General features: G+C 38.7%; 1 protein-coding gene across 1 annotated transcript; it reads right to left on the bottom strand.

Annotated features, from left to right (window-relative positions):
- Positions 1 to 7,054: 7,054 nt before the first annotated feature.
- DGKZ (diacylglycerol kinase zeta) lies at positions 7,055 to 53,470 on the bottom strand. The gene is given in 32 exon segments (XM_032226781.1): positions 7,055 to 10,104; positions 13,407 to 13,506; positions 14,740 to 14,776; positions 15,798 to 15,839; positions 15,842 to 15,917; positions 17,964 to 18,007; positions 19,773 to 19,804; positions 20,527 to 20,705; positions 21,835 to 21,875; positions 25,907 to 25,976; positions 29,226 to 29,305; positions 29,708 to 29,808; positions 31,113 to 31,312; positions 32,443 to 32,554; positions 32,683 to 32,756; positions 33,219 to 33,281; positions 34,458 to 34,513; positions 34,825 to 34,903; positions 37,100 to 37,240; positions 37,387 to 37,500; positions 38,113 to 38,173; positions 39,671 to 39,753; positions 39,840 to 39,935; positions 41,447 to 41,518; positions 41,742 to 41,858; positions 43,882 to 43,953; positions 44,432 to 44,500; positions 46,849 to 46,905; positions 47,308 to 47,385; positions 50,621 to 50,716; positions 51,360 to 51,468; positions 52,733 to 53,470. Coding segments are annotated over 32 exon segments (3,357 nt in total). The 5' UTR covers positions 53,422 to 53,470; the 3' UTR covers positions 7,055 to 9,987.
- Between the last annotated feature and the right edge of the window lie 10,015 nt (positions 53,471 to 63,485).

Genomic DNA, 63,485 nt, shown 5'->3' with positions numbered 1-63,485 from the left:
TTTGTGTGCATCACTTATTCAGTTTAAATAGTTAAACTATCTTCTCTTTATGGCTTGCACTAGGTTTCCTTCAGAACTACACTTCCCTTCTAGAGTTGGCCCAAAACCATTTCAGTCATGCTGAGATAAGCAACTGATTTTCCTCTGGTTTTGATAGGTTGGAGGGGTCAAAGCTGGAAAGTGTTATTTTTCTGTTATGGGACCAGCCCATTGGAATGTCTTCCCATTAAAAGGTCATTTGTCTCTGATTTTATCTGCAACAGATAAAATTATTGTATCACCATTCTGGAAAAAAGTTGAAAACAGAGCCTTGGGACCTGATGCCCTGTATTGGTGATCCTCAATTAATGACTTCCCTGTTCAGTGACTGTTCAGAGATATAAAAAAGTAACTTTATAACTTGAACTTGAATATATGACCATCACAGTATCCATGTAATCATTCAATCAATATTTGGTGCTTCACAAACTAATGTGATTTACAATCATTGTAGCAATCACCACAGTCATATGATCACCATTTGCAAGCTTCACAGCTACCTTCCAACAAGTTAATGGAGAACTGCCAGTAAATTAGTGTCTGGTCATGTGTTGCCCCCAGTGGTGGATTAAGGCTCACTGGTGCGCTAAGCAGTGATAAATCTTGGTAACCTCCTCCTTTGTACATACTGTATAAGCGAAGCCAAGCTTCATTGGGTTTTTTTTTCTTTCTCAACTTCGTGGTGTCACCTTTGGGCCTGGTGCATGTGCTTAGTCTGCTTAATGGTTAATACACCACTGGCTGTCCCACTTAATGACTGTTGGTGATTCACTTAACAATTGTAGAAGGCCTGATGTGAGAATGGATAATGAAGTTGTTTTTTTTTGGGATGTGTGTGTGAGAGGGGGGGAAGGAGGGAGGGAGAGAGGAGAGAGAGAGAATTTTCACATCCTTTATATCTTTATTCTTGCAATGAAATTAAACATAAACATTTAGCACAAAATAATCAAATCTAGTGTTTCTCCTGGGAAATTCTGAAAGTGAAGTCCACACAACTTAAAGTTCACAAAGTTGAGATTACACTGACCTAAATAATGTTGGAAGGTGGGAGGGATTCCTAATCACTGTAAGTATAGCTAAGTTAGTTTTAACTAGGTTTTTGTGGAGCTCCTGGATCCTGCAAATGTTGAGATGAATATATGAATGTATTTTTATCTTTGCACAGCATACAATACTAGCACTTGCAGTTTTGCCGTTGTTATAAACATTGTCAAGTGTGGATTATATAGGTTAGAAGTACATTGCATTGTGAATATTTTTTCCATTTTATGCAAAGTTTCCTTGATCTGAAAATGATACAAAGGATAAAAAAATCTTGAAAGGGATTGATCTGAACCATGCACAATTCTATTGGCAGACCTTTCGTTAGATTAGACCAAAGAACCTTAGCAATAGAAGGGAGTGTTTAGGCACTGAGACTGTTTACTTCTGAATGAAGTAGGAAAATGTTCTGATTTATGTATGATTTTTTTCTCATCTCAGGGCTTCTGCAAATGTTGAAAATTTAACTTTTGAACTTTTTAATTGTATATTGGAAAGGAGCATGTAGACTAATTAAGTTCAACTCCATACTAGGTATAGGACTCCAAAGTAAAGTATTCCAAACAGCTAACTCAATTTGAATAAGTCCAATGAAGTGGATATGTTTATTTATCATAGTACTTGGTTCTGCTTCCAAACTGTTAACTAACATTCAACTAACATTCCTGTTTCAATCTTTTTTTAAGGTCCTGAACAATTCAGATGAAGCCTGTCTTTAAGTGTCTATTTATCTATTTTTTTAAATGTATCCTGTCTACTTTATAAACTCAAGGTAATATACATAATGGTTCCACCTTCTATTTTCCCAACAACCACCAGCCTGTGAGGTGAATTGGGCTGAGTGTGAGTGCCTGGCCCAAAGTCACCGTTGGCTTTGATGCCTAAAGGAATAAAGTACTAGAACTTGCCATTTTCTGATTTTTAACCTAGCACCATTCCAGTGCTCCATTAAGCCACTTTTTAAATCTTGTTTACAGGACCTGAAAACTGCTCTGTTTCCCTCAGTGTCTTTCTGAAGGGTAAACATACCCAGTTGCATCACTCTTGATAAGTTTTTGTTTCTTGTCCCTCAAGCATTGTTGTTCCTGTTTTGCAGTTGTTCTAGTTAACCTTTTCATAAATGTTTCCAGAATTGGACATCATAACTAAGGTGTAGTCTGAACCAGAGTTCCGACGTGGCGCAGTGGTTAGGGTGCAGTACTGCAGGCCACCTTCAGCTGACTGTTATCTGCAATTCAGCAGTTCAAATCTCACCAGCTCAAGGTTGACTCAGCCTTCCATCCTTCGAGGTGGGTGAAATGAGGACCCAGACTGTGGGGGCAATATGCTGACTCTGTAAACCGCTTAGAGAGGGCTGAAAGCCCCATGAAGTGGTATATAAGTCTAACAAAAAAACAACCCATGCAGAACAGAGTGGAACTATTCTCCTACATTTCTACTACTGCAGCCGATAATTGCATTGGCCTTTTTAGTAAGCCTATTATGTATCTTTAGAAGCTGAAGAATAGTTCCATCCATTCCCCCAACCCCACCCCAAACTTAGAAAGTGAAAGATATATCCTTTAAAGATGTCCAGGATGATAAAAGGTAATTTTACCATTATGAAAAAGAAACACTGGAAAGTGTTTCAAGACTTGGGAAAACCACCTTTATAGCTTCATTGTGTGAAAGACGAGACATTCAGGACTGATGACAGGAATGTTGAAATAGGATACTTTTTGGCTCTGCTAGAATGGTAGATGGACCTAAGGAGATGGGGCTTTTTTTTAAAAAAAATCAGTCTGGAGTTAAATCTTGCAAAGTTTAAAGAAAAAGGATATCTATTAACTTTAAATAACATCTGCACAGATGTGCTATTTGTTCAGTGCAATAATTATAGTGAGCTTTGGTTTCTGTATCCTAGATATGGAAAAGGAGAGCTCTGATCTCTTTTTCTCTCCCAAGCCCATTGTGCCATTCGTTTACGGTAACTTTTCCAGTCTTAATAAAGCCGCTGGCAAGCTGCCCTTCTGTGCTGATTAGCTTGGCTTGGGTGATTCCATCTCTCTCTCCCTTCAATACTAATTTATTCACCATCTCCCCCCCCCCCCCTAGTTTTACCCTAAACCTCAAAAGTCTCCCTGGCACAATTTCACAAACCCTGCGGTAAGCCTTAGAGACGCAATGTCAATTTTTGAAGACTGATACAGTTTTCCCTAGAGAATGCTTGCTTTCATCCTATGAGAACAGAATTCCATCCTCCCAGTAAATTGACCACAAAGAAAATAGAAAACCTGATGGCAATTTGGACATCTTCGCTGTTAAAGTGGTTTCCCACTTAGTATTACAATATTTAGTTCACTCATAGCACACGATGCACTTTTCCTTTCTTTGCCTATGCTAAACAGTGGTTTAAGATTCCTTCATGATGATGTGGCTTGCAATAAATCATGGGTTGCTGAGTCCCATATGTACTTGGCTACCAGAGATGGAGCAAAAAGGAACCTCTTCTGGCTAGATAGTAGGGCTTAAGGCTTCTTCCTGATCCTTGGAGTATACCTGTTTATTCATTCTAGTCAAAGTAATAATCTCCCACTGGGTTCATTTTGGGAACCAGAAAGGATGAGTCTCCTGAATCCTGTGCATAAGTTGATTAGCATATCAGCAGGAGGCAGGAGCTTAGAGGCTTTGAGAGCAACCTAAGAAATGAAGAAAGAATCCAGTGAGACCTGCAGAGGTAGTAGAGCTTGGAAGAACTGAGTGAGGGCACTGGCTTTGAGCCCATCCATAATATAGCAGAATTGAAGTCCATTCAGAAACCCTCCCTCCAGTGCCAGCTGCTGGGGTTCTCTGGCAATGTGAAAGAAGACCCTTCCCAATAGGAAGGAATGCTGGGCGACAGCCTAGAAAGCAAGTTCTCACAGGCAAATAATCCAATACCAAATCGGCTAGTTATCCTAACTAGAAACAAACAGAAATGATTGATTTTTGCTCCATCCCCAGCAAAATGGCTTCTAGTTGTTATGTGGGCGGGAAAGGCACAAGATTTCGAAAGTTGATTTCTGTTTAAATAGACTTGCATTTCAACTTCTTTCATAATGGCTTCCTTCACTCTACTACAATAAATCTACTCATTAGAAGCCCCTGGAAGTTTGATGGAGCTGATTAGGGGTCATTTACTGTCAAAGAAAGCAAAGAATACAGGAAAAGGTAGTAAGATTGTTGGTTTCCAGAATCCTTCTCCTCCCATGACAGGTGAGACATTTTGAGAAATTGAAGGGGATGGGGTACAGTAACCACACAACCCTGTGGTTACTTTGGACACCCAGTGACATTACCTGAAGTACTGAGGTTGTAAAAACATCAAAGAAATTCCTAGTGCATGCATTTCCAGGTCTTAGGAAAGAACAAATCTAGTCTTGTTCTTATGTGTACAAGGAACAAGTTACATGGACTTTACTGCCAGCCCTTACTAGTTAGTAAATGAGCACAAACTTCCATCTGTTCTTTAGGAGTCAATATTCTTTTTTCAAATGTGATTGTTTCTTGACACCTACAGTGTTACACACATAAAATCAAATGGTAAATATCAATGAAAAATATGTGCTTTCAGCTGCCCCAGATTGTTGAATGTGTATTGATGCAATGGCACATTCTAAAACATCTATTAAGCATATGTAAGGTCAGAAGTGTGTGCAAACTTTCTAGCACTGCAGAATCCCCCCCACCCCAGACATAATACTAAACGAAGTGCAAGACTGGAGAAGGGGAAAGGGGGAGGGGTAAGGGTGGCAGATCTTTAAAGCCACAGCATCTGTATTTGATCAAACTTTTAAGATGGAATGTGCAGCTATGGAATAGCAAGTCTTTTGATGAGATAGCCATGTCTAGCACGCTGCTTTAAAGGGACACCTCAAATTAACATCAGGAGTTTTTCTCAGAATATTAATTTGCATGTGGATTCCAGGATATTTATCTGCCTACAAAGAGGAAAATCAAGAGGAAATGATGTATCGCTCCCCTCCCTATTATGAGTCAGAAAGTGAAAATGGAATACTGTAGAATTAAAAGCAGGCTTCAACTTTGAAGCTACCAATTCTTTATTAGATAGGAACAGGCGGTTTATGGACACTGTAGCACAAATGCCCAAAAGGGTTGCTTTAGAGTTTCCAAATGAAACATTGCTGATAAAAAAATCCCAAGAGATATTATGAACAAGTATTAAGTCTGTGATGAATGAAAAGGAAAGTCTGGTTTCTGAATGCAAGGCTCCTTTTGAGGCCTGCACCCCTGCCAGAATAAAATTGATGTTATAGCCTTCAGGGAGTTTCTACTCTAGGCACAGAACTAATCACTTCAGTTAAACAAAGACTGGCCCCCTCCCATAGTTTCGAGTGTTGAATTGCAGCTGTAATCTGAAGTAAATTTATACGGAAACAAGTCCTACTGAACCACACATGATTTATTCAAGAAAAAAAATGGTTAGGACTTCTGGGTATAGGATGCAAGTACTGGATGCGAGCAGAGATATTCCAAGATGTCCAGAAGATTGAAGCTTTTAAAGGTATTATAAAAATGCCTTCGTGATCTTAGAAAAACAAATCTTGGTGGAACTTTTTCCCTGCTGAAGGGAAAACATTTTTAAATGTTTTAAAACATTTGTTCCTTCTCTCATCAGTTTGAGTAACATAACACCTAACAAAGGGAGGGCATTTCACAAGCCATTCTAGCACCCCAAATCAGGTGGCGAAAAAGTAATTGGTAGGGTAATTGGGGGCACAGCACAATTGATTTTGTTCAGTTTACAGTAGGTTTTATTAATTGTCCACAAAATTGGGAGAGAGGCTAAAGAAATTCCAGTTTCCTGCTGAATATACCACCACATTACTCAAACCAACCCCAGTAACCTTTAGAGAACAAAATAATTAGAAAAATAATGGATTTCACTAATCAAAAAATGGGGTGGGTGGGTGCGGTGTTGGTGTCTGACCCTGACCATATGCCAACATCTATTGGTGAGGATGGCAACACTGAAAATGGAATGCTTTCAGGCTGATGATGGTCTGTTCCTAACACCAACATTATTTTTGCATTATTAAGAAGGAATCCAAATAGATTGCTGGGTCAGATGAGAGATAAGAGAGATGTGTGTATATATACCATAGTTATTTAAAGAAAACTGAAAATTTAATTGGAATAATTATACATGACACTATGCCTATCTATGAATGAAGTTTTTAGGGCAGAAAATGAGCAGAAGTTGTAAACTGCATTTCTGAGTCTGGTTAAATAAATGGCGTAATCAATCTCCCTTTATGACAGAGGAGAGTTACTTCAACCGAAAAGGTTTTCCATTCCCAGTTCTTGAAATCCAGTTCAGTGTTTATGACTGTTCTTCAGAACCCCAGCTCTACCTGAAGGTCACAAAACACTCCTGCCTCTGTTGAGTTAGTACAAAACTCCATGTCACAATATATTAGTTTTCAAAGAGAAAACTAAAACAAAGAGATGACACCAACACAGTTACATTTCCTGAAACACCTGAAGATAACTCTTTTTTCCTCCAGGAAGTCGTCTATTCAGTATGTTAAATAACCAGCACACATACATTTTAATGTTGGATTATTTGTTGGAACAGCTAGCTACCAGCACCTGTAATTCAGCATTGGTGCTGGAATGGAAGCAAAAAAAAGTCATTGTCATGTCACTTTTTGTTTTCTTTTTATGCTATTTGAAACAGTAGCAAAAAAAAAAAAGCTAAAATACCTGCTAAGAGCCCAATTCATCCATCTTTTGTGAAGACAAGAATGGAGTAGAGGGGCAGCTAAGTTTGTTCTGTGGTTTTCATCTATGCCTAAAAGTCATTTCCAACACACAGGAATTGCAAAATGGGGTTAGTTATTCCTTTTTAAGGGAATAAAGTATTTTAAAAATAAATAAATACCATGTATGAGAAAGGGATGTGCTTTGAAAAAAAACAACAAGAGAGGGGAAGTAAAATGTTCATCCTTCTATTTTATTGGCAAAACTCAACAAAACATTAAAACTGTCAAAGAGTAAGTCAGAAGCACAAGCTTCCAATGTAGTTACATTAAAAAAATAAAACCAAACCAAAACAATCAAACCAAAAGGTGTCCTACTAGTCCAAATCTAGGAAATCAGAATCAGGTATTGCACAGGGGGAAAAAACACTCTCAAACACACTCCTTCCCCCTTGGAGTAGAACAAGCCAAGGTTTGAATTGCACAGCAACTCAGCTTAGGACACACACACATGCACAAACAAACATTTAGAGATGAGGAAACAGTGTGCTTTTGAACTACCTGTACAAAGTTTAAGAAGACATAGAAAAGGGAGGAAGAGAAGATAGCAGACCTATGGGGCTATAAAACACATTTAGGGAGCCAGCTTGTATATAGAGGAATGTTTACAATTTTAAAAATCCAGAGCATGAGTCCTCCTAGTTTAGAGCAAAGCAATGATGCATTCTCTTCAGTTGACCTACAATATAGCCATGTCATGCAGGATGAGAAGTCGCCATTATTGGCACGGCAGTGGGCTGTACAAGGCCAAAGGCCTAGCTGAAGCAACCAGTTAGGCTTGATAGGGTGCAGCTGTGAGTCAGCACCATCCTCGGATGCCCAAATGTTTTGGCTGTTCTACCACATCTCTGGAGAGGAAAGGAGGGGTGATGTCAAAGAGATGACATGTGTTTCTGATTTAGAACAATTTGCATTTTGCCTGGGACCTGTGGTCAGAGTGCAGTCTGCTTTGGGGTATTATCCTTTGCTTAGCACCACGTTTACCAGATGGAAAAAGCCAGCTCCTAGAATGGGTTCAAATGGACACTTGGCTATCTTTTCAAGCCTCAGGCGCTATCAGAGATATTTAGCATCTCAATCTTAAAAGCATTAGATACAGAAGGCAGGCAAACCCAGCCTTGAAGGAGGATAAGCTTCCAGTCAGATACAGGGTATTCTTACACATCTGAGTGAAAGGTATGAAATTCTTGACTCTAATTTCATTGAGCCTCCTCAAATTAGGGAGAATCATGACTTCAAAGCCTCTTCTCTTCTAAAGTCAAACTCTTGCATCAATGGAAGATGATCCCTGGTAAGTTTTGCATGCCAATTTCACCGGCAGCTTGTTTCTCCTGCTCTTTTAAGATGCCTCGATTTAAATATATTTTGTGCACAAAACTTTTTTCTATGGGTCCTTACATTTGTGATCCAGTGTCCTCAGAAAGCCACCTATTTTTCAACAATTTCAGAACAGAATCCATAGTTTCAATGAGATTTAAGAATTCTTGCCCCAAACCCCCTTTGGTCCAGTTTCAGTTCACTCTTCTTGACCAAGTAGAACAATCAAATTATTTAATCTGAACTGTTCAGGTAGAACAGCATGTTTATATCACATTCTCTGAACATTAAGTGTTGGGAAGTTTTAAGTGTTGGGTTGCTTTGCTTTAGAACCCCCCCCCCCAAAAAAAAGGGACAGGTAGTGATGGAAGACTTGGGTAAACAAAACATCTCAGGTTTATAATTAGGATCTGCCTATAATTGTGCTCATAGGACTTGCACATTGTTAAGTCTGTGCACCAAAATATTATAAATTGATGTGGGTATCCTGTGCCTATGCATGAGTCTAGGAACCAAATCCAGGGGCCAGATGGCTGTACAGGAACTTTTCCATTTATTACTACTACCGTCACTACAAGCCCCTGGATAAAATGTGCCATTAACGCTAGCTGATAGGAATAGTTCCCTTTATACTGATGCGTTTTATAGTTACTCCTATCTCCTGAAAATGAAAAGGTAATTTCTGTACTGATAATGCTTTGTCCTTAGGTATGGCAAGTACCAATGGCCTTTTCGACTTGAGATTTTTATCCCCTTTTCAGCAAACTTCAACCTTTCCAAACATATTTTGAATATGCTTACAACTGGCTGCTATTTCCTAAATCAGCGAATGTAAAAAGCAGGAGGAGGTAATATATAAGACCGGAAAGAGAGAGAAAAGGGGGGAGGGGGAAGAAACCTGGAGAGGAGGCACTTTGCTCAAAACATTTAGTGCGGCAGTCTCAAAACTCAGCTTGCAGCAGCTTAAATTGAAAGGAGTGGGATTTGACCTGGTGTTCCCTGTTTTTGCAAGATATATAAACACCCTTTATAGCATGGGGCTTGCAATACAGGGACAACATCGTAAAGGGAATAAAAGAAATGGAGGAAGAGGGATATATTGTGCTGAGAGGATGCAAACCAAGCCCATAGCTTGCTTTGGAAACTTGGATTGCTTGTCTATGTGACTGTCACCCAGAGTTTACACAAGTAATTGAATACTACAGTGCCTGAATAACAAGAAAGGGCTATAGCAAATAAACACGCGTGTCTTCTGTATGCCTTCTCAAAAATTGTGCTAGCAAATTTCCAGTATAGAATATACGCATTGCTACGGTTTGAAACTATTGAGAAGGACAATACCCCCTGCTGGGAAATCAGCAGAATCGGTGGGATGAAGCTTCAGTGGATCTAAAAGGGGGTTGCAGATGCTGCCTTTACGGAGATATCACAAGGTTGCACAAGGGTGGCGTGGGGGTGGGGCAAGTATCTGAAACGGAGCTCCACCAATAGCTAGAAGGGAGTAGTTTTTCCTGCTTTGAGAGCAGCAACGAGGGTCAAGAAAACTTGGAAGCAGATAGGAATGAAGTATCAGGCAGAGGTATCCATCCATGGAATGTGATGGCGGTGAGGGATGTGGCAGTCAGCATTGTTCAATACCCACTACATGAATAAATAACAGCACGTGGCCAAGCCCAAACAGAAAACTCTGGATCCTCTGTGTGATGGACATTCAAAGAAAAGGCTAGCCAGGTTCCCGCGCTACTCGGCTTCTCTGCCCTCCCAGGAAACGATGAAGGCACGCTGAGTGCTACACGGCTGTTTCCTGATCCTCCCGCTGGATCATTTGATAGTGCTGTCGATTTTCGAGGTAGGCAGCAAGGTCGGGATCGTTTGCCTTCTCAGCTCTGTGCTTGGGTGTGTCTCCCTGTGAGAAGATGAAACAAAAGGGATAGACTGGAGTGCAAAACTCTTCGATACCACAGAATTTCACCCTCCTCCTCATTTTTGAACTCTGCTGTGATCCATTAGATGTTTGGCCCATCTAATGGTTGGCAATTTGAGGGGGTTAACAGTCTCATCTAGGATTTTTAAACTAACAAATTTGGGTACCATGTGGAAAATGTATTCTTAAAAAACCACAGATTTGTAAATCATATTTACATAGCTACATGCATTACATCATTTATAAAAGTGTCCAAGAACTGTATAATTTAATTTTAATTTCGGGCTCCATGTAACTCCCACAGACAGGAACATCAGATCATTTGGCTGCTGCTAGCTCTTGCTTGTCTCATAAACAAATAGATAAGTGCATGCGCGCGCACATACAAACACACACACATTATATTTGTACACTGGGGCAAGAGACAAATGAATGCAAAAATGCATATTTCTCCCCCTTTTTATATTACAGATGTGGAATACAATAGAGAATAGAATTCTTTATCGGCCAAGTGTGATTGGACACGCAAGGAATTTGTCTTTGGTGCATATGCTCTCAGTGTACATAAAAAGACAAGATACATTCGTCAAGAATCATAAGGTACAGCACTTAATGATAGTCATAGGTACAAATAAGTAATCAGGAAACAATCAATATCAATATAAACCTTAAGGATACAAGCAACAAGTTACAGTCCTGCAGTCATAAGTGGGAGAGGAGATGGGTGATAGGAATGGTGAGGCTAATAGTAATAGTAATGCAGCCTTAGTGAATAGTTTGACAGTGTTGAGGGAATTATTTGTTTAGCAGAGTGATGGCGTTTGGGAAAAAACATGTACATGTATAATGACAAAAAATAATAATGCCTCTGTGACCTTTCACATCAACTTTGAACTCTGTGAACTGTGCGTTCTATTCCCATAAATAAGGACACCTATATTAGATGCACGTACTAGTTATCCTAAGTAATCTGTATTCACATGCAGCCCTGAAAAGAAAAGGGGCCCAAATGGTGGGCTGTAGCTACATACACAGATTCCAGTCTTGCCTCAAGAGATGTGGGGAAAAAGCCATAAGACTGGAATGGTCTGCCTGGATGGAAGCTTTGGGGTTTCTGGAAGATTAGCAACTGACAGCTAAATAAGTCCTCAAGGGCCTGTTTGTATACCCACTCCGTTCCCCTTAACTGGATATTAGGAGGGGGAGCCTGTTTTTCCATATCCTCTCACTGCAAGTGTGTAAACAAGGAAAGTGAAAAAGTTTGACATGAGCTTGTGTTTCTTAACTTCATAGCTTGTCTACTCATTCTGAGAAAGTAAGAAGGAGTGTGGGGGTGCTGGCTGAGTGAAGTATATGCCTGGGGAGGCCCTGAAATATCATCCTCACAGCCTTACTAGTTCTCCTAAATCCCCAAGAAGCTCATATTTCACGAACGTACTGCAGCCATCTGGACTGTGTCCGCTAATGAACTCCTGCACTCCATAAAAACTAAATCTGTTAACAGTTTTCAGCCATGACTCCCCTTTCTTCCCCCATAGCACAAACTCTCCCTCCCACTCATTCACAACCCCCACACTTCACCAGCACTGAATAAACACGCTGCTGAGAAAGGCCAAGGAAAACTGGCTAGCTGCCTCCTGTACTGAAAGTGGGAAAGAACAAGTCTCCCACTGTGACCCTCACCTCCTAGCAGAAAGCAAGCGAGGGTGGGAGGAAGGGAGGGAGGGAGGAAGGGAGGGAGGAAGGAAGGAAAGAAGGAAGGAATGAAGGAAGGAAGGAAGGAAGGAGGAAGGAATCCAATTAATCAAAATGTTTTTCAGAAATAATGGCTAGTTATACTCAGTGGAGTATACTGGGGTACAGACATGCCTCCTTTACAAGCAGCCACAGATAGATATAGCTATACAATGTAGCTATAGCTGTAGATGAGATAGAGAGATAAGTTCTTAGCTTCACTTTCCTCCCCCTTATTTACCGAATGTACAGAGTAAGAGTTGGAAGGGACCTTGAAAGTCTTCTACAGGTAATCCTCGACTATAACAGTTGTGTAGTGACTGAAAAATGTGACTGATGACTGTTTTGCATAATTATGACCTCCCCATAATCACGTGACCATATTCAACCGCTTGGCAACTGTTTCATATTGTCATAGTGCAATCTCACATGGACCATTTTCTGGTTGGCTATTCCAATTCCAACTCCAACAACTGTCACATTATGATGTCCATGTCACTGATGAAAAGTTAGAGGTTCAAGGAGCTCTCAGAACTGTCTACAAAAATCTACATGCAATTGGTGAAAGATTTCATTGCTTGCTTGACATGCTCCCATGCTTTTATAGTCCATTAGGATCTATTCTAGCTAAATGAATTCATGAATCCCAAGAAACTTTGCAAAAAAAGAGACACAATGTGTTTTCATTGGGTATGACTACTATTCAGCTTCAAATCACAACTATGAATTGCATAGACAATTCATCAGAAAATATATATGATAGGTCAGCCACTAGGAGTCTCAGTGCCAAAGAAGATCTTCAGTTATTTCTTTAAGTCCCTTGCCTTAGGTATTAAAATAGAGCTATGGCCGTGGATCTCGATATTTGAAGATTCTGCAGCTATCTGATATTAAAGTAATTAAATTTTTAGCAACAGCTTGGGGTCAGAAAAAGTTACAGTGAGGCAATTTTGCAACAAAGTTAGGAAAAGGAAAAGGTGGAATGAGATATTCCGCATTTACTATTTAGAGAAGAAACCCTCTGCAACATGGGCAGCTTAAGAGATCAGACCAAAACCATTTGCCAAGCTGTTATCTTAAATGAAGCAGACCACTCACTACCACATCTATCTTCATCTAATACACGGTCTACTTTTCCTACTGAGTATAATTCATTTCCTTCCTGGCCAGCACCTTTTCAAGATCCATTTGATCTACTCAATCTGGTATAACTCCCAAGTGGAGACGGGATTTACAGCTTCCAGAATTCTCATCTGATATGAATTCCAGTTCTGACTTTTTTGGGCGGGGGGAGGGGGAAGGAGAACCTGGTTTATATATTTAACACAATTCTCAAGTGTCGCTAACAGTGTGTTAGCGGCACATTTAAATTCCCTAGCCTGAAAAATTAATTAAATAGCGGGATAGGAAGTCACTTGAGCTATCCTTTCTTGTGGATACACTACTCTGCTACATAAAAAGATTGGTTTTGATTCTGAACTCAGAAACAGAACACAGAAATTTCACTCCACTTCATGTTCAAGGCTCCATTGGGGAGAAGAAATTCTTACCTGCACATCTGTTTTCATCAGTGAAGCGCCAGCCTCCACAATGTAATGGCAGATGGTCCGCTGACGAAGGGCTGCAGCCTGATGCAAACTCGTCTCGCCACTAACAGGAAAATAAAAATGGAGAACTGGCATCAAAAGTATGTACCCTCCTCTACTATGTTCCAAAAGATAAACAATACATAAAGGTCCAACAAAGCCCTGGCTGGAACCAGGTTCTTGTATGTTAATGTTTGCATGGCCTTCGTAAAACATGGGATCAGTTCTTACATCAGCTAGGAAGAAAGGCTGAAGGACAGACAACAAAGAGGGAAAGTCCTCCCTAGCAAGTCAGACTTAGCTTTTTTTTTTTTAAGCTATTTGGAGAAAATAGCAACTTGAGGGTGAATGTGGCATCAAGAAATAAAGTTATGACTCTGGAGATTTCTGGTCTACTGAAGTTCTTCTGTAATTCTCTTGCAGCAGAATTCTCTGATGACCTGCAGGCTGCCCACCTTTTCTACAAGTAGAGCTGCTGGCAGGAAAATCCACAGTCACAAATCCTCTTTCAAAGTCAATACTAAGCATCAGAGGAAGCTGGGATTTTAGAGGACAGGGATAAGGAAAAAGAGTAACCTTCTACTGATTTTTTTTTTAGACATAAGTATTTATGCTTACAACACAACTATTAAGTATGACAGCTGTCAAAGCCATGATCCCAAAGGACAGACTGCAAGGTTGAACTATCCTTCCCCACATACAAGACTGTCTAGAGCAGGGGTCTCCAACCTTTGCAACTTTAAAGACTTGTGGACTTCAACTCCCAGAATTCCTCAGCCAGCACAGCAGAGCAAAGTAAATCTGGCTTAGGAATTCTGGGAGTTGAAGTCCACAAGTCTTAAAGTTGCCAAGGTTGGAGACCCCTAGTCTAGAGTCAAATATTGCATGGGTGGCCATCAGTGGTGGGTTCCTACTGGTTCAGGACTGGTTCAGCGAAGTGGTAGTAGCTTGGTGGTCTGGGTTGCTGGAACCAGCAGCGACCCAGGCCTGCCATGCCCCTGAACCGGTTCTGCCAGCGCCGCCGATGGCGCCACCATCTCATTTTTTGCTTCTGCCCATGTGCTATTTTTTTTGTAGTGCACATACGTGCGCGGCGTGAGCCTGATCAAACCGGGTGTAGCAGCTGCCAGAACCCACCCCTGGTGGCCATACAAATTTGAATGAATAAATGAATGAACAGGTGAATACATAAATACACATGCACCCATATATAAAGAACTGGGTCAACTGAAAAAAAAACAACCACTATACAAGTTCCCTTATGATTTTCTGCCATCATAACATAGAATGGACTTACTTTTCTTCTTCTGCCACATCCAAAATCTCTGCAGGAGCTGGAATAGAGAAAGAGAGAGAGAGAAAAGAAGATCAATCTGCATGATATGATCCATGCCACTATTTCCCCTTTCTACTATAGATGGAGAATCTATTTTCTTTCCACTATAGAGAAAGTGGAATAAATATTTCTCATAAATACTGAAACCATTCTGTAAACTGCATTATATTCATCTTCTAATACTTAGTATATTCTATATCTGTTTTATATTTTCTACTTATTTATTTAGTTATATCGCACCTTTGCTATTTTTTTTAATAAGTAACTCAACATACCTAATACCCTTTTTTCCTTCTACTTTCCCCACAAGAACAACCTAGTCAGATGACTTGGGCTGAGAGAGATTGACTGCCCCAAAGTCATCCATCTGGCTTTTGTGCCTAAGGCAGGACCAGAATGCACCATTTCCTGGTTTCTAGCCTGGTGCTTTAATTACTAGACTGGCTCTTTCCACAAAATCTATGGTTGTCATATTGATTTACACAGGTTCACTGATTCTCTCAGCAAACAAGAATACCAGAAAGCTGCTTTGTTTGCCTATCTCCTCAGAGAAAAAGATATCAGTCAACTGGAATAGTGAAGAGCACCGGATAAATCTACGGATAACTGGGCAGTGACATTATTATTCGGCTTTCTGATAGACAAGGGTTTCGTGACTGGGCAGGAAACCAGCTTCTAAGTGGCAGGCCTCAATTAATGTTAGAAAAATATCTGTAACAACATTCTCTCAAGGCTGAAGTCAGGATAGTATTACACCCAGCCATACAACACAGTGAGAATCCAAATAAAAGGGTATGTTTAAATCTATTGCTCTTGTTGATTAGTTTATTACACTGATGACTGATTAGAACAATGTTTCTCAACCTTGGCGACTTTAAGTCCTGTGGACTTCAACTCCCAGAATCCCCCAGGATTCTGGGAGTTGAAGTCCTCAGGATTTAAAGTCGCCAAGGTTGAGAAACACTGGATTAGAACACTCACAGCTGAGAAGGTCATCCATTTTGCTGACCCTGACTTACCGTTTTCAATTATATATTTCACAATCTCCTTGCTCCCTGATTGACAGCATGGTGAAGGACAGTTTGACCTGTGGGATCACGCATCATCAAGTCTTTGCCAGCCCGGTGCAATTCTTTGAACTAGAGCGACACAGAATCACTTGAAATCAGCCACAATACAGACATTATTGAGGTAAGCCTCAATCAAAGCAATTTACGCAAAAGTTTAAAACAAGCAGCAACAAAAGAAGATCACTGGAAAAAGAAGTTAACAGTTAATCACTTGGATTGTGGTATGAGCCAGAAGCAATTAAAAAGGCCTTTCCAGCAAAAGGATGTTTTAGTCTCCCATTCAAAAGAAAGTATTACTGGATGTAATCAGAGGCAGCTGATCTGATATATTTAGAGAATCTGTGAGACAGTGTTCTTCTCTGCATTCACTGTTTCACATAAAAGAGTAAATTTGCAGCCAAATCCTATTTCTGTGCTGGTAACAGTGAGGGACATCTGGCAGGTGGACTTAACCAGGTGCTACATCATCCACATCAAAGGCATTGCTTTATCATCCAAGAGAGTCAAATGGCCAGGTCTCTTCTGCTCTATTCACTGGTTGCTAAATCTCAGTTAACTAAAAACAATTTTCTTTCACATACTATGCTAGCACCAAAAAACGAACAATATTATGATGAAATGCCTTAGTTATACACCACGCTAAGATAACGGCTGCCATCCTGTAACACACCAAATCACACATTATCTAACCTACTTCACCCTGAAGTAAGTTAGTATGCAAGTCCAATCCAGATTGTTGGGGGCAATATGCAATATGCTGACTCTCTGTAAACCGCTTAGAGAGACCTGAAAGGCCTATGAAGCGGTATATAAGTCTACTGCTATTGCTATAAGAGGATTGATCTTGATGCACCAGAACTACAAAGCCCTATTGTGATCAATAAAAAGAATATTGCCAAAATGGAATGTGAAAAATATTGTTGCAGAGCATAAAAAGCAGAGAAGTTCACACAAGTGCTGAACTGAACAGCCTGCTCATACATTACAAGGGTCCAAAGTGTTAATGCTTTATAAATAGTAATTACTCAGTTTCATCACAATTCTTCCTGTCTTCTTATCCTCTATCTTCTTAGAGGATATGAACACTATTAAGAGACATTAATGGAATAATCTGATGGGCTTTTATTTCTCTTTGTTGAAGCAAGCACTGTCTTAATTTATAGTTGGCTCGAGGAACACATCCTAAATCTCCCTGTAAGACAATGTAATAAAGGCTGTACTACAGCTACTACTGACACCGAATATAAACACTGTGCCAAATTGCCCTGAATTCTGAAAAAATAGATACAAGAGGACATCCAACATATTTCTAGCAGAGATCATTATGGACAAGGAGCAGGAATTAGGATTTTCATCTGAATTCAGCAGGATTAGTTAGTTAGCTAGCACTGCTGAAGTAGCTTGGTCTAGCGGTTAAGGCAACAGGCTAGAAACTAAGAGACTGTTAGTTCTAGTCTTGCCTTAAACACAAAACTTGTTGAATGACCTTGGATCAACACCCTTGCTTGGCCCTAGGAAGCAGGAAATGGCAAAGCAGTTCCAAAATCTTGCCAAGAATGTTGTAGGGACTTGTCCATGAAGTTGCCAGGAGTCAAAACTAACACGAAAACATACCCATCCACACATAAAGTAGAAAATGCTGTGTTATGACACTCTTAATTGTACTGCAAATGAATACTGGATGGGTATGATGGATCCATACAACTGGAATTCATTCGAATTCTTAGACGTCTGTCATCCTAACTGAAAGTGTTAAGTTGTAACTTGTCTAAATATCTTTACTGGAAAATTAATCGCAATTCTCTTCATACCTTCTAGGTGTCACAATACAGCTCTGACAGAAACAGGAGGCCCTCAGTGAGCCTATGTGGTATTCACTGGATGAAAGGGCCACCTGGTTTAAAGGAAGTCTGCACTGCAGGTGAAGGATAACAAACAAGCTGAAATCAACAAGTCAAGTGGCCCCACTAAGAGATTGGGAAGAGATTGAGAAGTAACGCAAATAAAACTGTTACATACAACCCTAAATAAACCACTATGGATGATCTTGCTATGGCATAGGCAATATATTCTTCTCAACATTGCACCTTGATTTTCGCCCAACAGAGCTGTTACCTTGGAGAAATCATTATTCTTGGCAGCATCTATCAAAGCATCATCTGTAAAAGAAGAGACAGCAGAGTGCAAAATGAAGTAGTTGACAAAAAGATGGCAAGGACATGTGAGGAAGGCAACTACCAAAGAAACAGCAACTGGAGTCGGGGGGGGGGGGGAGGGGAGGGGAGGCTGACAATAATTCTGCTTAGGGATAGAAACTGGTTAATGAACACAAGAGATAATTACCCAGAGAACCTCCTAAAATTGCTTGGGACTTTTGTGTACTGCTATGTTCATTAGGATAACTCTTACTTCCATCAATATCAGACAAGTTGCAACCCAAACTTCTAGAGCTTTTAATCAGGAGGGGGAAGCCTGCGATTTTACTCTCATTCAGAAGTAAGAATAGAATCCTCGTGTGAAAAGGGAGAGAAAAGGCACAGGTTTTTTTCTTTTGTGAGATTCGTAATGGATCCCTCACTATTCTGTATGAATGTGTGTGTGTGTGTGTGTGTATGTATGTGTGTGTGTGTGTATATAGTGTATATATATATATATATATATATATATATATATATATATATATATATATCTATATATTGTGTTGTATACCACACATATGTATAGTTTATGTGTGTGTGTGTATATGTTAAAAAGCTCCCAATTAATGAATGGGAGCTTCTTTTCTATGGAAAACTATAGGACAGAGGACTTGCTCACCAGCAGGAAAGAAAGTGATGCGAATCCCAATTTACATGTTAAAAATATATCAACAAATTTGGTTTTATGCATGTAAACTTTTCTGACATGGAATGTAAGCTCCATCAGTCTGCCCGGAAGAGATAAGGCTCCCAAAATTTAGATGCAAAATATATGTTGCTGTGGAGGCAAGATAATTTATTCAAATTCCCATTTCCTGAGTAATGTTTATTGTTTACATTTCAATAGAAGATGATGGCTTGAACTGTGGAGTCCTGGTGCTCTCTGAGCTTTTGTTTGCTTGCAGAGATCCTGTTTACACAACTACAGTGGTAATGATGGTTCCTTGACTAGGGTATTGTTTTTACTTGAAATAAGGGGGAGAAAACAGCAGCCCCACCAACACTGAAACTGGTAAAAGTTACTGTACATAAAACATGGAGCAAACCCCCATTCAGTAGCACTGATAATGCTACCTATAATGGAATGTCTATAAACAAACAACCAAGAGAGCACCAAGGGCTTCACTATTTACACTTCACTGCTCTTAGCTACTCATTTTTATAGACATATTCTGTTTTCTTTTTCCTCCCATGCTGCTACAGGTGTTAAGATTAACTTCTGGTCGCTGTGACATTTTCCCCCAAATGTGAGTTGAGGAAAGCAGTATGCAAAGCCAATGCTTCTTGCCTTCAAAACAATAATCCAAGCAGAATTCCCCAAGTAGGGATCCAGCCACTTTACATTCCTATTGTAGGAGGGATGAATAAAACTTTAATTTTCCTGCATTAGAAAACATTGCATAGTACTCTAGTCTGGCCCCTGCTTGTAGTTCTGTAATGCTCTTTTATCTAAACATCACCTACAGATGCTAAAAGTAAAACTCCACTGCAAGCTGTACTAAAACACTAAAACACTTTCCACATCTGGAATGTCCCAATGTGAGATTTCACTTTCAAGAGCAAGTACACCGATGATCAAATGTCTTTCCCTAAGCGTGAATATTCAGATAAATATAACTGGACACAGCACTGATGCTTCTCACTTCCAGGTTTGTATCTGTTATGCTAAAAAAGTTAGAAACAAATTATACTGCAAGGAAATAAAACCAAGGTCCAAAGGTCTCACCTTTAAGGGTCTGGCTGCTGTCCACTGCTGAGCTGGAAGAACAAAACAAGAAAGATTCAAAGCTAAAAAACAAGTCCTTCCTATTCAAATCCCTCCCTTCCATAAGAATTCTATTCTATTGTTTGCCTAGGATCAAAGATACAGAATAGGAAGATCTTGGTGTTCCTACAGATTAGTAATTCTGATTCGTGCTATTTAAGGAATTAAGTCATTTAAAGTAAGTAGCTGATCCATGAAGTTTTTAGGAATTCACATCCTCTCATCCTGGCTTGTTCACAGTTTGAACCACTATGCCATTCTGTTAAAATTAAACAGACTATCCAATATTTCAATTACTAAGGCTGTGGGTATAGAGAGTAAGGAATATGACCTTGGCACAGGTGTTGTTGCCCAGGTAAAGGCACTAATGTACTTTCTAAAGTCCAGAACATTTAGATAACCTTTGGAACTGGCTCAGGCTGACACTTCCTGAACTTTATTCACTGAACTACAAGAATGAGGAAGAAGAGGAGGAGGAACAGCGCAACAGACTTGCAAAATGCTGTTAGTACAGTCAATCTCAATAGAAGTTGTTGGAGCCATCCTGTGGAGTTGATTTCATGGTCTGGAATTTTTAATGAAGCTGGCAAATAAGACCTCCTATCCCAATTCAAAGATTCATTCCCTATTTTGTATTAATCTATTTTTCCTTGGGGTCCTTCCCTTAACCTAGCCTGGTCTTTCTTACCTCTAATCCCCAAGCAGACAGCCTCACCTGGAGACTGGTGTAGATTGTGGTGAAATTGGGAGAGGAAGGTGTTGCTTTGTAGGTGTTGAGGGAACATCAACAAGATCAGGCATGGCAGATGTGCCCACTGTTTGAGTGCGCACCAGTTCTGGGTCTAACACAAACAACTCATCCTGGGAGATTTCTGTTACATAATTAAGATGTTCCTGGAAATATACAGATAAATAATTTTAGGGACAGAATTAATTTTTCTACCATTATTAACTAGTGAGGACCTCAATCAATATCATTTGATAATATGCGGCAACCACTGCAATTGTTTTTTTCTATATAGGTAAAGGTCCCCTTCACAAATATGTGCTAGTCATTCCCGACTCTAGGGGCAGTGCTCATCTCAGTTTCAAAGCTGAAGAGCCGGTGCTGTGTGAAGACATTCTCCGTGATAATGTGGCCGGCATTACTAAACGCTGAAGGCGCATGAAATGCTGTTATCTCCCACCAAAGGTGGTCCCTATTTTTCTACTTGCATTTTTACATGCTTTTGAACTACTAGGCTGGCAGACGCTGGGACAAGTAACGGGGATTCAAAACCGTTGAACTGCTGACCTTTCTGATCGATAAGCTCAGTGTCTTAGCCACTGAGCCACCACATCCCATATGTGTGTGTGTGTGTGTGTGTGTGTGTGTGTGTGTGTTGTATTTGTGCTGATAAATAAATAAAGGGAGATAAGTATAGATCTATTTCAAGCTATTTATCAGCTAGCTATACCCTTACTGGGATTAGAATCTGTGCTGTATAATCCCAGTAAGGGTATGGCTAGCTGATGAGAGCTAAATAGCTTGAAATAGATCTATACTAGTCTCCCTTTATTTATTATCAGCACAAATACAACACCAATGTAACAAAGGCAACAGTAAAATATTGGGTTTCTGTCTGGATGGTCTCTTATGACGAGCCGATGGACAGAGAATGGAAGCAGTGAACTTCCTCCCATATTTGGGCATACCAGGGGTTGTGACTTTAAATACACACACACACACACACATATATATATATATACACATACATACATACATACATACATACATACATACATACATATACATATACATCAAAAATAAACAGAAAAATATTTAGCTTGAGATAGTAATTATTTCTGAAAAATAATTCATTCATTTAGTCCTGTAGTACTGAATATTTAAAAAGAAATAAAAACCAACATGCATGCCAAAAATCATGTTATTCCATAAAAGGCATGAAAATATACTTTTTATTTTTTTATTTATTGGAGAAGCTCATTGTCCACTGTCTTTGCGAAACAAAGTAAAGCTCACCTGGGCACGGTCTATTCTATAAAAACGATCTGCTGTGGTTGCTGTAAAAGAAATACATGTTACTTAGTATTTATACAGAATCCCAGCAAGTTATTAAGTGCTTTCATTTATTTTCTCAGTAATTTAACTGACATTGTCTACCTATTTCCCAATTTATCTGTGTAGCTGCAAGCCCTGGAATTTGCCTTTCCAAAGGGACAATCGGAAGATGTTGAATTCTGAGCCCAAGGCTGTATTCCATAATTGAATGCTGAATACAATAAGCCTGACATATAGCCTTGGCAATGTTAGCCGCTTTGATAAAACATGATTTACTGCATTAAGGTAAGCAGATTAAATTATTCTCTTATTTTTAGTCATGCTTGAGTACAAATAAAAAAAATCAGCTTCATTAAAATGTGCTTTCCTTTTCCTTGATGCATGTTTGTGTATGCTGAGTATGGTGAGTTTTGACAAAACCTCATTCATTTCAAAGTCTACTCGGTGTGACACATGTGCATGACGCACTGAATATATTGTTAAAAGTCACTTTCATATCTTGACATTTAAACTGATAGGTTATTATCATCACTATCTGCTAATCAATGAAAGAATAATTCAAATTAAATAAAATCCATTGAGTGCCAGGGATGTTAGCAGGAGGTACTCCCATCTTTGACAGCTTAAGTGACATAAAAATTTCCATGAGGAATAAAGCAAGAACCAGCTGCTCCTAAATGCTTTATCATACCATGTTATTCTCCATCAAGATCAGCAGATGCATACACACACCCCTCCCAGTTAGGATGATGTAAGGGAACCCAGGCAAGCATTTCATGCTTTTTTTGTATAGGCTTTTGGAATATGACTGCAACTAGGTGAATAATTTTCTGCTGTCTAACAATTTTTCAATTCTTTTCCAGAAGATTCCTGACTCATTTCACTTATCCTCAAAAGCTAAGGTAGATTAGCAAGTAGATAGGATACAAGCCATGATACTAAGACAATTCCTTTACTGACATTGCTTCAGCAACATGTTAGAAAGCTGTCTTCTGTCTTCCAACAACAGTGGAATTTGCTGCCTACTCAAAAGGCATGGCTGGGTTATAAAGAAAATATAGAGGTACCAGCTTCCCAGTTTGTGGCCCTTCTGATATGTTGAACTTCCAATGCATTCAAAAGCCAGGAATAAGTGGCTGAGCTGTATGGAAGTGGAGGGGAAGCATTCACACCCAACAGATCAGAATCACTATCCTCTTGTTTTGCACTGTACCAAGGCTCCAACAGCCCAGGTGACTAAATTTTGTGGACTTCCCTTACCTCTATTGGATTTTCAGAATGCCGTGGCCAAGGGGAGGTTGCTAGGCTGGACCCTAGGAAGACTGGGGAATTCTCTTTGGGAATAGAGCAGAAGTGATGGGGAAGGGAGGGAGCTCATGACACAAGCCAGAGCAGATTAGAAGAGTGAAAGAGCCTCGTTATCCTGTCACGGGGAGAGATTTACAGTCGCAGAGCTGTTGATGAAGGCCAGTAATTCAACCATTTTAATGAGCCTGTGTTGCCCTTGAATACCACTCCAGCTTTTTTCCATTGACACATTTCCCTCTGTTTGGAACATGCTGCTGGGAACTGGCAGAAAAGAGAAAATAATCTGCAGCAACAATATCTGGGAACAGGATCCTCAGATAGGGGCACAAAAGAGATGGCCTTTTCTCACTGGGATCCCATAATCAAATGTGTCCATGTGCCTGTATGTTGAGCATCAGGGTTGGTGATTTCATCTCTTTATTTCGGAACAAGATTACACGATGATGTACATTTGGAAGAACCATTTTCTCCATTCCTTGTGAATAAGGGATGGATTGGAGTGAACAAGAGGCTAATAACTGACACCAATACACATAGTATCCTACAGTTCCTTGAGGGAGTAGAAATAGAGAAAAGATTTTAAAAACCCAGAGAAAAAGGATGAAGGGAGATGGGCAAAACACACAAACAAATGGAATCAGGAGGAAAGCAGATGAATTAACTCTTTCTTTCTCTCTTACACACCTTGATTAAAAGGAAGAATGCAGAATAAAATTCAATCTACCAGCATTATATAAAAAGAACCTGCAGTGGCATGAATCTCTGCCAGTGTCCTCCTCAGTCTTGATTGTGGCCTGCCCGTTTTTACTTTCTGCACTCTCCACTATCTATCCTGGTTAAATCTCACTGTCTCTCATGTTGTCCTCCTCTATTAGATCTATTAAGAGCTTTGTTCAAATTGCCTACTATAACCTTACTGAAGGGAGGCCCGGAGGGATGTGCTACATCAACAGACTCCAAAGATCATGCAAGCTGCTCCATGTGTGTTTGGGAACTTACTCTGGCTTTGCTTCAGGGGGACAAAAGCTCCTATTGTCTGAGCCTGTGGGAGAGTCTCAGAGTCTTGCTTAAACTAAAACCTTAAAAGAGCTGAAGCGTGCTACTAAAAGTGAAAAGTACAGCTGAAAGCTTTAGGAAGGCCTTCAGGTAGGGGGCAAATTGCAGCTGGGAAAGAAGTAGGAACAAAAGTGTGTTTGTAAACAAGTTTTTGCTGCCCTGCGGAGCACTTGGGAAGTTTTGCAAACACAGCTGGTTGGGTCACAGGCCCAGTGAGGGGGGAAAATAATGAAATCAATTGTTATTACTTTGCCTTCTCTTGTTACTCCCCCCAACCCCCAAAAAACCTATAATTGAATTTGATGCACAAAGGTAAATTTCAATTGCAGCAGATTCATTGGTATTCACGGTTTGCGTGAATCCTTAGCAAGTTGTGATGAAACTGCTTTAGCTTCCTCAGCCTTTTCCTGTAGAGCCATCTGCTGGCCAAGGAGTAAATCTAACTTAGGCATCATCATCCCATCCAACAGGACAAATGGCAACGGATGCCAATGGGAGTTTATACCTAAAATGGTAATGGATGCCAATGGGAGTTTGTCCCTAAAATTTTGGATAAGTCAAAAAAGTTCTGCAATTGGATTAAAGTGAAGCTTGTTCAAGACATTTTCTTGAAGCCAAGGTTCTATTTTTCTGAAACACAAAAAGTCTTCTTATCCATCTTAATTTTAATCCATCTAAATCCATCTAAATGGACCCCGATATTTATATTGTAAAATAATACTGTTGTATAATGACTGCTGTTAGCTTTTTTCCTCTTTTTATTTTTATTCAAATAAACTTAAAATATAAAACTCCATTTTTTAAAAAATGTTAAAAACACAAAAACAAGACATTAAAAAAGAGCATGGTGACGTTTTTGTAAAAAAAACAACCAAGGCAGTTTTAGTCTGATCAAACAGAAATTAATTCCCAAGTCATGTGACATAATTATTCTATTTTGGTTTTACTTTATTTCAAGTACTGAGTTTAGTTCATTAAGGACATTTCAGAGAAACTGGATCAGATCAGATTCAGAGAGGATAATAAAGATGATCAATGATCAGAAGACAAGAAACAGATTGAAAATGTGGTTAGATTTAACCTTAAGATCAGACAATGGAGGATATATGATAGGACATCACATGGAAGTCAAAACCAGCTTTCTCTCATTCCAGAGTTTAGGACATGGAATGAGGAATTTAAGTTACAGAAAGAAAGATTGAGTTATCAGGTTAAAAAAAACATCAGAAAGGCTTCCCTTTAAAAATTCAGTTCCAGCTGTTTGCCTCGGATGATTTATTTTTGATTCTGCAGGAGTATTGCACTTAATACTCCTGTAATAATCAAAATTAAATCATCCCAGGCAGTATTGTACTCAATAACTAAATGGCCCCGTCCAACTCAAATGTTTCAGTGATTCCTGCATTAAATTCTAAAGAGGTCCTTCTAGCTCCTGTGTACTCAAGAATAGCCAAAAAATGGACACGGAAGGCAACGAAGAACAAAAGAAATTTCCAAAGGTGCTATTAATTTCCATGTGAAAGAAATCCTATTATAGAAACATTTTCTACCACAGCGCCAATGTTAGTAGCAAGACTTTCCCAAGGTGGTGACATGGGAAATCTTTGATGCAACAGTTCCCACATATTGATTCTAAAGTTTACGGATAACCACAGTCATATGTACTCACAGTCTAGGAAGCACCATTTGGGGGAGAGCTTCTGGCATGACAATATCTTTGGTTTGGCTCCATCTCCCTCCTGGATCAAAATAAATGAACAATAAAAAAAACCCAATTGCCTGTGTTCCTATTTCATCTAGGCTTACTGTCTCTTCTGTTTTCTTTGTCCTATCTATATAACCCAAGTAGACTCAGTGCATGTATGTTAGGAAATAGTACTAGCATACATACTAGAGCATAAAGTTTTACAGCTCAACAAACATGCCCCAAATGCCACTGAACAGATACTGATGCAAGCTAATCATAGCACATGGAAGCAACAGAAGGAAAAAAGGACACACAGGTAAGAGAGAAAAAGATACAAACCTGAGGAAATAGATTCTGAATAGTGGAAGTGCAAGAAGGGAAGTCCTGTGGAAAGGGAAGGAGCTGAGTTACCATGACAGTAATGAAGAGCTTCATTAGAGATCCAGTTTTGTGTAGTGGTTAAGCTGCCAAATTAGAAACTGGGAGACTTTTGAGTTCTAGTCCTACCTTAAGCACAAAACCAGTTGGGTGACTTTGAACCAGTCACACCAGTGATGGCGGTTGCAACGGGGCCAGGCGTCCTCCACATGAATGTGCATGGTGCGCGCATGCGTCTTACCTGCCAGCGACACCTCTGCAATGCTCCAGCTGCTCGGCGGAGCATCGCGCAGGCGCTGTATGTGCCATGCGCATGCGCGGAAGCAGCAAAGGCTTTAAACGAAAGGTAAGGAGCGAAGGTGGGTGGGTGGGCCCTCCGGAGCACCGAACCGGAACAGTACCCCATGCTACAGGCAGGCTCCGGTACGCCCGTACTGGGGCGTACCACCTGCAACCCACCACTGAGTTACATCCTCTCAGCCCAAAGGAAGCAATGCAAAACACTTCTTAAATGTTGACGGCACCCCCCCTCCCCAAGCTCTCACTGACATTTGCAGGTGTAGGTCATACCTAAGATAAGCCTCTGTGGATCAACTGCCTCAAATCATAAGGAGACTTTGAAGACAGGAACTGACAGTAGAACTCAAAGTGCTCAAAAATACCATCCCAATAATTCAAGGACCACACTATCACAGCTTCTATCATATGTTGCCACTAAATGAACCAATTTCGTAACTCTTCCTTTCTACAATAGTCCCAACTATCTCAAGAAACTGAGAGATGTAAAGTTTCAGGTACCTTTTAAGCCTAAACATTTGCATTCTTCATTACCTAGTTCAGTGATGGTGAACCCTTTTGGCATCAAGTGCACAAACCGGAACGCACGTGCATGTGCATGTGTGAGTGCCGGAAGCTCGAAGACCAGCTGGCAGGTGTGCACATGCACACCGGCCTGGTTTTGGCTGTTTTCAGGCCATTTTGGGGCTATTTTTCGGGCCATTTTCAGGGCTGTTTTTGGCCCAAAAAAATGGCCTGAAAATGGCCCGGTTTTGGGGTGTTTTCCAGTGCTCCGGTGCCTGGGAAGACCAGCTGGCGACGGCGTATATGCCCACAGAGAGGGCTCTATGTGTCACCATTGACCTAGTTGATAACTACTAGACAAAGAATGAATCCAGAATGTAAGAGAGAGAGAGCAGAAAGGAAAGGGATTAGAAGTAAACAAATACCCATTTTATTATATATTTTTCTATAAATCTAGTTTCAAGAGGAACCTTCTCAAACTTAATGTCCCAGATGAATGGCAATTAGTCTAGGCGGATAGGAAAATTACTTGAAGCCACCAAGTAAGAGAAAGCTGCTCTTTCTAGAAAGGGAGGCTCTATCACATTCAAACTGTAAACTGAAGGAGGAAAACAGCAGGATGGTTCTGGTGAAGAGGAATATTGCTTGTAAATATTTTCTCATTTTAAATTCAAGCTTCTCTTAGACATAAAGGCAGGTCTATGATGGGTTTTTTCAGATTAAGGCAGAATAAAGAAGAAATTAACATTTAGAAATCTCTCCTAACTGAAGTTTTCTCTAGATTTGAGAATGAAATCATTGTGGAAAGCATTTGTCTCTGTCTCGCAAATCAAGTAGGATTAGAACTTCATTTGGAATGTTTCTTTGAGGATATTAAATGAGTAGTTAGTTCTCTAGATTATAACAGGATTATAATCTAGATTATCTGTTTATTAATTATGGATATTTACATATCTCCTATCAATTAAACTCTTTGGGTATTTCAGATGGATTAAATTATTATGCTGCATACTCTAGCTGGATTTCTTTCTTTACATACAATTCTTATTAAGGATTTTGATCACAATAGTTATCTATTGTAAAACCAATACAAACTAAACTTAAAAGAAGAAAATAATAACAAAGAATGAAAATTACAAGGATAAAATAAGGAAAAGAAAAATACAAAAGAAGTAAGTTTCAACTTTTACTACAATAGACAACGTCAGCTCCCTATAAGGTTACAGGTATTATCTCTTCATCCCATATTTCATCCCTAACTTATAAGCAAATGCATATAAATATCAACTGTTCAATGTTGGTGACAGCAAAAGGGTTGCCAAAACTTTGCAAATAAATATCTTATTTTAACTTTGAACAAATAAACCAACTTTAAATTCCCCCATTTAATTCTAACAATTTTATTCTTGAATCCATTCAAAGGATTCTATTTCTCTTCAATTCTTTATTTCATTGCACATACTTCTTCAAGGATTTAACAAGCTTCTTTTGTAGATCCAGTAAGAGAACATTTTCCAGGTCTTTCTCTTGGTTGTCATTTGTATTTTCCCTTAATTTTTTTTTAAAAAACACTGTTCTGTGGTCTCCTTGTAAGGAGCTGCCACCTGGTACACATGTGAGTGATCTCTTGCCCTCTCCTTGTCTGGGGAGGTTTTGAAAAACTGGTCTACTCCCCTCTTGAAGCCTTTCAATGGTTTTTTTTTTCATTTCTATTGTGGTGTTCAGCTCTGTTATTCCAAAGGTATTTTCAGTTTGCCATGCCTCCCTCAGAAATCAGTGACCCCATTTGGATTTGTTACTCCCTTGTTTTGTCCACATATTTCCTTTATACAAATAGTATTTTTACAGCTCAGCCTGAATTCTTTGCCAGAGCGTGTGAGGAAGAATTCTGAATTTAAACAAAAATAAGCCTCTTTCTTTTTCCTCTATGTGCAGTGAACTGGCAACAAGAATATCTCCTTATGTATTATCTGCTTTTAACTTCAAAACAAGAAAAATCATTATCATTATAGAAGTACAGATAACTACTGAAGTAAGTGTATGACTGAGGTATGCTGTCTGACCAGTCATAAGTGCAGCAAGACTGCACTTTTCCTTTACAATATATTTTCTGGCAACTCACCTCTTGAAGCCTTTCAATGTGGGTCCGGCAGAATTCCAAGTCACTGTCTCCTGGAACCACAATAATTCCTAAAGGCACGGCTGTAAAAAATGTTAAAAATGCAATTACTTATGTCTGCTAACCACATTGCTCAGTATGCCAAGTATTTCACTTTGGTTTATAAACTCCTGAGAAATTGCTAACTCATCAGCACTTCTGAGGGAAAAAAAGTTCTCTATGTGGGAAAATTTTCAGAGATTTTCATTGTGGACTAAATGCTTTTTCTAAAAGTGTGCCATTCCTCACATTCTGATGCAAGGCCTTTTTAATATTTATCTTTATTACAATGCATCACAATGGCCAAAAGAGGTCTTATTTTAACATTGGTCACTTGCCAGACATTAATCGAAAGTGGGTACAATAATAAATAAACAGTTGCAAATTCCAGATATTCCTGTAGGGTGCTTGGCTTTTCTATTTAAACAAATACCCCAATTACTTACAAGCTTCTTTGAGTTTCTCCTTGTCATAATTAAGTGCCTCATAGTCATGCATGCCAATTCGGCTTACACGGATTCTTAACCGTTCTGGAACTGGTTGTTGACTAAAAAAAAGGGAAGCATATAGGTTTGAAAAATTAGGGAAGATAACATTATTGTGTGGAAAAAAAAAGGCGATGCTACTGATTGAGAACATGACAGGTAATATTTTCTAACAATAGCAATAATTTCAACGTGTCACATTTCTACAAACTTCTCTTAGTTGTGAACAAGCATGCTCAACAGCTGCATGTTGTACATGTAGTTCCACCCTGAGAGAAATGTTTGATAGCTACTGAAGAAAAATTCTCCTGGAAAAGATAAGCTCTACTGCCTATCTATTGCAGATAGGCAATAGAGCTGTGTACATTTGTATCTACTGGGATAAGGCTAAAAAGGAAGAGTAATATTGACAATCTATTACTGTCATTTCAAATGGGGAGCAGGAGAATGCAAGCTACAGTATATTTGACCTCCAGATAATAGGAAGTATTGCTTAAAGAGATATAAATGTTTATTTTTCCCAGACCTACACTTTTAAAGGTATATATGGCATAGCTCATCCATCCCAAGAAAGCTGCTGCTAACGTAACGGCCCCCAACCTTTTGGGCACCAGGGACTGTTTTGTGGAGAGAGGTTTTTCTGCAGACCGGAAGGGGTGTGGTTTTATGTACTGCCTGAATCTGGCGGATGGGGCTTTGCTTGTTTGTGTGGCCCAGTTTCTGGCATGCCACAGCCTGGTGCTGGTTCATGGATTGGGCGTTTGGGACCCCTGTGCTAACATTTCCCAAAATATGTAATAATCAATGTCAGTGAATTAGTAAAATCACTGTCCATTCCCCAAATTATTCTGATAGTAGGGCAATCATCAGAAACCTATTTGTAACATATAACATCCCTTCCTTAACATTTCTTTGATTTGATTACTAGGAATCTGGAATAACTTTGAATTTTTCAAATAAAGGTGTCTGAGGAGAACATTGTGTTTGCCTACAATTTTGGGGGGGGATTTAATGGGTTAAGTAGAGAATAGTTACTGAACGTTTTATACCCTGGCAAAGAAAGTAATTATCTTTGATTTCATAATGTCATATACAGCCTTCACCTATTAATCTGTTCCAACTTGCCATAAGAACCTATTTAAAATAAAGTAATGAATACTCAAATTGAATTTAAAATAATTGCCTAAAATTTCAGAGAGCTATAAAACTGTCTTATAGCCTTAGAGCCTTCCCTGACATTGAGTTTTAGAGTTTGGGATGTGATCGAAATCCAACAGAAATTGTAGCAAAACTGAATACTGTGAACTGGTGAAAACTCCTTTCTTGCTTGTACCAAAGCTTGGGAGATCCTCCCTATGGTACATACTCATTCAATAGAGGCATGGAGTTTCTCCTCTTGGTTTTCTGCACCATGTTTGCTTGGTTGCGCAGTGAAATGCGTATGCAGGAAGCTCCCAGCTTACAAGGTTCCCCGTCCACCTGCATGGGGATGGCTTTGGATGTGGTAAGTACCACCTCCCGGCACTGGTGCAGCCGCTCTCCATGGCCGCCCACTTGCAGTGCTGCCTAGAGAACAAAGAAGAAGGTGAAGTAAGTGGATTATATATACTTCATTCTATTAGTTAACATATAAGATACAGCTGGGTCTCAAAATGGGTTTCAGTTCAATCTATTCTGAAGAACCCTTGTATATGCAGGGTCCAAGCTGTAGCCTGAGATACTCAGGAGACATGAAATTTGTCATAGAATTATACAATTGGCAAGGAATGTAAAATGACATGTAGCCTAAAAAGAGCCTTGCACCTTTGGACATAACATATCACCTGCTTTCAGAGAATAATTTTTTGGGGCTTAGCTCATTCCATCAGAAAGCTTGGCTTGCCTGCAGTTTCCACCCCACTGACCCAAAGTGCTGCAGTTGAGTCCCAATGGCATATGGAGTTGTAATATAACAGTGATGCTCAAAAGCCTTAGGAGCATTTCTTAGCCTTATATCCCCAAACATGCCATTTGCAAAGTCATACACTTAGGATCTATCAAGGTGTTCTGCATCCTTATCAGGACCTTTATTAGGCTTTGACTCTTTGATTTCTGCTGAGTTTTGATACAAATTCAGTCCTAATATTCATAATTTGCACTAATGCAATGGCTCATCTTCACACAACATAAATTGCTAGCATGTGTGGTTAATACGGATTGAGCTTTAATCTCAGTGGATTCCATATATGTGGATCTAAACTAGTCTGGAAATTTCCATTGCAAAATGAAGTACAGTTGAAATGAATGGAACCTGTTTTAGCCACTCAAAATGAAAGTGGTAAAGGTCCAGTTCAGGTCTGGAATAGAGAAAGGGACAAAAAGTTACAACCTTTTGTGCCCTATAGAAATAGGTCTCAAATCAACAATTGCAGAAACCAAATGTTCCATTGTTTTCTCCTAAGCAGGATGTTTTCTGCTCAACAAATAAAGGGTTGATACTGCTCTTAACTATTAATTATATTTTGTGATTACGTAATTCATCTCAGCTATTCCGGGTGTAATCTGAAATGTACAATACAAGAAATTTCTATTGTGCCTGTCAGTAATGCTTTGATGCTCCCAAAGAGTACAAACGAAATGTATTAATGAGTGCACTTCAACGATATGGCTACTTAGGCAGACTAGAGTGAAAAGTCAGAATAGCTGGGCTTACTCACCAGGGAGGTCATGGTGAAGGCAATGACTTCAAGGCAGCCGTCATCATGGCGCTGGGGTTCAAAGTCATGATGCTCTCCAGGGTTGCCCCAAGGCATAGTGCCTGCACAGTACCTATGTATAGAAGGAAGGGGAAAAAATGAATTGCTACAACTGAAAACACAGGAAGGGGTTTAGAAAATTTGGAATTCAGCATAAAAGCAACAACTTATTTTTTGGGGGGAGTGAATGTAACAGCCCACCTTGGAATGTTTAGGAAGACGAGGCATTGAGGCTTAAGATCATGGATCTTGGGAGTCAGATCTGTTCCATCACACTGTTGTGGTTTTTTAAAAAAAAGAGAGATAAGCAGTTAGAATCAAGGACAAGAAGCAACAAGCCAAATCCTACCCATTCTTTTTTTTTTAATCCTCATTCAATATCTTTCTAATTTTACAAGCAGTATAGCAACATTTGTCTACCTTCGGGGAGATTGAATCATACTGATCTGATAACAATACATAATTATAAAAAACTTGTGCATATGCAAATACAGAATACAGAATAACAGAATTGTATGGGATCTTGGAGGTTTTCTACTCCAACCCTCTGCCCATGCAGGAGATCCTACCCATTCTATGGGACAACCAAATTTTTCTTGCCTGAGACTTAGCCTGGAAATAATTCATTCCCCCAATATTTTACATAATAACCAACTTCATCATCACTTGTTATTCAAGCCGATAACCTTGTTTCTCCAACAAACTGAAAGAACCCATCTCTATCGCAATATACTCACCACCACTTTGATGTGTTTTGCTAAGTCTTTAGAGCTCCCCATGAGAAAATCAGAGAATGCTGTCTACAAATAGAAGAAAAATTGAAACAGTTCACAGAGTTGCCTGCCTACACAGAAAGGGAAGTTTGAGAGGGCAAATTTCAACAAATTTCCTCTTTTAAATCTCAGTGAAAATGGCAGGGTAAGATATCTGTTTAAGTAGGAATGTTGCACATTTAATTATCCAAAATTACCATCTTTCATTCTGTTCTCTACTTCACAGATGGTACCTAGTCCCTATTACCCTGTTTCCCTGAAAATAAGACCTCCCGGGATAATAAGCCCAATCAGGCTTTTGAGCGCATGTACTAAAATAAGCGCTTCCCCTGAAAATAAGCCATACTTGAAAATATTACAACACAGCAGCAGTCATGAGGTGACCATGCTCTCCGCCTCTTGCACCTCAAAAATAATAAGACCTCCCCGAAAATAAGGCCAAGTGCTTATTTCGGGGGTCAAAGGAAAATAAGACATGGTCTTATTTTCAGGGAAACACAGTATACATGATTTGGGTAAATTTCTAAGAGCATAATCAAGTCCCATCCCACTATCCTCACTCCCTGGCTGAATCTAGTGCTGAGCTACATTGCACAATGTCTCCCACTTTCACAGTCCCTCTCAGGGAATAAAAAAAGTCTTGCCACTTTACTGGCGATAGCAAAACTACATTTAGAAAACAAAAAGCTGTACACCACTTTCTCCTGTAAGTTGATTACAATTGAACATTTCTGAATATTCTTCTTTCATTGTGCTGACAATCTTCACCTCCTATTTTACATTAAAATTACTTCATACAAAACCTTGACTCAATACTAATTGCAACAGTTATTCAAAATTCTTTTCCAGAGAAAGCAGGAAAACTACTTTCTCATATACACAAGTCAGTATCTCTCTCTCTTATTCTCAAATTCTAGTAATGTCGATCAAGTTGTACCAATACAGATTTTTCAATACAGATAAAGTATTTTTTCCCTACATACATTTCAAAGGAAACCAATAGTACCTTTTCCCAACTCAGAATGCCTCCACATGTATGATGAGTGGGACTCCTGGCATTTCCAGGGAAATGAGATTTCAACATATCTGGAAGATGCCAACTGGGGAAAGGTTGCTATCAATAATAAGTATTTGTGGGGGGGACATACAGATCAAGAGAAAAGTAGAAAGTGCAGACGGGGGCATGCATCCTGATGAACTTACCCCAGCATAGAACATTTTATTCCGAAATCGACTGTTAAATTTCTCTGGGTTGGCCTCTGGAGAAAGAAGTTAGTTATCTGTTATTAGGAGTCACTGGTTCTCAGGAAGCTGAGACCATGCCACTAGCATTACAAACAATATGTATCTTTACTGCTGGAAAGGCCTTAATTATTTTTCTGAGCCCATTGCTTCCAATTCTTAATCACTTTCTTTTCCCTCCTTCCCTGGGCTTATAAATTAAATTACAACCTTTCTGACTTTAGCTTCTCCATAGTCAAAGTTGTAAGCATTTCTCAAGCAATCAGCCCAGCCCTAACATAATTTGCAAAGCATAAGCTTTGATGGTATCAGACACGTTGACATTTACCTCGAGATTCGTGGAATTCCAGTGTTACTCGAGCATCAAAACCAAGGCTGAAGTAATTGTTGAAGACATCAAGAGGGAGCTGAAATAGACAAACAGAACACTTAACCCAGGACTGAAAGACAGAATGAGGTTTTTTTATTTGGCATACAGATATATGTATAGAATAAAAAAAGCAGTTTAGAACTGTGAATATAAAACCTCACCTCCTTCATCTATTAAAGTCTCTTCTGATATTTATTGCATGAAAATGAAATTCTGAATGCAGAAACTTCTCTATGAGAATACCATATACAGGTAGTCCTCTACTTACAACAATTCATTTAGTAGACATTTGAAGTTACAATGGTACTGAAAAAAGTGACTTATGACCATAAGACTTATGACCATTTTTCACACTTATGACTGGTGCAGCATCCCCATGGTCATGTGATTTACATTCAGGTGCTTGACAACTGGTTCCTATTTATAACGGTCGCAGTGTCCTGGGGTCATGAGATCATCTTTTGTGACCTTCTGACAAGCAAAGTCAATGGGGAAGCGAGATTCACTTAACAACCGGGTTACTAATTTAACAACTGTTGTGATTCACTTAACAAATGTGGCAAGAAAGGTCATAAAATGGGACAAAACTCACTTAACAAATGCTTTAAATTCTGGGTTCAATTGTGGTTGTGAGTCAAGGACTACTTGTAATATCAAATCATGTGTTCCTGAGATTCTCTCAAAAGCTGTTTTAGCTGAGACTCTGATACTCCTTAAATCACAGTGATTCTAAGCAAGGAGAATAAATTCTTAGAGCCAAAGTAGGTATTCCCACATATTCATGTTTAAGTCATGCTTCGAAAGGAAAGCAGTTTTGTTTTTTTACTCCAACCTACCATAATTTCCAAATTCCAAGGATGTGTTTGAGATCGGAAACTCCAGAGAATAGGAAGTTCTTTGCAAGAGCAAATTGGAGCAAAGTAATGAAGAATTGGCAATAGCTTAAAGCATTTCCTCCTCTCACAGACGTACGGTTTTTCCTTCCACAATAGCATTCAGAAGAATGGATGGAGATTTAAACTGGGGAGAGGGCAGGGCATTCACAGTGACTCCAGACCCTTCTCTCTCATGTCAAACCTTCAGCCCAGGCACAGAAGGAAAGTTGTCCTTTTGTATACCTGGATGCAAATACAACTGTTGACTGTGAAATCTGGAAATCTACTTTATTAAGGCTCTGTGTCACATGGAGAGCTTTATTTCAACAAAAGCACTCCTAGTAAGGTGCCTTTCTGACTTTTCAATTTAGTCAGGGAGAGTGAGGGACAACCTCATTCTCTTCTTGATAAAAAGGTGTTATGATCTGTTATCCCAACCTTGAAAACCAGAGACATTTGGTTCCAGAAGCATACCAGATTGCATCGTAATGAATTTCTATACTTTTTCTGATAACAGTTTCAATTTATTATCCCTTATCTACTCTATTTGCGTTTATAGCAGCTATTCAGTGGAGATATATTATTACCTGACACCGTTTACAGAAAAAAGATTTGGGTATCATCAGTAACTCCCTGTAAGCCGCCTAGGGTGAAATGGGCGGCAAACAAGTTTGATAAATAAATAAATGAATGAATAAATAAAATAAATAAATAAACAGCTTCAAATAAAATTTATACATGGTAAATGTGTTATTTTTGACTGCTTAGACCTGATCTAACTAGGAAATGACAAGATTGCCTTCCTACAACTGAACACAGAACTGAACATTCTATTCTTCTGTTGCACTTATGATGAATTATGACAGTAAACTATGCTGAAGTGTAATCATTACACATTAGAAGCACAAAGGCAGATTCTAGAGAATATTATCTATTTTAATGGATTTAGATTATGTTTATTGATCCTTTTCCATCTTCATTTTTAGAATTTATTTCTTCCTGTTGCCTCACTTACACAATTTGTTAAAGTTAGCAAGATATATTTTCTGTGAAGTCACATTATATTTAACTCTTATCTAATTTTTCTAATCTAATCTATTTTTTTTTCTAATCTAATTTTTCTTATCTAATATTTCTCATATTTAACTCTTATCTAATTTTTCTAATCTAATCTATTTTTTTTTCTGATCTAATTTTTCTTATCTAATATTTCTTATTACATTTAACTCTTTATCTAATTATACTTGACCATTATGGAATAAATTGTAAAGTACAATATGTCGTGTATGAGAGTGAGCAGCTGATCTATCTGGATATGACATTACTATTAACTTAGTGATGATAGCTCTGGAACTCACCTTATCTGTGGCTGTTTCATCCTTCTCTTCTGGATTTCCCTCAGGTTTGGGGTCTACCTGTAGATTCCAGCGATCAAGTTGCACAATTTCCCCCTCTTCTACATGAGACAGGATTTTTGACAATGGTTCATCAGTATATCCCTGTGGGTTGACATGTTCTCTGTGAGAACTGAGGCAAGGTAATGGAAACAAATAACTTCCCTTCAATCTACTTCACAGCGTCCTTCACAGTGCTGACTTGGAACATAGCCAAATGTTAAACATGTAATGAATTGGCAAATTCTTACCCCGCCCCAGTTCAGTGTTCTTGCTAGGTCATTTCCTGTCCCCAAAGGAAGAATGGCCACAGGAGGTGGAGGGTTCAGGCGTAACTGGTCCAAAATTGACAGGATCCATCCCACCTACTCAGCCAGAAAGGACATAACAGATTCAGACAGAATTTTGGCTGCAATTTCCTATATCTGCTCAGTTGCTTCAGCTATTTATTGCATTTTAATATACATCCCAGGAGCCCACCCAATAAGTATTAAAAAAGAAGAGTTACAAAAGATGGCAGGCTTTCTCAGGGGCTGCTATGCTATTTATTCAATTAATCCAACAACAAACCAAAATCAATTAAAAGCAATATTTATTATAACTGTTGGTTTACAATTTAGATAAGATTATAATTTAGACAGGGCCACAGCATATCAAACTATCATATCCTCCAGAAGTTAAAAAAAAGTAGTAGGCCAAGAACTAATATAAACCAACCAGTACTATAGACAGTGCTGATAGAAATGTCCATCTCTAATTACATTGCTGCATTAGTGCTTTAGGTATAATGTAAACAGCTCTGTATCCTTGAACAGGGAGCCCTGAATGCATATGGCTGTATTAAGTAATTTGATGGACAATTCCTCACACATAACCCAATGCAACAGAACTATCTGGCTACTGACCCAGGTTCTGTTACTGAAGCAGATCTACCTTATCACAGCTTATCGCACAGGAAAAGGGACATAGCCACTTACTGTACCATCTCCTCCACATGCCAGAATCCGCAAGTTGTGCACTTTACGATATAACTCCAACCTGCACAAAACCCAGAGTGAGCATCACTTATTTTTAATCTATGGAACCTCACTCCTCCTGCCCCTCAAAAAAAAACCAGGGGGAAGTACACATTTCCATAGGCTATTTTTAGAAATGATATTTAGTTCAAGTAAAAAATAATTTTCAAAAATGCATCTTTAGTGATAATACTTCAGCTTTGTCTCCATAGCTGAAAGAAGCTGCATACCCAAGTCATAAAAAGTGAATGAACAGGGACTAAAGGTTTGTGGTTTGAACTGTGTATGTTCTCCCTCTATCTGTTAGCTTAATGAATAAGATTTTTCTTCTTCCAAGGAGCAGAAAGCAGCATGGCTAGAAAATGTACTGAAGTAGCTTATTTGAGTACCGTGCTTAATACTCCACCATCCAGAGCAGGCAAGGTGAAGCTCCAGTGCAAAAGCCTGGTGTAATTTATAGAATAGCTGCTTCTAATCCTCAGGGACCCTGGTAAAAGCCTAAGTTATTTTTTTTTTAACCAAACCTGTCCCTCTCTCCACAAGGGCATGTGCATGCAAGATATGACTGGAAACAATTGGCCCTTGTCTCTTCCTGTACATAATAGATCTCTTGGCAGCAGCAATGGTAAGGAATGATTTATTCTTTATCTGTTCCTTTGCAGACTGTCTTTCTTACTGGAGCAGAAAGCAGAGAGCAGTTATTCTATGCTTTCTCTTTTATATAAAGAAGCAGCTCTTCCTCTTTACCTAAAGGAAAAGAGAGCATTTATCTGATCCTCCTTTTCACATAGCAGTAGCACTTAGACTTATGTACTGCTTCACAATGCTTTTACAGCTCTCTCTAAGTGGTTTACAAAGCCAGCATATTGTCCCCAACAATCTGGGTCCTCATAATAGCAGGGAATACAGGCTTGGTCCAAGAAGAAGGGCTTCAGGGATCTGATTTTCCTCCTTACTCACTGGACTAAGCCTATACATCCCCAAACTCTCTTGAAGAAATCAAATTCATTCCTACAATATTGTAGAATGGAAAACCCAGACAAGTGAACTTTCAGCCACAATGCTTGCTTATTCCCCTGGGAGAAATGAAACTCTTTTAGCTTGACTCGCTCCACAGGATTGGTTATTTCTTCTTATCCTCCCCTTTATACCAGCATTTCCCTTTTTATTGGGCACTATTCAGTAGCTAAGAGATAGCATGAATGACAATGGTTGAAAATCTCAATTCAAACAGTTGAAAATAACTTGTATAGGGATCTCAGCTGCATGGCCTTGAGATGTACATTTAGAATTTCAACAATATCACCTCATCAAGTACTCTTCAAGATCATTCACTCGTCTAATTCTAAAGTGCCACTCTGCCTATTTTATTATATATATATATATATATATATATATATATATATATATATATATATATATATATATATATATATATATTTCCAACGATTTCAGGTCTGTCTGGCTGGAAATGATAAATGTACTTGTGGGAGGTTTAGACTCTTAATTGTTTACTCACGCTTCTTTGGGGCCTCCCTGGCTGAGGTCAAAGACTTGCCGAGGGTTGAGATACCACATAAAAGATTGGAATATCTTTGTTCCCTAAAAGAATGGAAGAAAATATGCTGAAGAAGGCTAACAAGAGAGCCAATGGCGTTTGAGAAATAATATCGGATAAATAATTTTACCTGATTCCCACCACTCTTGGGGTTCACAAACACAAGCAGCGGCTTCATGAGAGGTGCTGGAATGGGCTTGATAACAAAGGGTTTCCATCTTCCTTCCTAAAAACGATGAATTGCAGAATGACAAATGAAGAAATCAGAGGTTTTTCCCACGGGATTTACATTGCATGTTTGACTTTATAGTAAAATTCCTTGTGCTTTTGACAACCAAAAATGTGCTAGGTTTGACTGGGAATGTGAACAATAATTGGGTTTTTATTTTTATAGAAAAGAAGATCTTTCTTGCTTTTTATGTCAAGGTCTATAAAAACAAGAACAAAAATCATGGAAATGATGGTGATCTAACTACAGTAAAGCTAGCCAGGCATCTACATTTCATCAGAAAAATGGCTGTTAGTTTTTCTTCCCCCTGCCCACTTTTGGGCTTCAATTCTCATTTTTTTCTAAGCAATCTCATTTGGTGTGAAAGAGCAAAACATCCATAGACCTTTATATCTGAGTGAAGCTAGAAATATTTAAAGAAATACAACAGCTGTGCTGGATAAGATCAGTCTTACCTATGTCCAAATTAGTGAATTAGACATTGTAGGGATGCCTATAAGCAAAACATAAGTGCAATGATACCCCCATCCACCCTGTTCAACAGCTACTAGTGCTCTGAAGCTCTGAATCTAGCCTTTGTAATCAATAACTAAGTAAAATGTAAGTAAGTAACTATTAGTATTTTCTGGAATCAAGACACTATTGATCAGCTTCCTTTGTTGTTTTTAATGTATATTTATAAGGAATGACTATTTTTTTATCACTATCTGTAAGCAGATTTAGAGAAATATATTTCCTCTTTTAATATGTAGCATAATAACCAAGGGGTGATAACAGGACCCTGCTATGGCTCTCAAAAGTCTCATCCCAGCATGGCCACTGATAGAAGCTACTGGGATGATAGTACAGCAACATCTGGAGAGCCGCATGTTATTCGCTTCTGTGCTAAATGGCATTGTCCAATTTGCTTCAGTGCTGTCGGACTATTTCTCCCTAGTCTTTAAAAAGTTGCTAGTCTGCAAAATTTTATTGGGGTCTGGCTGAGAGAAGACAGAAGGCAGTTCTTTGTGCTGAGCACAGAGGAGGCGGCATTCTTTTTTCAATCAGGCTACTCATTTGGCTGGAGAGCTTCCCGACAGCCTCCTACATGCAGGGGTGGGATACTACCGGTTTAACAACCGGTTTGCTGAGTGCACGCTTCACAATCCACTCTGCGATAAAGGTAAGTAAAGCGCAGGGACGGGCCCATTTGCTAGTGACCTTCGGAGCTATTGGTCCGAACTGATAGAATCCCATCCCTGCCTACATGGACTCGTGGCCCAGGAATACCAAAGAGGCAATTTTGTAAATTAAAATGAATGTAACACTTCAGTATTTAAAAAATACATTTTTCCCATTTGGTCCAGCTAATGCTTTTTGTACTTTTGAGCATTAATTTATGCTCAAAAGTACAAAAAGCATTAACCAATTTGCTAGGATTTTTTTTTTCTCCTATGGTTTCTTTAGGACTTCCTGCTCGTAATTTGGTTCTTTGTATTCTTTTTAAGTTCTCAGTCTTAAACTCTGACCTCAGGTCCCTTCTTGCTGGATTTCCGTTTGAAGGAAGTCCTTTTTTTCTTCTTACTTGACTTCAGAGGGTTCTAGAGAGAGAAGAGGGAGAAAGAACAAGAAATGCAAATCAGGAGTTGATTTAAAGTATCTCCTCCACATTCCAGAAGTATTAGGACTGCAATTCCCTGAATTCTGTTGGGAACTTTTAGCGTTGCTCTTAATACATATGGAAGAGCTTGGGCCTCATTAAGGATAAACGATTTAGGGGAGAAATGTGCACAAGAATGAAGAAAACCTAAAACTGCAACATACTTGGGGATGACGGACACGTAAAATCCAGGTGGGAGGGATGACAACAGCAGCATGTGCCCCCAATGAACAGGGCTCTTCAATGTGCTGCAGCAAGAAGCACGAAACTTTACTGTGATACTGAAAAGAAGCAAAAGAACAGAACTGATTAAGAACAATCATTGCCTCTATGAGCCTGTTTCCGATATTGGACTAGTGTACTCCTATAAGCAGAAAGGCTTGGGAATCAGATTTACCGTATTTTTCGGACTATAAGACGCACCATGATTTTGAAGAGGTAAATTTTTTAAAAAAGTTTTTGCACTCTGCACGCCTCCCAAACCCACTGCACATCCATTTTTGCAAAAGGGGGCGCGGTTTTGGGAGGCCAAAAATGCTGTATTCAGTGTATAAGACGCACCCAGATTTTCACCCTCTTTTTTTGGGGGGGGGGAAGGTGTGTCTTATACTCTGAAAGACACAGTAAGTGCTAGATTTTATCATTTTAAACTTGGAATAAATTTCTGGGGATTTCATGACTTAGCACAACTCCTGGGCCTGACTGAAAACACTCAGATGTAGCTCAACTATTAGATTAGAATATTTAGAACAGACAGTAATAAAGCTGTAACACAATAGTCTATTATCCACTGTTATGCAAAGAAATTTAAAAAAAGACTTCAGGAATTTTAACTTGAAGTTTCTTCCTCCTGCCCTACTAAATAATCAGAAACTTGGCTCAGTGCTTAGTGGCCTTGAAGTTTTTGAAAGTCATTCTACATTTGGCCTGATCTGAGAACATAGTTCCCATTTTGTCTGACTGAACCTTTAGAGGAAGACTGCTGAGATGGTGGGAAAGATGGTACTATTTCAGGATGCTAGGGAGTTTCTTTTATATTTCCCTGTGCAGGAGTTACATTTCTAAATACACACCCATGTCAGATTATGAATATACAGTAAAAAGGTAAAGGTTCCCTTTGCACATATATGTTAATCGTTCCTGACTCTAGGGGGTGGTGCTCATTTCTGTTTTAAAGCTGAAGAGGCAGCACTGTCCGAAGACATCTCTATGGTCATGTGGTCGGCATGACTAAACGCGGAGGGCTCACGGAACACTGTTACTTTCCCACCAAAGGTTCCTATTTTTCTACTTACATTTTTACATGCTTATGAACTGCTAGGTTGGCAGAAGCTGGGTCACGTAACGGGAGCTCACTCCATTATGCGGTGCTAGGGATTCGAACCACCAAACTGCTGACATTTCTGATTGACAAGCTCAGCATCTTAGCCACTGAACCACCATGTCCTTTTTGTTTTTATTATTTTATTAATATAGAAGGGAGCAATTAGCTTTGCATCTCTCTCTCCCTCCCCTTCCCTCTATCTCTATCTCCATAAAAAAAATCTTGTCTTTTTCAATTCTTGCAAGTCTACATTCAGATATTTTTTACTAGCAGTCAAGCCAACAATAAATACTTTTGGGAAATATGTCAGCAAGTAAAAAGTGAGTGACTAGTTTCTGCACCTCAGATACTATACAGTTAATCCTCGCTTGCTAACTATAGTACCTCATTTAATAACTGTTCAAAGTTACAATGATTGGGGGAAAAAAGCTTTGCAACCAATCTTCACATCTAGAACCACTGAAACGTCTTCTGGTCACGCAATCACCATTTGTGTGCTTCACAACACACAAGAAGCAGAACATAAAAGTGAAATTGAAAATTGCCATCATACAATGTCCCAATTAATGACTGTGGTGATTTGCTTAACAGTGGAAGCAGAAGTGAGTTTTTGTTTCTTGTGCAGTCACACAATTTTTCACTTAGAAGCTGTGGTGCTTAGCGACCAGAGTAGCTGGTCCCAGGTGTAATTAGTAAGCAAGAATGACCTGTATTTTAATTCCTCATTTTCCTCATTCTGAACAGATCTTTTATCAACATTATTCCCCGCCCTCCCCCCTCTTTTTTTTTCTCCTTGAAAGAGAAGTACTGCAGCCAAGGACTCACAATGATAAAAGCATATATTTTTACATAAACAAGTAAAATCATGACAACAAAACTAATTTAAAAAACTTTAATAAATAGCACATCATTTTCTGGGGCAAATGGAGGTAGAGAAAAGGAGAATAAAATCTTGATAAACAAATGCATGCTGCACTCACTGCCTGCTTACACCAGGAACAGCTGATGGCTACAATTTCCTTGCTGTGGAAAGCAAATTTCTGCTGGAAACCCTGGACAGACAAAGGAAAAAAAATAACATTATTCATGTTTCCTTTTTCCATTTCACATTACAGTGAAAAGTATAAAGTCTACTAAATAATCATATTTTGTGTGTTGCAATAGATATAGTTTTATAAACTTATTACACAAATGTCCTTCAATTATATGATTCTGAAACTTTCTGAAAGTGAACTTCTGGAAACCCAATTAATCACCAATGAATTAACAGTGCAATCCAGAGATGTAGATAAACAGTATGGGGGGGGGGGGACTTATCAAAGTCAGAAAGATAATAGTTCATAAAACTCAATCACACCATATATGGTACCTTTTTATTTTTATTTGGTAGAATAAAGAATATTATGCAAAGATACAGTTCTCACCAGTTCCATACTAAGTTCAGCTCCTCTAACAAAAAAACCCCTCTCTTTCTCTCTGTATAATTTGATAAGATCTTGATACATACACTATAGGCACTGTTTTCCTCACCTTTCCGCATTGTCGACATTTCCCTTCCTGGCGTCTCCGGTGTACCCAATGATGCCGCACCACAGTAGGCTACAAAGAAAGAGGAGCGTGAGTTCAGGAAAAAGAAACAAAGGAATAGGAAGGAACACAACAGCTTTCAGTGCTGCTAAATATTAAGCTGTTGGTGTTCCGGTAAGAGCTGGCAAATAAGACAGGCATTAGATAACATTCACAGTTTGTTCTTTTTTGGGAGGTATGGGAAATGTTGCATAAGTGACCTTAGGAATTAGTTCAGGGAGATTGCTTTCATTCTTCATCCAAGTTTAAAGGCAAGCACTGCCTTTCTTATCAAGAATAGATGCTGCCTCAGGTTTTTCTATCTTGTACTTCCAAGACTATTACTTATATTACACAGGCTGCCCAAAATGCTGGTCACATTTCCCCAAATGGAACGCAGACCCATTTCTCTTCAAAAAGGAAGGTACAATATGGTTTCTGTAGGCTTTAAATAGCATCCATCAAATACAGAACCATGCAAAGATTCTGTCAATATTGTTGTTGAAACTCTTACGTAACTTGGGAACTAATACCCTGGAATAAGTTTAAAAAACAGAGTTAATGCAGATGAATAAGCTATCTAATGAAAAAAGTCAACTGTTTTTGTGGCAACGTTGGATTTACTTTCAGAGTCACTATTCTTATGAAAATTCACAGGTTATACTAATAAAATATTAAGTATAAGATTAATGAAATGATATATGTATAAAATAGTTCATTAATACAGATTCAGTGTATGAATACCATAAATAATAGTTCTAAAAACAAACAATTGTAATGACTAACCAGATAGCATGCATTTATTCATTTATTCCTATAGTTCGTATCTTATTATTTTTTTTAAGAAAATCTATCCATGTGCAATTTTTGAGCCAGAGAGACTGCTTAGCACAAAATTTATTACTTCTTGTTTTTGTAGATTTTCATGGGTGTAGCTATGCTGGTCTTGTTGTATTTGGGTCTTTTCTCATGTAAGATTGAGATTGTCTTGGCAATGTTTCGGCAAGGTCTCACTCACCATCTTCAGGCTGGGTTTTGGGCTTAAATCGTGGTCGGAGCTGCTGTCTTTCTATAAATCTTGGTGGGGTGTGTGTGGAGTGCTGGCTTTGTTTCAGTAAGTGGAATGATTGGTTGTGTGGTTGTATCATGATTGGTAGATTGGTGCTGGCTGTGTGTCCATTGTTGTTTCGTGTTGTAATGGCCTGGGTGGTGGGTGGGGCTCATTTGTCGACTAGGGCTGGTTTCCAGATGTCTGGTAGGCGGGAGGTATCATCATGTTTATTCATGTTGTGGGGGTGTTTCTCTATTTCGAAAGTTTCCATAATTATTCTCTTGTTGAAGTGTTCTGTTGTGGAGATTAACATGGTTCCTTCAAAATTAATTTCATGTCCTGTGGCTTCAAGGTGCTGGAAAAGGGAGGAAGTTTTTTTCTTACTGCGTTCTTGTGTTCTGCGATGCGTGCATTTATTCTCTGGTTCGTTTGTCCTATGTATGTTGCAGGGCAGATTTTGCATGGTATTTTGTAGACTCCTTGGTTTTCTAGCTGGATTTTGTCTTTGGGGTTTCTTAAGATGTTGGCTACTTTTTGGTCAGTGTTGAAGGATGTCTTGATATTGTGTTTGTGGAGAATTTTGCTGATTTTATCTGTGGTGCCTTTGATGTAAGTGGCGATGCCGTTGTCCTGTTCTGTGTCTTGGTTTTTGGGGGGAATCTCCCTTTGGATTAGGTTGGTAATTGGTTTTTTTTTAATCTGTTGGAGATTAATTCGTTTGTGAGAGTGTGTAATTCAGTTTTCAGATGGTCTTTGTCGGCTAGGCGTTTGATTCTGGAGATGAGGGTCTTGACTACAGAGTTGATCTGTGCAGGGTGGTGATGGGATTGTGCGTTTAAGTAGCAATTGGTGTGTGTTTTTTTCCGGTAGATGGTGTGTCCTAGGGAGCCATTGGGTTTTTTGTAGATTAAGACATCCAGAAAGGGAAGTTGGTTGTTTGCTTCTATTTCCATAGTGAATTGTATTTTGGGGTGTAGGCTGTTGAGATGTGTGAGGAAATTGTCCAGTTTTTCTTTCCCGTGTGGCCAAATCATGAAAGTGTCATCAATATATGTATGTATGTATGTATGTATGTATGTATGTATGTATGTATGTATGTATATATTTTCTCAAAAATAAGAAGGCATGCATCATAGTAGCCTTTCTATTCCAAAAACATGTTCATATTTTATGTTCATGGAAAAGTACAGCTTTAGATTTGGCTATAATTCTCTGCTTCAAATTTAGGCCAAATATTTTAAACGCATTGGGATGAAGCTGCATATTTTTTTAAAAAATCCCCCACTTTCAACAATGCTACAAAATCCTAACTAGTTCATGCAGTTCTTACCTCCCGGATATTCCTTGATCCAGATTCTCGAAAGGAAGGCTTGCATCGGAAATTAATCTGAGGATTTAACAGGAGGAGGATTTAATCCTATGAATAACCGTCTATTTTGATATTTTTTTCTGTCATTCCTCCCTTTAAACAGCTTCAATGAAAAAGTATAAGAATATATAAATTACAGGATATGCAATTTGAATTCGTCTAGTTCATGACACTCTTCTCTAAATAGCAGTAATGCAAGGTACCTCCCAGTTCTCCAATCAGGATTATTTAACTGGTAATGTCGATTGAAATAAATTTAGATTTAACTGAATCTAAGGCCTTCAGAATACTAAGCTAGGATCAAAGAATTAAAAACAAAAGAATTATGAATTTATCCTATTAGGTAAGTATTTTTCAGATTTTGGTTGCAGCAAGATGGAATAAAATACAGCAGAGCATTTTTCATGATGGTCTACTCACTTTTTCTAATTGTTCTATGCAGGGTGTGTGGACTACAATTTTGCAGGCTGCACATTTGCGCTTGGACATAGGTTTTTGCTGCAAAAATGGAAACATAATGTTTATACCATCAACCAGTGCCTGAGAAAATTGCAAATTATCCAGAAGAATGATTCAATGGAATAAATTCCAACATATAAAAAACTTTGCAGATCAAAGCCATTTTTTTTAGTCTGCATATTTCCATCCCTATATAAATGTCAGGCAAGGAAGGCATCTCAAGGTGACTTGAAATATGGAGCTCAATGTCTTCCCCCATTTCTTGATCATAATGAATCAAGTAGAATTCAGAAGAGGCAAACAAATATGAATTAGATTGTAATCCCCCAAATAGAGGTTTAATAAAGAGATGTCTTAAAATATATTTTTATACATCTCTGCTGTGAGTTGTCCAGAGATGTGTTTTAAGAGAGGTGGCCATAAAAGTATTTTGATAAATAAATACATTCATAGTTCTGTTAATTTAGAAGTCACTTTTCAAGCATCACAGAATAAATGAATACATTGTAAACTAATTAAAATTTTAAATGCATCAAATGAAGACTGTCGGTCGAACATCAGGTTCTAACTACTTTTTATCATGTTTTTCTCTGTTAGGAAATCTTTCTTTCAGGAATGTTCACTTTTTAAAAATTACAAATGCATGGTACATATTTATTTTGTTTTGTATACGAACATGCATACAATATTTAGAATAAATCTTGATTGTGCAATTGTATGGAACTGTAAAAAATTGCTTCTGCTTTTAAAGAGAGAAAAAAGTCATCAAATATTCAGCAGAAAGCACAGTGAGATTTTGGGAGAGAAATAAACACTCAGAATAATCAACAACATCAACAATTATCAACAATATAGGATTATCAACAATTATCAACAATATAGGATTATCAACAATTTTACAGACTAATTCAGCAAATGTTGGATGCCGCAAACAAAGTTTTAGTTTGGTCTCCATTTCTAATAATGGACAGACTGTTGTTTCGAAGCAGCTGGGACAACTGATGTAATTATGCTGATAATGCAAAGTAAATCAATTGTCTAAATTCATATTTAATGGACATTTGTCTACAACAGGCACTATTTCTTCCAAATGATTTGTAAAATTGAGGTTTTACTGGTACACACTTATATTGATTCAGACAGGTGGGCTGGTATATACTGTAGTAGCTCATCTAATCTCTAATGGGCAGTGGTTCCACCTTTAATCTTATTTATTCAAGCTTGTTATGGCTACTCAACTCTGAATAGTGTACAAAACAAAATAAAAAAAATCTATAAAAACAAATAAAACATAACAAAACAGCCCAGATTGAAATCATCTCACAAGCAATATGAATCCAAACAAAAGGGGCTCCAGAAAATACAATAATACATTAACTCTAGGCCTGGGACTAAAGCCAGGTTTTAAGAGCTTTCTGTAATCCTAGGAGAGAGGGTGCTGCCTAGAAGACTAATATATACTTCTCCCACATATAAGCAACTACTGTATACTAGAGTAGGCTTTTTTGTTGCTATCTGGAGCTACATATCATTATTACAATTACCAACATTTTTTTTAAAAAAACAAGATTTTTTCAAAGTTTACAAGGATTTTGCATGACACTAGACAGGCAGATCTGAAATTTCTGGTTTGCTGTGAAGGAGAGCTGAGGATAAATTTGAAATAAATTCAGATCAGATCAGATCAGATGCTATTCTGGATTCTGAGTTCTCTTTGGCATTGCCCAGACATAATTCATCATCCTCTTGGCTCCTAGCAAACATATTCATGTTCCATCTCCCTGATGATATGCTGAAAAAGGTCATCGGAGCATCTGTGACTCTGTGGTCTGGGATCTTAGCCTAGCCTGCATATGCTAGCTTTTACATTCCCTAAGCCTATAAGATATTCTTGTTTTGAGAGTTGTCTTGTTAAAATAAAAGGGGAAAAAGATTTATAAAAATATAATTGGGCTGTCAATTTGGGGAGAGGGGGGAAAGAGTGCTACTTTGGGAGTAGGACAACGAATCCATAATTAAACAATAGTTTAGCAGAGGTACTCCTAGATTTTGGCAAAATTCTTTCCATGCCCATTTCCCACTGAGGTAAAACTGCTCTTCGCTTGGAGTTTTGCAGAAAAGGCTATAAAACTTCCCATGTAACTAAGACGGCTCAAAATACCATAAACTCACAATTCATATAGAAAAAGGAAATTAAAACTGAAGATTTTACCAAAACTGTTCTGCATGGGGCTTTTTATAAGCGTCACTGGAAGAATCCTTTCCAGTTTAGCGCAAGATGTCTGCAATATGCTGGCAATTCTCAGTTTTATGTCTCCTTCCTTACTTATTATAAAGACTGCAAAAATAGGCTGCAGCGAAGTTCAGAAAAGAAATCCATTCCATGGATTTACTACAAGATTTAGAAGGATGCACGCTTCCTTTAAGAAGCAGGCTTGCCAAAATCGGTTCCAGCACCGATCCTGAATGGCTGCATATCAGCCGGATGCATCTTCCTTTACATGAGTGAATTCCAAGCTTCCTACAAAAAGAAATATTTCTGTTTAGACCTCTGTGCACTTTGCCACCCATTTGGCAAGTCTTGCCACAAGAACATTTGAAACCAGTAAAGAATTTGGCTATTTTGGGGGGATGGTGATCACATTGTAGAACAAAGTACCACTAGGCAGAGGTGGTATTCAGCAGGTTCTGATCAGTTCTGGAGAACAGGTAGCGGAAATTTTGAGTAGTTCGGAGAACCGGTAAATACCACCTCTGACTGGGCCCGCCCCCATCTATTCTCTGCCTCCCGAATCCCAGCTGATTGGGAGGGAATGGAGATTTAGCAGTATCTGCCACGCCCACCAAGCCACGCCCACAGAACTGGTAGTAAAAAAAAATTGAACCCCGCCAGTGCTACTAGGGCTAAAGGAGGCTCCTCTTTGCTAGCACATAGGAAGCAGCTTAAAATTATTTATTCATCCAGAGTGTTTAATCTTATTGTTATAACTTTGGAATTTTTATTTGTTTGATATTTTAGCAATTGTTAAAATAATGTTTTGTTGAATTGTTATAAAACTTTCTAAGTCATGAGAGGTGTGTACAACATATAAAGAATAAATAAATTTAGTAAAATGAGCATATTTCCTTTTTTTCATGCATCAGTCTGAACACACCAAACATATTTCTAAGCTGTTTTAATAATTTCAGGTGTCTGAATTCTCCACTAGCTGGTGCTATAGTATCATATACTCTTGAAGTTTACCAGATAGTGGCAATTTCTTACAAAACTTACCAGAATTTTTGACACACAGTTTTGTTCCCCCACATAGCAGAAGTCCCCAGAGACATTGGTTTCAAACCAGATGTGCTCCCCATAAACTGCAGTTTCCTGAAAGACAGAGGCAATTTAGAACTCGAGGCAAGTTTGGAACCTGCCCAGTTTTCCATCATTGTCTACTCCAGTTCAAAGACTTACTTATTTCTTAAATTCAGCCTCATAATGAACTGGAAAGAGGCACATTATCTTAGTCATACCAAGGATGCATCCTTCTGGTGATGCGTTATTGCAACTGAGAAATGGAATACACATGAACCACATGATGAGACTTCATCATGCTTCCACTTCTCTATGTTGCTTCCACTTTCATCAGAAGCCCTGGTGGCACAATGGTTAGAATGCAGTATTCTCTGTGGAATAACTCTGTCCACAGTCTGCAATTCAATCCTGACAAGTTCAAGGTTGACTCAGCCTTCCATCCTTCCGAGGCCGGTAAAATGAGGACCCAGATTGTTGGGGGCAATATGCTGACTCTGTAAACCGCTTAGAGATGGCTGTAAAGTACTATGAAGCGGTATATAAGTCTAAGTGCTATTGCTATCTCAAGCAATCAGATTGTGATACACACTGTGGTCAAAGCCACACTCTGCTTCCACTCTTAAAGGCCAAACGTGTGAGGACTTCATAGTTACAACCAAGCTAATGATAGAGAAACAAGCTGTTCTTCTTTCTTTTACCCAAGACAGGAACTTACACTCCAATCAACAGAGTTACGAATCTCCCTCTCTGAGTCACTTCTTAAGGCGAATGTGGGGGTTGGCTGGGCTACCATGTGCTGGAGTCCCGACTTGGCAATGGCTTTTCTGAAAGACAAGAAGAAGAGTGGCTGTAAGGGCATTTTGTTCACACAGAATAGACCATATATATAACATTTAAAACCTTAATGCTAAATAAGAGCATTTTTGTTTTTTAAAAAAGAAGAGTGCTCCACAGTCATGTTTACCCAACCTATTTAATTCAGTCAACATACTTTTGCTACTGGTTCAAAAGTCAGTATTTGGGGGAACAGAGAGTCCCCACTCTAATAAATACCTAGCAATGTCATGTACTCTTGTGTCAGGAGAGTAACAATGCGGCTTTACTAGCCCGATTCTCACTGCCAGACCAGCAGCTATTGGCTTTATTGGTGGTACAACCAACTAGTATTAGAAAAGTTTCTTGGGGTGAGGCAGCCGATCGATACAAGAAAGGCTTGCTCTGTGGATGCTAGGAACATCCATGGCTGGAGAACCTTGCTTTATCAGCTCCTTTTTCTTGAATGACTGACTCGGCAGTTTAACAACTATTCCACATTTGTCTGAATTACAGTATTTGCACAAGAAGAGGCTGTTTGGGGTAAAAGCTAATTCTATTTCTCAACTGCTGACTGAGCTAAGGGGTTTGCACCATACACTTACTTTGTCCTTAACCAATTATAATAAGTGTGTTCTGTGAGCCCAACCCCAAGAAAAATTACTCTTGGGATAGAGAATCATTTTTCTCAAAAAGCTAGAGGGGAAAAAGCCTAATATATGTAATTACACAGGCTGTAAGAGCCTTTAGAAGATGAAACAGAATCCAATTTCCTATTGTTTCTCAAGCACAATTATTTAAAGTTGTTTTGGGGGGGGGGAGATGAACATAGTTTAAAAGCTAAAAACAATAGTTAACATTGCCTGTGACTTTTAATTTCTAGTTTGATTTTCCCCCTATCCATCTAGTTTCCAGATGTCTAGACTATAACACCCAGCTAGCAGCCAATACTCAAGCAACTCTGGGAATTGCAGTCCCACAACACCTTAAAGTATTTAGGAGAACAAGAAAGTATTATGTAAAGCAAGGATAAAGGCAGCTAGTAAAATGCTAGTCTCAGGAATGTCAGATTCAGATACTTATTTTATTGTGATTGGACGGTTTAGTCTCTTGTTAATGCACTCAACTCATTGGAAATAGAATTCAGTCTCCAACAGTAATGAATCTGCTTGAGCATTCCTGCTGCCATAGCTTCTCCTCCCTACTCATCCTCTCCCTTCCACCCTCATCACCTCCAGCCAAATGATTTTAAAACCACTTATAAGCCATACATACGTCAAAAGGGCATTGTAGCCTTCAGAGGAGTCACTGCCACAGCTGCTGAGGGCAGGATCCACTCCCAAGCATTTATGGGTACTCAATGGCAGCCAACAGGTTCCGACAGGCACCTTCCACCTCCTGGCAGCCCTTTCAAAACTGCATGGCTGAAGCAAAGCACTTGGCTTGGGTGTTTCACCTGAACATCGCCGCTGGTTGAAGTATCTGTAGCGGCCTTGAAGCCCGTAGGCTGCTCTGCTGTGCACAAATTCTGCAGGAAGGAGGTGGGAGGATCTGCGGCGCAGGTAATAAGGGTCTCGTAGGAAAGGTCTTAAATCGGGAACGTGTTGGATTGGGGGAATGGGATATAGTGAGCACTCAGTCTGCAGTTCCTTCTTTTCAAACTCTGCTCCTTCAGATCCTGAGGAGAGTGCTTCCTCACTCCAGTCACTGTCCACCATCCCATCTTTAGGGGACCCTGAGCTGGAGCTTTCAGTACAATGTGACTGTCTCCTTTCTTCTTCTTTGTACACTTGGATGAGACTGGCTAGCAGCAAAGAGGGCCCTATGAGATGAGTATCTATGGTGTGCACATGGCCCCCACGCTTCTTCTGGACAGAGAATCTAGGGCTCATGCAAGGGGTGGTGGTACTAGATCGTCTCCGGGAACACAACCTACGCTTGCGTGAGGAGCCCAAGCAAGACATCTCTTGCAGCTGAACACTGGATCTGCGCCGGCGTTCCACAAGTATGGTAGAGGGCTGACCTACCACAGAACGCCGCCTTGCTCTGCTCGCAGGCAAGGCCACCACACTGGTGCGTTGGGGCCCTGATGACGCAATCTTCCTCCTGAAGTGCTTTTTGAAAAAGGATTCCATGGAGATTAGGGGCTGTTAACAAAAAAGTATATGTTTTAAATGTGGGGCTCACTCTTCCCATCTAACTTCCTAAAGTGCTCCTGAATGTCTAATAATAGATACTTCCAGGCCCTCGCCTACAGCTCCTTAATGGTTACAAGCTGTAATCAAATTTTTAAAGCCATATACAGCTCTGTGTCGAAGAGCCAGTCACCTGGAGTTCTAAAACTCTCCGGAACTGTGAAATACCAAGACACCAAGCAACTAAGCCATCCAGTTCACCATAAACACTAAGGATGAAACAAGCTGGTTACTGAAAGAGCTCTGAGAAAAGGAAACTTAGTGGATACTGAAAATGAGAGAACTGTTCCAAGCATGCTAATAATATTCAGATCATCTAAATATGGTTTTTTTTTTTAATTTAGTGAGCAAATAAACAGGAGGTTGAGGTGTCGGTAATTCTCATAGTGAATAGATATGCTCACGTACCACAAATTTGGTTGTCCACTTTACACATAAAAAACAAAACAGATCCATGTAAAATACAGTCTCTTGACCTTCCATATAAACATACAATGAAAGCAGCAAAGTAACCTTCTCAACAGGAAAGCTGACTAGATTACATCCCTAACCCTAGTTTCTAAAATTTCTACATTATCCATCTCACCTAAGTGATTCTAAGTGCTTTATAAACAATATCATAAAATAAAAACATGACTGAGCACAGTTAAAAAATAAAAATCAAAGTTAACAAGGCTAAAAAGTTAACAAGGCAGAGGGAGCGCCCTCAAACTACCAGGCATCCCCATAGTTGTGTGACAGTCTTAGACACACCCACCCCACCATGCTAATCGGCAGAGCAAGGTCTTAATACTCTTCAAGAGAGCCAAGAGAGTGGGGGCTCATCTCACCCCTGGGAGTAAGATGATCTAAACGGCAGGAGGTAGAGAGGTTTTCTTGCTAGGTCCCATCAATCAAACCATCTAACTGGGTGTCTATGGAGATTCCCAGTGATCCAGATCATAGTTGTCCCAAAGATGCTTTTTCAAGAGGCAACTGGACTTTCTGGTTTTTTTTTGAAGACATTTCACTTTTCATCCAAGAGCTGAAGAAGCACCTTTGGGGTGATCTGACTGGATGGATGGGGTCAGATTAACAGTTTATCAGAGTTGGGACCTTGTAAGCCATCTAGTCCAACCCCCTGACAAAGCAGGGAGCCCTACACCATTTCTGACAAATGGCAATCCAATCTCTTCTTGAAAGACTCCTGTGATGAAGCTCCTACAACTTCTGAAAGCAAGTTGTTCCATTGGTTGATTGTTCTGTCAATCAACAATAATAATCAATAATTTCTCCTTCTTTCTAGGTCGAACCTCTCTTTGATCAGTTTCCATCCATTACTTTTTGTCTGGCCTTCAGTTGCCTTGGAAAATAGCTTGACTCTGCTATGTGGCAGCCAGTCAAATAGTGGAACACTTCTATCATGTCTTCCCTGGTCCTTCTCTTCACTAGTATAGCCATGCAGAGTACTTGTAACTGTTCTTCGTATGTTTTAGCCTCTAGTCCCCTAATCATCTTGGCTGCTCTTCTCTGAACTTTTTCTAGAGTCTCACCATATTTTTTATACTGTGGTAACCAAAACTGGATGCAGTATTCTAGGTGTGGTCTTACTAAGGCCTCATGGAGTATTAGTATCTTATTTGATCTTGATTGTATCCCTCTGTTAATGCAATTTAATATTTCATTGGCTTTTTTGGCTGCCACCGCACACTGCTGGCTCATATTTAACTGGTTGTCCACTAAGATCCAACATATCTGTCAACATAGTTAGGATGAGATGGTTCCTTAGGTAACTTGGTCCCATGCCACAAGGCTTTAAAGATGATAATCAATATTTTGAATTGCACCCAGAAGCAGATTTAGATTTAGATTTAATTCAGTTTGTATGCCGCCCTATTCCCGAGAGACTCAGGGCGGCTAACAATCAGAAAGGGAAGGGGGTACAAAATAAAAATAAAAAGACAAACAGTTTAAAAACACACAACAGTCGTAACCTGACTGACACCCATTGCAGTTGTGTAGTTTTTTTAAAAAAAAAATTCCCTTCTTTTTTTATTTTTTAGTAGCTTGGGCAAAATGGAAAAAAATATATCAGCTGAATCAGTTTTATGCCTTTCAGCTGTCCAAGGAAAACCCAAATGTTTCCTGTTTAATAAAAAAATAAAGCTCATTTTACAATGTTGGTATAACTGAAGTAATCCGAGACAAAGTGGAAATGAGGCAGAGCTGTAGTATGGGAAATCCGAGAAGCAACCACCAAGATCCCTTGACAGCAAGGAAAGGAATAACAGGAATTTCAAACATTCAGACATATTCAATTATATAAATAGCAATTCCACAATGTATTAGTACATCACATTGTGGTCAAAATGGATGACCGTATCAACAGTTCTTTCAGATTTCATGCATTTCTACATTTGAAAAATAGTACAAGTAGCAATTGGAGAATTCTCCAAGTGTCTGCTTCTATTTTCGGAGGAATGCTTGTATGGAAAAGGCAATTACTTTTCCATACTTTATATTCCAAGTATAAAAAGTAGTTTATCCACCTTTTATGTGCATTAAAACTGCCATATACACACTTTGTACTAAAAATGGGGACTATACATGACCATTTAGTCATGGAAAAAAGAATAATTTATTATCCTTTGTTATTTGTACAATAGTTACTGTATATAGAAAGTGCTCTTCTATCTGCAGCTATTTTAATGGCAGTACAATTCCTATTTCTGCTGCTCTCTGGTTGAGTATGCTTACTAGTAGTCTCTGTTTGGTGACTGCCTTATAGAGTAACTTTTCACAGTTATGATGGTGAAAAGCCAATAGCATTTCACTCAATTCTAACTTTGTGACCAGTCCTCAAATTTATTTCAGCTTATGAAATAAGATCATAAACATAGCTGTGGTTTCATTAATGACTGCTTCATTTAATCCCTAAGTTGTCAGTACCAATTGTGGTGGCTCAACATGAACTATCTAGTGTTTGGATATTTAGAATCACTGCATTTGAGAGCACCTGCTTTTATCTAAATTCTGGTAACTGTGTACAAAACAAACTCCTAATATATACAAAATGACACCTCTATTTTCCTGTTCTTGCAATTGATCAATACATGTATTATGGAATAATGATGCTACAACACAATCTATCCAGCTTCAAAGCAGACGATAATCCACAAAAGTTTAAATCATAATAAACATTCAGTCTTTCAGAAAGTACAAGATTATTAATTGATTTTATGGCAACACAGCTGTTTTCCTTGTTCACAAAACTGTTGATTAAAACTAGCATTAAAAATAATAATCTTGGAAATAGAAATTTCCTTGTTGATTTTGTGCAATTGTCCAGCCGATATTAATGAAACTGTAAAAAACTGATAATCAAAACTCAGTTTAAAAACAAGCAATTTTAATAGGAAAAATGTTATTTATTTACCTTAAAATAAAATTGGTGAATGCATAAAAATAAAATATGTAAACTTCTGGAAATGCATAAAGCATGAGTTGAGGTTGAGCATTAAAAAAAATTAAAATGAGTTTTGAAATGTCCGAAGAGGATTTCAGCAATCTCACTCTTGAGAACTGACAAAAGTTTGGCAATGTTTTGGAAGATATCAGGTATTAGACATTTTTATTAAAATGTAAAAAAAAATGTTGTGGTTTATGGAATTATATAAGGGTATTCTGGGCAACTTAGTATCTTAGATACTACATTGTCCAAACATGGTTTGGAGTGTTTGGTGTACATTTTAAAAAAGCATCAGTAAATTAGAATGGGCAAATCTGTGAAGTTTAAGTAGCATCCCTATAATCATGTGATCAAAATTTGGGCACTTGAAAACCAACATTTATTTATGATGGTTGCATTATATTTATGGTGGGGTCACATCCCCATTTGGGTTTTAACAAGCAAAGTCAATGGGAGAAGTGGATTCAATCAACAACCATAACAACCAGGGTCATAAAATTGGGTACAATTCACTTAAGAACTGCTTTGCTTATGAGTGGAAATTCTGGCGTCCACTGCAGTTGTAAGTACAGGATTACCTATGCCAGAGAAGAAAATCGGCCATTTTTATCTTCAGGTTTAAAAGGCAAATCAGCATAACATAGGGCTATGAAATACTTTGCTGGCCAGCTATCAGTTCTAAAGGGCAGAAGAACAAAACAACACATATAAAAACAAATGAACAACTCTTGCCATTAGTACACACAGGTGTGCTGCCACCTGCGCAAACCTATGCACTACTATGTACCAAATTCCTGTTTCCTTTGCATTGTAAAACAATGAGTATAGCAGGTGCAAAAGTTTGGATAGCCTTTCAGTCTCCGTTTTGCAACCCACCTTGGTAAGAATTAACTTCCTAACATCTCTTAAGAAGCTAACTGTCTTTCTCTTACCATACGCACACACACACACGTCTTCTTTGCAGACATTTTCTAGCACAGAAACATTCTTAGAATAAGTCTCTGCATTTGCAGGATATTTTGAGATTTCAGCATAGGCATTATTGCCAGAAGACTGTGAAAGTCACTTCAAAACTTGTATACCGTGTTTCCCCGAAAACAAGACAGGGTCTTATTATCCTTTGATCCCCGAAATTAGCACTTGGCCTTATTTTCGGGGACATCTGATTATTTTTGAGGTGTAGGAGGTGGTGAGCGTGGTTACCTCATGGCTGCTGCTGTGATGCAATATTTTCAGGGAGGGCTTATTTTGGGGGGAGGGCTTATTATCAGGGAAACAGGGTATATTTTTTCTCTTTGAGGTATGGTTCAGTCTTACTGAAATATCCAACCTCTTTCCAGATTCAACTTCTTTACTGACTATGAAATAGTAGCTTCTTGGACAGGTTAATATTTAGTTGAATCCATTTTTCTTCCACTGGCAGAATAGTTTTAGTCTGACTAACTGCCAATCAACCCTAAAGTATAATCCAGTCATCCCTATGTTTAGTAATGGGCAAAGTGTTCCTTTCTCCAATGTTTCATGCACGCACACACACACACGGACACGGACACAAAATGTATCTTTTGTGGTTGCAGCCAAACAGCTCAATCTTTGTTCCAATTGTTCAAGTCACTTTGCCCCAAAATATTTTTGGCTTACCAAGGTTCTCTTTTGCATACTTTTGGCAATGATTTTTTTTTTAATGAACAAGCTGGAAAACATTTGTTGATAACTTTCCCATGTAGATCTGCCATGTAGATCTGCATAAGCATCATTGAATAGTGAATTTCAGCATGTTGCTTGCATTGATCTCTTCTGCAGAATTGAGAAGATTTCAGGCAGTTTTACAGATTTTTTTTGGAGGACTTGACTTCAACAGTTTCATGTAACATCAATTCCTTAACAATGTTTCTCATAGCTGGAACTTATTAGATATTTTTAAAAATAAATTTCCTCTGCTTTGTAATAGTAAACTACCTTCACTATTGAAATGCTTAGAGAGTATTTAGGGAAACTTTGGTTGCTGAGAGGAGACAAAACAACAACAATAAAGTGAGAAATTAGAAGTGGTTAGAAAAATTTGAGTATGGCATTGTATTCTGGCTAATTATAGGTTTATCAAGTAAATAAACCTTTGGGTCCTTATTAATGTAAAAAAACAGTATTGGAACAACTGGAAGGATATCCACATTTCTTTACTTGCTATATTCACTATCTTATGTTGAATTGACACACTTTTAATCAAATATATAGAAGAATGTCATGTTTAATTTTGTATGATTCAGAGGTCGTGTCGGTTTTTGTTGACTTACTGAAATACACATTTTGATCAGGAGTGCCTATGCAACTGTAAACATAAATATACACTAAATATCTGCAATGCCCTTAAACATGCCAGACCTACACATCATAAAAAAGTGGAACATGAATGTGTTCATCAAATGGGCATGACTTGAAGGACCTTATTTAATCTGCCTGTGGATCTTAATAGCAACAAAAGCAGGAGACAGATAATGTTTATGCATTATACAATTGATCAAAACACACACACACAAACACAGTCTTTCTCTGAAAATAAGATCCGGTCTTGTTTTCTTTTGGGCTTGAAAATAAGCACTCAGGCTTATTTTCGGTGGGTTTTATTATTATTTTTTGACTTGTTTCTCATTTACACACTGTATACCCATTTCTCTTATAACCAATAATAAGTATTATTTTAATAAAATGAAAACTAAGATCTGGATAGCTAACTTTTTATGTAGACAACAGAAAGCAAAGTTGGAATGTCAACTAAACAGAGTAATTCAGAGATAAAACCATATATATTTACTCTAGAATATTTATAATGCATACAAATTCACATTAATACATCAAAGGCAAATATATGGCCTTATTTACATGATGAATAAACAAGTGCAAAGTTTTCAGCGTGGGTGCTGGAATTAACGAGTGAATGCCTCATTAAAAAAGCAAGTTTTTCGTCTCAGCTTCCCATAAACAGGAGTTATATTCTTACCAAATTTTGCTACATCTGGTTGGCAAAAAAAACAAAAAAAGAGCAAAACCCAAGATTATTTATAATTAACTTTCCATATGAAAGAGTTCTTGTTATGTTTTGCCTATCTACAGAATTAATGTGACAGAACGATAACCTTCGCATATCTGAAACTGCAGTTATCATGAATATTCGTTAGCATGAAAAGAAGCCATTATGTGGCAGCTGTCATTTCATCTCACCAAAAATAGCCTCCCCTCACATTTACTGATAATATAACTAATCCCTAGGGCAAGTTTTTTCAGTAGAAATAAGAATATTTTATCTCATTCGTTTTGGAACACCTGAATGAATCACATGTAAGAAATGCTTCCAGTCACAGAAGCCTCTAAAGGCTCTGTTTTCTAGTGTTGCATTTGGAACCAAATTGCCTTTCATCTGCTAATCGTATGGTGATAAGCTTTGTTAGTTGGATATGTTTTCTTGACAGAAGGATCTAGCACTGGTCAGCTCATTTAAAAAAAAGTTTCTTCCTTTTAGGGTTTTAACAAGAAACGTTTCTGCAACAATAGACACCTTCAGATTCCAGTACCTGTTTCTTATTTGTGGAAGGCTGAACGAGGCTTGTCCCAACTGAGAAAATTCACTATAACTCTGAAGCATATATGGTAAAAGGTAAAGGTTCCCCTCACACATATGCTAGTCGTTCTAGACTCTAAGGGATGGTGCTCATCTTCATTTCAAAGCTGAAGAGCCAGCGCTGTTCAAAGATGTCTCTGTGGTCATGTGGCCGGCATGACTAAATGCCGAAGGTGCACAGAACGCTGTTACCTTCCCACCAAAGGTGGTTCCTATTTTTCTACTTGCATTTTTACATGCTTTCGAATTGCTAGGTTGGCAGAAGCTGACAAATAATGGGAGCTCACTCTGTTATGCGGTGCTAGGTATTCGAACCGCTGAATTGCCGACCATTTTGATCGACAAGCTCAGTGTCTTAGCCACTGAGCCACCGCGTCCCTCTGAAGCATATACAGACCTGCAAACAAGAATATCCCACATGGAACAGAATTATAGCCAAGGCCTTGATCTATCCAATACTTTCCTGTGGGGCCTAGTAACCCCAACTCCGGAACTGTGTATGAGTCACCCAAGCAATTTTTGCAAAGGCTGTACCCAGAGATGCCTGCGTTGGTGCCAGGAAGAATCATAGAGAATATCGTACATACTGTGGTAGCTCCTCTTTATTGTTTAATCTACAGTAAAGCACACACTTCTATTTTTGGCTTAGATTAGGAGAGGCTAAAGGAGAGTCAATTTCTCACTACTTGCACATTTATTTCTCTGAAATGAGGCTTCATAGCACAGTGGTGCAAAGGAGGAGCCTGAAGTTTATTTTACTCCCTAATATCAATTATAATATTCCCAGGATCCAGAAATTGCTAAAAGTACAGAACTATTAATAATTGCTACTGTTGACACAAGGGTATTACAGGCTTCTTTTACTATCACTGCCATCAGAATGCTAAAGAGGCCAACTCAAAGGCTTGGGAAGCGTATCCAGGGATTTCACTCCAAGTTTACTGCAGGTTTTACACAGTTCACATGCAGAACTTTTTCGTTAGCTCATGTTTTCACAGAAATGCTCACTCCCATACCCTTCTGACATCAGTGTCTTTTCTTATAGATGCAGCTGCTGCATCTCTCCCTCTTCTCCATAAATACTTTGTTTATTTTAACTCAGCTAATGTTAATGTTTATTGCAGCTTTTGATCTGATTCAGCCAGTAAAGTATACTATATTAAACAATGTTCCATTAATCAAAAGCACTGGGAAAACTGGAGGGCTCCCTTGCTACAATTGCTAGGTCTTATCAAATGCAGCACAACAGATTAAATAGACTGCTTATGTGATTACAGGTAGGTAATCCTGTATCACTATGAGACATGGTGGCTTGCGAAGAAGTACATACACACTATTCACAGGGAATTTCCCTAAGTCTTAAAATAATTTGTCACCTACTTCCCCTATTCGTTGATCTATGAGTCATAAACCACCAAATGCATTTTACCTGGCATGAGAATATGAAGCCATATATAATGCAACATAAAGATTCCTGAAGCACTGATAGGGGCATTTGACTATCATTCAACTCCATTCAGATTTGGAACTCTAAGTAGCTAACCAAAAAACCTCCAGAGTTTGAGTGTGTGGTCAATCAATATGCATGTAACAGCCTTATGGAAAGTGATAAGCAAACTGTGCAGTAGCAGCCACAACGTTTTTAGGTACTGCTGAACTGAAAATGCATGAACATGAAAGCCAATGTGAAATTCAGTCATATCTATTCACATTCAAATTTACTATCCAAGTAACCAAGAAGCAGGGTGGCTCGAATGGTTGAAATGCTGGGCAGGAGGTTAGCAAGCCCGCGTTTAAGACCCAAGAGCTGCCATGAGGCAGGGTTAAGCTCTCATCCTTCACTTCAGCTCCTGCTGGGGACATGAAAAGAATCCCCAACTGGTATCCTCAGGGCAATGGTGGTAAGTCCCAAGAATTGCTGGGAGTCAGGCAGATGATGATGATGTGATCCATTCAGTTGTGTCCAACTCCAGATCTTTCCACATCTTCTGATCTTGGACTGCTTCTTTGAGTTTTTAGGCAGTATATACTTTTAATTAATTTTAATGCTGTTTGTAGATATACTGTTAATTATTTATACGCACTTTTCCTGGATGCTATCCTATATTTCTACCTTTCAGCTGAGAGAAATTGATCCCAGTAGAGCAACTATGAAAAAAAACCCTAAGAAATAATTCTATACCACTGATAGAATACCAAACAGTGCCAGTAAACACATCCATGGTGATTTACTGGTGGTCTGCTCCATTTGGCTCTTTTTGATAAAAAAATATATTTTATTTTTAAAAGATGAGCACCTGTTATTTTACCAAACAAACACTGGCTACAGCATAATCTTTATTTCCAATAATGTTCCTACCACCTAAATGTGTTCCATAAACTTTATTAGAAAATAAAAAAGAATGACAGCTACTTTTAATTGCTGTTTGGTAGCGTACACACAAACACACACACACACGCAGATCAAGCTACTCTACATTAGTGAGAAGCAAGCCTCACACTCACTCATACTGACAATGTTACCTAATTGGATAATGAAACATCTGCAAGCCAACAAGCCACACTCAGAGGGTACCAAAGATACCACTTCTAACTATACCCTTAGCCAGAGTTCAAGAGAGTTAGTAAAACTAAGGTGGCAACTGTAACCTAAGTATTTGAATGGATGAGATGAAAAATAGGTTTATTGACAACAGGGCAAAGAATTTGTTCATCTGAGAAGTAGATATTCAGAAGAGGACTTAATTATCCTTTAAAACAGAAGAAACT

The sequence above is a fragment of the Thamnophis elegans genome, chromosome 1 (assembly GCF_009769535.1).
Source record: "Thamnophis elegans isolate rThaEle1 chromosome 1, rThaEle1.pri, whole genome shotgun sequence".
NCBI lineage: Eukaryota > Metazoa > Chordata > Lepidosauria > Squamata > Colubridae > Thamnophis > Thamnophis elegans.
This window is presented reverse-complemented; position numbering and strand designations above follow the sequence as displayed.